This window comes from Lolium perenne, chromosome 5 (genome assembly GCF_019359855.2).
Source record: "Lolium perenne isolate Kyuss_39 chromosome 5, Kyuss_2.0, whole genome shotgun sequence".
NCBI lineage: Eukaryota > Viridiplantae > Streptophyta > Magnoliopsida > Poales > Poaceae > Lolium > Lolium perenne.
The window spans coordinates 87,575,456-87,634,317 of NC_067248.2; the positions used below are offsets into that span (position 1 = coordinate 87,575,456).

Genomic DNA, 58,862 nt, shown 5'->3' on the forward strand with positions numbered 1-58,862 from the left:
TTCGATGATAATCCCGGAGGCTATATCAAAGACTCTATAAGTGTGAGATTCGGCACCGTAACCAACAAATATACCCTCCAAAGCTTTAGGAGCAAATTTAGACAAACGAACTCCTTTGATTTTGTAGAAACACTTACAACCGAACACCTTGAAGTATGAGATATTAGGCTTGTTGCCGGTGAGTATTTCATATGGAGTCTTGTTCAATCCCTTGCGGAGATAGAGCCGGTTAGAAGAGTGGCAAGCGGTGGAGATGGCTTCCGCCCAAAAGTTATAGCGGGATTTATACTCCGCCATCATAGATCTTGCCATATCCATAAGAGTTCGGTTCTTCCTCTCCGCAACACCATTTTGTTGAGGGGTGTAAGCAGCGGAATATTGATGACGAATTCCCTCATCACTAAGAAAATCATTGAGTGTATAGTTCTTGAACTCGGAGCCGTTGTCACTTCTTATTGCCATAATGAGGAGGTTGTGTTGGCGTTGCACTTCGGTAGCAAAGTCAATGAATATTTGTTGAGTCTCATCTTTCGTCTTGAGAAAGTAGACCCAAGTGTATCTTGAGTAATCATCAACAATCACCAAACAATGTTTCTTCGCACCAAGACTTGCATGAGTAACGGGACCAAAGAGATCCACATGAAGGAGCTCCAAGATCCTCTTGGAAGAGATGATAGTCTTGCTTGGATGCGGAGAGTCATGCATTTTGCCTTCAACACAAGCCCTACAAACACGATCTTTGGCAAAAGAAACATTTTCCATTAGTCCCACAATATGGTTCCCCTTGTGAAGACTTTGCAAAGTTCTCATGTTGACATGGGCTAGGCGGCGATGCCACAACCAACCCACATCCGCCTTTCCGAATAGGCACATCGCACTTGAAGTGGTGGTCCCCGAAAAGTCCACCACATACAAGTTATGTTCGCGATACCCAACGAAAGCGACTTTTAGAGTCTTGCTCCACAAGAGGACCACAATATCTTTATCAATAAAGACGGCGAAACCCATCTTGCCAAGGGCGGAAACGGAAAGCAAATTGTAACCAAGGGTTTTGACAAGCATGACATCCACAAGTGTTATGTTGTGTGCAACCACAACCTTGCCAAAACCCAATACCTCGGATGTAGAATTATCGCCAAAGGAGACGGTGATATTGTTTATGTTAGGCCTCAACTCCTTGACGAGGTTCTTGCCGCCGGTCATATGACTTGTACATCCACTATCAAGTACCCATTTTGACCCTCCGGCGGCATAGTCCTACATGAGATCAATTCTTGGATTTAGGTACCCATTTCTCAATGGGTCCTCTTTTGTTAGCAACAAGGGTCTTTGGGACCCAAATAGACCAAGCAACATAACCATCATATGGGCCAACGTATTTAGCATACACATCACCATAATAATCTCTAAATAGAACATAGTGAGGGTTAGCATTTCCCGCATTATCATCAATAATGGTGTTGCCCTTAGGGGCTTCACCATTGGTGATAGCTTTCTTCTTCTCTTGTGCGGGCTTGGCCTTTTGATTGTTTGCCTTCTTCGCCTTGGCATTGTAACCTAGGCCCTCCTTCCCATTGTTTGATCTTTGCTTACTCAAAAGATCATCCAAAGAAAGTTTATTTTGGGGAGAGGAGGCCTTAGCAAGTTCATCCTTCAACCTAGCATTTTCCTCAATAATATTTGCATGATCACAAGAAAGGGTAGAGGAACTAGGCAAATCATATGAAGCAAGCCTAATTTTAAGTTGCTCATTTGACTTGGATAGGAGAGAGTATTCACTCTTCAAAGCTTTGTGAGCTTTGTCTAGTTCATCTAGATCCTTCACAAGTTTCTCATGATCAACACCAAATTGGGCCTTTTCCTTTTTAAGCAATTTAGTCTTAGCCCTAGCATGATCTCTAGCTTTAGTGAGCTTGTTAATTTCATCTTGAGGCTCTTCAAGATTTTCTAGCCTCTCCTCAATAGAAGCTATAGTTTCTTGACTTTCCTCAAGAGCATTTTTAAGAGCATGGATTTCAAGAGAGTCTTCTCTTTCTATTTGACCCTTTTTCTCAAGCATATCATTTTGTTGAGCTAAACGAGCCATGAGATTTGAAACATGCTTTTTGTTGATACCTTGTAGGTTAAACATGAAATCATCAAATTCTAGCATTTCTTGTTTCACTTTTAGACTAGCATCATCAACCCCTAGATCACTTGATATGTTAGGCATAGAGGGGCTAGGAGATGATACCTCGGAGGATTTGGCCATGAGACAACTTTCTTCCTCCACATGAATGATCTCATTGGGGGATTCACTTGGTGATGAAGAGTTAGTGGAGAGGGAGGCAAGAGCGACCAATCCATTAGAGGTTGCATCTTCTTCATCATCAACATCATCATCTCCGGAGGAATATTCTTCTTGAGTTGATAGCACAATAGATGTGTCCAAGGAGGATTTTGCCATGAAGCAATGTGCATTCTTGATGTGAGGATTCTCATTGGGGGATTCAAAGAGAGATGAAGAGGGAATGTTGGTAGTGACAATGGCGGCCACTTCCTTTGAGCTTTCTCCTTCATCATCACTAGAGCTTTCAACTTCATCGGAAGAATATTCTTCCCTAGTCACTAGCACAACTTTTGGGTGCCTCTTGCCCTTCTTGGTCTTGTTGTTGTAGAATTTCTTGTTGGGGGTTTTTGAATATTTGCCCTTTGATTCTTTGCTCTTGTCCTTGGGAATGAGCCTTCCATTATGAAGCTCTCTATTCTCATAGGGGCATTCGGCAATGAAGTGGCGCTTGTCATCACAATTGTAGCATGATCTTGTCTTTGGACCAAAGCTAGTGAACCCACTCTTGTGGTTTCTCTTGATGTTGTCTTCCTTGGCCTTGGAGGGATCAACCCAAAAAGACTTTGCATGGAAGGCCATGTGATCATGATAGTGGCATTCCAAATCTTCCGGATAGGACATACTCCAAGATGCCCTATATTGTTCTTGAGGGTGCACTTCTTCTACGGGGTTGACCACCAAGGCAAGATTGTTCCCTTTTGACATACCAATGGCACGATTGAGAGAATCATGAGAGTTTTGCTCGAGCACCTTGAGGGCTTGCATCTCGTGCACGGCATCTTGAGAAGAGAGAGGAATAGCATTCTCTCCCAACAAGGGTCTTGACATCAATGGGTACATATGGCATCATGCATTCAATGTACTTCTCCTTGATCCAAGAGTCATTGATGTGGGTGGCACCAATAAGCCGGAAGGAATCGGCAACAATGAGGAGTCTTGAATACATGTCTTGATGATCTTCATCCGGTAGCCTCATGAATCCTTCGGCTTGATTCCGAAGAGCATTATACTTGTTCCTTCTCGTGCTCTCACTTCCAATGCAACTAGCGGCCAAACCTTCCCAAGCTTCCTTGGCGGTGGTGTAGTTCCGAACACGAGGCAAATCCTTTGTCCCCACACTAGTTTGAATCATGTGCAAGGCGGTGTTGTTGAGTTGGCTATCAACCGCTTCTCTTCTAGTCAACTTGTCGGGGTTGTACGGGTTGAAGCCTTCCTGGATGATTCTCCAAAGTTCATTGGAGGCACTGCAAACATGAGAGCGAAACTCAAATCGCCAAGTATCGTAATTCTCAACGGAAAACTTAGGTGGGTCGCCCCGAATGTTCAAATGAGGATGAGGGACCGGTATATCGGGAGATAGAAAAGGTGGGGCTACTCGATTGTAGCTCTCACCTCCACTAGTATCCCTAGGAGATGCAATGGTGGATTTGTTAGTGTTTAAGTTATCACCTTCCACGGGTTTGGTAGAGGAGGGTAGTGCCGAAGCACCTCCCTCTTCTAACACACCCGTGTCCTTTACCTCTAAGACGGGAGCCTTAGGAGGGACCGGAGTCATAAGCTCGGAAATTAGTTTTCTCATGCTTTCCATTTGAGCGTCCATGGAGGATCTCAACGAATTGATGTCCTCCATGGTGACCAACTTACCGGCCTCTTCCGGAGGCACATCGTCCGACATACTCTTAGGCGGTTAAGCCCGAAATAAGAGCCGAGGCTCTGATACCAATTGAAAGGATCGTATGCCGCACCTAGAGGGGGGGTGAATAGGTGCTAACCAATTTTTAGTTCTTTTTCAATTTAGGTTTGACACAAAGGTAAATTCTCTAGATATGCAACTAAGTGAATTTACCTATATGACAAGGTTATCAACTAAGCACGATATAGCTACGCAATATATAGGAGATAGAGTGGGATAGAGGTAACCGAGAGTGTAGCACGCGTTGACACGGAGATGATTCCCGTAGTTTCCTTCCTTTACAAGAAGGTACGTCTACGTTTGGAGGAGTGTGGTTGCTACGCAAGCCAAACCAACAGCCACGAAGGCTTCACTCAGATCTCCTGTGAGCAACGCCACGAAGGCCTAGCCCACTTCCACTAAGGGATTTCCTCGAGGCGGAAACCGGGCCTTTACAAGGTTCTTGGGGCACATATCCACAACTGAATTGGAGGCTCCCAAATCTGTAACAACTCAACAATCAACAACAACACATCAACAACAAATCAACTAGTGAACCAAATAGGAACACTAGCATGAGATCCCTCAAACAAGTGAGGGGGAAATGAAGAACGCTTCGGTGAGGATGTAGATCAATGGCTTCTCCTTCAAATCCCCAAAGATCAAGAGCTTTGGTTGGGGGAGGAAGGAGATCTTGCAAATCTTGTGTTTCTTGAGGTGGCTCTAATGGTGGTGAAGCTTGGCAGATTTCTTGTGCAATAATTGAGCAAGCTGTCCCGTTGGAGAAGAGAGCTATTTATATGATTGGAGCTCTCAGATCTGACCGTTTGGACCATTTCTCGTAACACCGGAAGTTCCGGCCTGGAGGGCCGGAAGTTCCGGCCGGCACCGGAAGTACCAGCAAGGAGAGCCGGAACTTCCGCCAGGAACAGTCTTCGTCAGGCAACCTGTCAGAAAACGGTGAGGGCGGAACTAGGGCGGAACTAGGGCGGAACTAGGGCGGAACTTCCGGTGACCGGAAGTTCCGGCCAAGTTCCGGCCAAGTTCCGAAATAACGCGAAAACCTTACTGGAACATACTGAGCCACAATCGCGGACTTTCGGAACTTGTCCGGAAGTTGGGCGGAAGTTCCGCTGACCGGAACTTCCGGCCCGCTTCACCGGAACTTCCGGCCAGAGAAGAAAAACTGTAATCGGAACTATGCTGAAAGCCTTCTGCAGGAAGCAACAGGGCGGAACTTCCGGCTGTTGGGGCCGGAACTTCCGCCATAACTGAAAAACCTTCAGAGCTCCAGAATTGCCATACCATTTTACCGATCAACAATGTTTATCGAGAACTTGTACCTGTCTACATCAACACACATGAATGTATACCTAGTGTTGACATCAAACACACAAAACCCAAAAGGGCGGGAAATGTTCTTTCAGGGAGGCAGGCACAACCTGGAAGGAGGTCACCCAGCGGCATTACCGACCAAGTTAAAATCATTTTTGATTCGGTTGGGACATACTGATACGGGGCGACTTTTGGTCTTCACCGCATCATGTGCTTCATCGCCAACACGGCACGCAAATGTGAATCTTCTCCTTTATGCGCGCCTACAATCGCCTATTTGGGACGATATACTACTTCATACTCCGTCATATCTTGATGATAGGAACTCAACGACAAGTACAGAGGGAAGGGAGGATGACATGTAGACCCGAGGACGCAAGGCCGATGTCACGGAAGCATGGAAGAGGAGGAGGAAGAGAAGCTGGATGCTCCAGGTCGGTTCCACCGTCCATCACGGCCAGTACTATCGCCTACGACACAAGGGCCGGAACTACCGCCTGACCCGACCGGTACTTCCGCCCAGATGTCGTCCAAGACCGAAGATGCTCGCGCTGAAGGAGCTGCAACCGAAACTTCCGCCCGTCGGTACTACCACCCAAGTTCCGCTCTACTTCCGGAATTGCGCCAAGACGCCCTGGACACTACTGTGAGGTCTGATGTCTACGGGAGCTTCTATTCTTGTAGACAGTGTTGGGCCTCCAAGAGCAGAGGTTTGTAGAACAGTAGCAAGTTTCCCTTAAGTGGATTACCCAAGGTTTATCGAACTCAGGGAGGAAGAGGTCAAAGATATCCCTCTCAAGCAACCCTGTAATCACAAAGCAAGAAGTCTCTTGTGTCCCCAACACACCAAATACACTTGTCAGATGTATAGGTGTACTAGTTCGGCGAAGAGATAGTGAAATACAAGTAATATGGATGTATATCAGTGGTAATAGCAATCTGAATAAAATATGGCAGCGAGTAAACATGCAACAGAACAGTAAGTAAACGGTGTTTGCAGTATTGGAAACAAGGCCTAGGGATCATACTTTCACTAGTGGACACTCTCAACATTGATCGCATAATAAATACTTCTTCTCATATGTGCTACATACACTCTTGTTTGATAATGAACACATTGCGTAGGATTACACGAACCCTCAATGCCGGAGTTAACAAGCTCCACAATTCAATGTTCATATTTAAATAACCTTAGAGCATAATAGATCATTGCAAAATAAACCAAGAACTAACATAGTGCACTCACTGTCCACATTACACTATGAAGGAGGAATAGATCACATCAATACTATCATAATGATAATTAACTCCACAATCTACAAGAGATCGTGATCATAGCCTACGACAAGAACCACACGGTGCACACACTAATCACCTTTACACCAAGTAGGAGGAATAGACTACTTTAATAACATCACATGAGTAGCACATAACTAGTAGCGATACAAAGCTCATCATATGGATCTCAATCATGTAAAGCAGCTCATGAGATCATTGTATTGGAGTACAGAGAGAGAGATTAACCACATAGCTACGGTAGAGCCCTCAGCCCCAGGGGTGAATTACTCCCTCCTCATCATGGAGGCAGCGATGGCGGTGAAGATGGCGGTGGAGACGGCGGTGGAGATGACAGCGGTGTCGATGGAGGAGCCTTCCGGGGGCACTTCCCCGTCCGGCAGGGTGCCGGAACAGAGACTCCTGTCCTCCAGATCCTGGCTTCGCGATGGCGGCGGCTCTGGAAGGTTTTGCGTACCGTGGCTTCCTCCGTCGGGGTTTTTAGGTCAGGGACCTTATATAGGCGAAAGGGCAGCGTCAGAAGGTCGAAGGGGCGACGACACCATAGGGGGCGCGCCAGGCCTGTGCCGCGCCACCCTATCATCCTGGGCCCACAGGGGCCCCTCTGGCGGCTCTCGGGTGTTCTGGATGCTTCCGGGCAAAATAGGAACCTGGGCGTTGATTTCGTCCAATTCCGAGAATATTTCGTTACTAGGATTTCTGAAACCAAAAACAGCAGAAAACAGGAACTGGCACTTCGGCATCTTGTTAATAGGTTAGTTCCAGAAAATGCACGAATATGACATAAAGTGTGCATAAAACATGTAGGTATCATCAATAAAGTAGCATGGAACATAAGAAATTATCGATACGTTGGAGACGTATCAGCATCCCCAAGCTTAGTTCTGCTCGTCCCGAGCAGGTAAAACGATAACAAAGATAATTTCTGAAGTGACATGCCATCATAATCTTGATCATACTATTTGTAAACATATGTAATGAATGCAGCGATCAAAACAATGGTAATGACATGAGTAAACAACTGAATCATAAAGCAAAGACTTTTCATGAATAGTACTTCAAGACAAGCATCAATAAGTCTTGCATAATAGTTAACTCATAAAGCAATAAATCAAAGTGAAGGTATTGAAGCAACACAAAGGAAGATTAAGTTTCAGCGGTTGCTTCAACTTATAACATGTATATCTCATGGATATTCTCAACATAAAGTAATATAACAAGTGCAATATGCAAGTATGTAGGAATCAATGCACAGTTCACACAAGTGTTTGCTTCTTAAGGTGGAGGGAGATAGGTGAACTGACTCAACAATAAAAGTAAAAGAATGGCCCTTCGCAGAGGGAAGCATTGATTGCTATATTTGTGCTAGAGCTTTGATTTTGAAAACATCAAGAGAATATAAAAGTAAAGTTTTGAGAGGTGTTTGTTGTTGTCAACGAATGGTAGTGGGCACTCTAACCCCCTTGCCAGACAAACCTTCAAAGAGCGGCTCCCATTTTATTTTATTTTTGGGTGGCACTCCTTCCAACCTTTGCTTTCACAAACCATGGCTAACCGAATCCTCGGGTGCCTGCCAACAATCTCATACCATGAAGGAGTGCCTTTTTATTTTAGTTTTATTATGATGACACTCCTCCCTACCTTTGCTTTCTCAAGCCATGGCTAACCGAATCCTTCGGGTGCCGTCCAACAATCACATACCATGGAGGAGTGTCTATTTTTGTTAATTAATTTGGGACTGGGAATCCCATTGCCAGCTCTTTTTGCAAAATTATTGGATAAGCGGATGAAGCCACTAGTCCATTGGTGAAAGTTGCCCAACAAGATTGAAAGATAAACACCACATACTTCCTCATGAGCTATAAAACATTGACACAAATCAGAGGTGATAAATTTTGAATTGTTTAAAGGTAGCACTCAAGCAATTTACTTTGGAATGGCGGAGAAATACCATGTAGTAGGTAGGTATGGTGGACACAATTGGCATAGTGGTTGGCTCAAGGATTTTGGATGCATGAGAAGTATTCCCTCTCGATACAAGGTTTAGGCTAGCAAGGTTTATTTGAAACAAACACAAGGATGAACCGGTGCAGCAAAACTCACATAAAAGACATATTGTAAACATTATAAGACTCTACACCGTCTTCCTTGTTGTTCAAACTCAATACTAGAAATTATCTAGACCTTAGAGAGACCAATTATGCAAACCAAATTTTAGCAAGCTCTATGTATTTCTTCATTAATAGGTGCAAAGTATATGATGCAAGAGCTTAAACATGAGCACAACAATTGCCAAGTATCACATTATCCAAGACATTTTACCAATTACTACATGTAGCATTTTTCCAATTCCAACCATATAACAATTTAACGAAGAGGAAACTTCGCCATGAATATTATGAGCTAAGAACACATGTGTTCATACGAACCAGCGGAGCGTGTCTCTCTCCCACACAACGATGAACTTATTCAGAAAACTAAGATAACAAAACAAAAATAAAAGCACACACAGACGCTCCAAGTAAAGTACATAAGATGTGACCGAATAAAAATATAGTTTCAAGAGAAGGAACCTGATACTTTGTCGATGAAGAAGGGGATGCCTTGGGCATCCCCAAGCTTAGATGCTTGAGTCTTCTTGAAATATGCAGGGATGAACCACGGGGGCATCCCCAAGCTTAGAGCTTTCACTCCTCTTGATCATAGTATATCATACTCCTCTCTTGACCCTTGAAAACTTCCTTCACACCAAACTTCAAGCAAACTCATTAGAGGGTTAGTGCATAATCAAAAATTCACATGTTCAGAGGTGACACAATCATTCTTAACACTTCTGGACATTGCACAAAACTTCTGAAAGTTAATGGAACAAAGAAACCCATTCAACAAAGCAAAAGCGGCAATGCGAAATAAAAGGCAGAATCTGTCAAAAACAGAACAGTCCGTAAAGACGAATTTTAAAATGGCACCAGACTTGCTCAAACGGAAAAACTCAAAACTAATGAAAGTTGCGTACATATCTGAGGATCACGCTCGTAAATTGGCAGATTTTTTCGAATTTTCTACAGAGACTTGTGCGCAGATTCGTGACAGACAGCAATGCTGTTTCTGCGCAGCGATCCCAAATATAACATCAACTTTAACATAGAAACTTTACTTGGCACAAAAACATGATAAGGAGAGGTTGCTACAGTAGTAAACAACTTCCAAGACTCAACAAAACAAAAATTGCTGTAGTAAAATAAACACATGGGTTATCTCCCAAGAAGTTCTTTCTTTATAGCCATTAAGATGGGCTCAGCAGTTTTAATGATGCACTCGCAAGAAATAGTATTTGAAGCAAAAGAGAGCATCAAGAGGCAAATTAAAAACACATTTAAGTCTAACATGCTTCCTATGCATAGGAATCTTGTAAATAAACAAGTTCATGAAGAGCAAAGTAACAAGCATAGGAAGATAAAACAAGTGTAGCTTCAAAAATTTCAGCACATAGAGAGGTGTTTTAGTAACATGAAATTTTTTACAACCATATTTTCCTCTCTCATAATAACTTTCAGTAGCAACATGAGCAAACTCAACAATATAACTATCACTTAAAGCATTCTTATCATGAGTCTCATGCATAAAATAATTACTACTCCCAACATAAGCATAATCAATTTTATTAGTTGTAGTGGGAGCAAATTCAACAAAGTAGCTATCAAATATAGGAGGTATATTGTAACCATAATCAAATTTATCCTCCATAACAGGTGGTAACAAAAGACTACTATCATTATAATCATCATAAATGGGAGGCAAAGTATCATCAAAGTAAAATTTCTCCTCAATGCTTGGGGGACTAAAAATATCATGCTCATCAAAGCCAGCTTCCCCAAGCTTAGAATTTTCCATACCATTAGCAACAATAGTGTTCAAAGCATTCATATTAATATGTTCCATGGGTTTTTTAATTTTCGCATCAAACCATCCATGTCTTAAATCAGGAAATAGAATAAAAAGGTCATTGTTGTCCATTATGCCTAACTAGTGTAAACAAGAAACCAAATGTCGCAATTGCAGAGTCTAAAGGAAATAGCTTCGAGCACACACACAATGGCGCCAGAAAAGTACTGTTACCTGGAACCGGAGTATTAGTGCCTTTTACCTTTCCTCCCCGGCAACGGCGCCAGAAAAGTGCTTGATGTCTACGGGAGCTTCTATTCTTGTAGACAGTGTTGGGCCTCCAAGAGCAGAGGTTTGTAGAACAGTAGCAAGTTTCCCTTAAGTGGATTACCCAAGGTTTATCGAACTCAGGGAGGAAGAGGTCAAAGATATCCCTCTCAAGCAACCCTGTAATCACAAAGCAAGAAGTCTCTTGTGTCCCCAACACACCAAATACACTTGTCAGATGTATAGGTGTACTAGTTCGGCGAAGAGATAGTGAAATACAAGTAATATGGATGTATATGAGTGGTAATAGCAATCTGAATAAAATATGGCAGCGAGTAAACATGCAACAGAACAGTAAGTAAACGGTGTTTGCAGTATTGGAAACAAGGCCTAGGGATCATACTTTCACTAGTGGACACTCTCAACATTGATCGCATAATAAATACTTCTTCTCATATGTGCTACATACACTCTTGTTTGATAATGAACACATTGCGTAGGATTACACGAACCCTCAATGCCGGAGTTAACAAGCTCCACAATTCAATGTGCATATTTAAATAACCTTAGAGCATAATAGATCATTGCAAAATAAACCAAGAACTAACATAGTGCACTCACTGTCCACATTACACTATGAATGAGGAATAGATCACATCAATACTATCATAATGATAATTAACTCCACAATCTACAAGAGATCGTGATCATAGCCTACGACAAGAACCACACGGTGCACACACTAATCACCTTTACACCAAGTAGGAGGAATAGACTACTTTAATAACATCACATGAGTAGCACATAACTAGTAGCGATACAAAGCTCATCATATGGATCTCAATCATGTAAAGCAGCTCATGAGATCATTGTATTGGAGTACAGAGAGAGAGATTAACCACATAGCTACGGTAGAGCCCTCAGCCCCAGGGGTGAATTACTCCCTCCTCGTCATGGAGGCAGCGATGGCGGTGAAGATGGCGGTGGAGACGGCGGTGGAGATGACAGCGGTGTCGATGGAGGAGCCTTCCGGGGGCACTTCCTCGTCCGGCAGGGTGCCGGAACAGAGACTCCTGTCCCCCAGATCTTGGCTTCGCGATGGCGGCGGCTCTGGAAGGTTTTGCGTACCGTGGCTTCCTCCGTCGGGGTTTTTAGGTCAGGGACCTTATATAGGCGAAAGGGCAGCGTCAGAAGGTCGAAGGGGCGACGACACCATAGGGGGGCGCGGCCAGGGCCCAGGCCGCGCCACCCTATCATCTGGGGCCCACAGGGCCCCCCTCTGGCGGCTCTCGGGTGTTCTGGATGCTTCCGGGCAAAATAGGAACCTGGGCATTGATTTCGTCCAATTCCGAGAATATTTCGTTACTAGGATTTCTGAAACCAAAAACAGCAGAAAAACAGGAACTGGCACTTCGGCATCTTGTTAATAGGTTAGTTCCAGAAAATGCACGAATATGACATAAAGTGTGCATAAAACATGTAGGTATCATCAATAAAGTAGCATGGAACATAAGAAATTATCGATACGTTGGAGACGTATCAAGGTCGTTTCCGGAAGTAGACCGGTAGTTGGCCGGTACTACCGCCCGACTGGAACTACCGGCCCCAAAGGCCGGTACTTCCGTCCTGTCGAGTTTCAGCCAGATTTCAGCCTTTGGCTTGTAACTTACCCCTTCGGCCCCTACCTATAAATAGGCACCTACCCCCACCTTCATGAGGGAGAGAGAATGTTTAGATGAACTTGGCTTATACCTCTATTATCCCTTTGTGGATTAGGGAAACCCCCTTCTTAGATTTCCAATCTATTGTATGACTCGATCTCCTTATCAAATCCTTGTGATCTCTTTGTGACTTCTATCAATGGATGGTCTTTTGCTTGCACTTCTACCTTTGGGTCTTTTGATTGTACTTCTACCAACATTGATCTTTTCACCCTTCTAAATCTATTGGATTTGATTCGCCAATCTTTCTCTCGGGACGTCTACCTTGTGTCTTTTCCTTGAGAGCTTCTATGGGAAGGTGGTTCGGGCCTTCGAGGTATCGGGTTATTTGTGCGTGTGTTCATCGTGTTCTTGTGTTCATCCCTCATCCCCTCGTGTTCTTGGTCGAATTCGTGAGATCGGGCAACCCACACGGGCCCAGCCCGCATCATATGGTATCAGAGCAAAGGTTGTCACGGATTTGACCCTCCAATTTCGTCCAAACAATTTCCCAAAATTTTTGCCCCAAAAATAGCTCGAATTTGGACCTCAGAATTTATTGCATTTTTTGTGATTTTGGTCCACATATCTGTTGTCTTTGGTGTTGATCTACACTTTCTCCAATTTTCACCGGTCAATTCCACCATTTGCCCACGAAATCAATCAATTTCCGCTCCGTTTATCCGCCCCGTGTTCGTGATGTTTGTCTTGCAGATCTCAGATCTGGAAAATCAGCTATTTCTGGTACTACCAGTCACACCCACCGAAACTACCGCCCTCCCCTTTTTACAATTTTTCCTGGTCAACGCCGCCCCCATGTTCCACCTAACTGTTGCACCTCTGTTGTCCGCTCACCGCCGCCGTTTCCGCTCGCGTCGCACCCCCGCACGAAGCTGCTGCCACCAGGCCCGCCGCCATAACGCCCACACTGCCACCGCCGCCCCTGGCCCTCCGCCCGTGCTGCGCCCTGCCTCCGCCAGGCTCCTTTCCGCCCGACAGCCACCAGCTCTCCTCCAAGCTCCGCCTCGCCTCGAGCCCACGTCCGCACGCGTGCAAGTCGCCAACCGCCGCACGCTCCAACCCGCTCGCCCTGGCCCCAAGCCCCATCGCGCGCAGAACCACCCATGCCGCTCCACCGCTCCCGTGCCAGCCCACCTGCAAGCGCCCACATGCTCGCGCCACCAGCTCCTTCCACTCGATCCAGATTCCGCGCAAGAAATTTTTCCAGAAAAAAATTCCCCAGTACTTCCGTTCAGTACAACCGGTACTACCGGCCGAGCGGTACATCCGCCCAACATTCGCTCAAGTTCCGAAAACAACAGTTTGGCATGCACTAGCCCGTGGTTCCATTTCGTGCATTTTCGGAAGTTGGCCGGAAGCACCTGAACAAATTTTGACATCTAAATTCAGCAACTTTTGACCCTGGTTTTGACCCAAACTTTTGACAACTTTTTAGAGCCCGTTTGACTTCAAATTTTGACCACTTTGACCACCCATCTTGACTCCAATTTTGACAAGTTTTTTTATCCCGTTTGACACCAAAATTTTGACAACTTCAACCGCTCGTTTTGACCCAAATTTTCGGGCATTGACTTTTGTGTTCGGATTTCATCGTGGAGTACATCGGTTGTCTATTTCGCTTCCGTGCCTACATCAACACCGCGACGACACCTTTGGCACCTTGGATATCGGTGCACCTTCCACACCATCATTGACACCACTTCGATCATCGCAAGTTCGTGTGCTTGACACTACCTAACATCAATAGGTATAACTTGCCTCACCCCTTGTAGCCCCGTTTCTTTCTTTGTGTACCTATCCCATTGAAAGTGGTTTTTCGAGTGTTGCGAAGCATTGCACAAGTGTCAAGATCGTGAGAGGGTGTGTGTGCATTGTGTTGAGCAAAGCTCCGAAGCAAGCTCGGTGAGAAAGATACACAAAATAAGAAAAAGTGTGACATAGATAAAAAATAAAGCTTCTAAGCATAAAAAAGTGAAAAAAGTGGAAAAGAAAAGAAATACAAAAAGAGAGTGTGTGTCACCGATACAAAGGAGTCCAAAGCTTCTAAGCAAAAAGAGAGAAAATAGAAGAGTGACATCTTGTGCAAATCTAGTTGCTTCTCTCATATGCAACCAAGCTACGGTCTCTCTTGTGTTGGCGTGACAACGAGCTAATAGTCTTCGTTAGGACCATCTTTGTTACTTGCTCACTTCCTTGGTCGCGCTAACCCCATTGTTCTTTCTTGTGAGTGTTTCCGTGTTTCCTTGATATAGATCACCACTTTTGACATTTGACTTTGGATCTTACCCACATTTGACAATAGACATTTTATTTGGTTCTTTTCGTTTGCTATCCACTTCCGCACCCACCACCATATAGAGTTTCTTAGTCGTTTGCGTGTGCTTTGAGCGTGTGTGTAGTTAACCCCGGTAGAATTTGACTTTGCTCTTGGCTTGAACCATTGTTCCGATACTAGCTATGAAAGGTGAGATACTTGTGTAGTTCTCCTTCCACCATATATACACCTTGCCTTGTGACTAACATGTATAGTGAGGAAGAGCCTACGGAGGACGACATGGAGTACCATGAGGATCATAGCTCCGCAAGCACCGCGGATATGGAGGGACATGTGGAACTCAACATCGACTATGACTCCGCAAGCATCGCCGACATGACCGACATCGAGGATATCTACACCGACAATGGCTCGCCAAGCATGAACAACATGGTGGACCACCATTCCAAGCTCAACTATAACATCGACGACATGGTGGAGAACTACCTCGACTACGACTACGACTACGACAACATGATGGAGCACCGCACCGAGCACGACATCGACACCATGGTGGAACCTAGTTTCGACTCCACCTTGAACAAGACTGGTGCCTACAAGTTCCCCATCTTGGCCAATGGAGCTACATATGAAGATAGAGGACCTTCAAGACGGCGCCACCATGAGATTGCTTATGCACATGATCATCTACATAGTGCTCATCCTGTCGTGGATGTGACCACGACAGGTGCTACAGGGTGCAACACTTCGTTGATGCGGGAGCAAGGAGACATGGCCATCTGCGGAGCGAGGTGCACATGACGCAAGGGTTTACCCAGGTTCAGCCCCTCCGGAGAGTAAAAGGTCTACGTCCTGCTAGATCTATTACTCAGTGGAGAATTACAATGGGGGGCTCAGTTAGCGGCTACGCCAAGAGCAATGCGAGGGAGATTGGATCTCCGATGGTGTGTGGAATAGGGCCTAGCTCGGGGGCTTATATAGGCACCCCCGATCTAGGGTTACATGAGGATAAGTCCGAATCACATCAATTGCTACTAATCCGAGATTTGTTGCTCTTCTTGCAAGTAATCTCCTCCTCCAGTCGCTTGGGCCTCATGTCCAGTCGGCCCATCCGAGGGTTTTAGCCCAATCGCATCGGGGCCTGGGGGTTTTGGACCAGTCGCACCAGGGCCCGGGTGCCCAGTCGCTCGGGTCGATTGGAACCCTCCATGAGCCCTTTACTCCGTGGCGAGTGAGACTGATGATACACCCCCTAGGGCATATCCACATCAGTAGTCCCCGAGCGCGGTGATGATGAAGCAAGGGTTTGAGACAGAACTTGAAGAGGTCTGGCGATGGATCGAAGCGAGTCGCTGTTGGGCTCCTGAAAAACAAGGTTAAGATTAGGGTCCCAGTCTTCAGTCGCCATGGGCCAGTCGGTGTTGGCCAGTCGGCGTAAGATAGTCGGCGCTGGCCAGTCATCGCGTGCCAGTCGGTGTTAGCCAGTCGGCGAAAGATAGTCGGCGCTGGCCATTCGTCGTGTGCCAGTCGGCATCTGTCACCCAGGGGAGACATGTGGAGGCTCCAACAGCTAGTTTCACGTTGACCGAGGCGCGAGCCGTTACCGCGTGGTTGCCGTTGGACTTGACAAGACCGCTAACGGCTAGTTAACGGCCGCACAGTTTAGTCCGGCGCAAATCTCGGTCGTCGATCTTCGGGCGGCGATTTCGGAACGGCATTGAATGGTGGATCTTGTTCCTTAAGTCGGGCGAGTGCGGAGGTATAAAAGGTTGTTCCGGTGGTTAGGGCTCCTCACTCTGCCGCATTTCCCCTTCTTCACTCCTTCATCTCCTCCTGCTCTCCTTCGCATTCGAGCTTAGAGCGCATCAATGGCGGCCAAGGGATGGACCAAGTCCAAGGTTACTCGGGAGTCTCTCCTCCCGTACATCTCTGTGGGGATCATCCCCGAGTTTAGGCATGAGAGGTGGAGAGTTCCGGCGGCGAATGAGACGAAGGCATGGCCGAGGTCGGGGGAGTTCGTGATCTTCATGTGCTTCCTCGACCGTGGCTTCGCACTCCCCACCTCCGACTTCCTGCGCCAACTCTGGGCATTCTACAACATCAAAATCTTCGACCTCGGGCCGCACAGCGTCCAGCAGATCGCTCTGTTTGTGGCGCTGTGCGAGTGCTACCTGGGTTGCCCGCCCTATTTCCCATTGTGGGTAACAATCTTCCATGGGCGGGCGACCCGGGTGAGCAAGAGCGACCAGTCGCTCATCCCCAACGGCGGGATCGCGTTCCAGGTGAAGTCCGGGGAGAGCTTCATCGACATGACAGTCCCGAAGAAGGCGCAAGCGCAATGGCGCAAGTTCTGATTTTATGCCACGAAGCAAACCCGGCCGAGGGAGGTCCACATTCCCCAATACTCGCCCGAGCCGAGTGTCCCCCGACGCCTCAACGTGCGGTCGCTGCCGCGCGACTAGGGAGAGGTGGTGAGGATGTTGCGGTCGTCGATCCAGACATTGAAGGACGCGGGATTGACGGCCGCCAATATGTACAACTGTTGGCTCGCCCGGCGCCTGATTCCTCTGCGGTGCCGGGGCCACTACATGTGGGAGTACCGAGGGCAGAACGACTGCACTCGCTCCACAGCGGTCGAGTGGAGTGAAGACGAGTACCGGAAGGCGCTTGCCAGGATCACCACGACCATGTTCACCTCCCTCGACGCCGGGCTGCAGCCCTTCTCCGAGGACAAGCCGGCGACCAAGGTACGTGGTGGCTTGGCTTTTCTTTGCGTCGGGTAGGCGGAGTCTCTAACGTGTTCTTTTGGTCATGATGCAGAGGTGGCAGAAGATCGCCAACCACCTCCCCACACTCGTCGGGAAGGAGCCCCCGGAGATGACCGAGGGCGAGGAGGTTGATGAAGATGAGGACGAGGACGACGGGGACCGCACGGAGTCGGACTCCGAGGCGTGGGACTTCGTCCGGCTCCCCCGCGGCTCGAAGAGGGGAGCGACCTCCTCGTCGCAGAGCCCTACAGAGGAAGGCGCATGGGAGGAGGAGGAGGAAGAGACGACCTCGCCTCCAGAAGGAAGGTGGCCTGCCAAGGGGCCCGCGAAGGAGACTGAGGAGCCGCGTCCCAAGCGACCGCGCCAGACTGTCCTAGAAGGCATGACGGAGCTCCAGCGGCCCCTCCAGGCCGCGCTCGACGTTGGGGCGTGGGTCGACCCTGGCGTGAAGGCGCTCCCAACGGTGAAGTAAGTGTCACTTGTTCTGTCTAGTTTCTTCATTGTTGGTCGGGATGTCGGAAAGCTCACTCTGATCCCTCGCAGGGCCACGCAGAAGGTCCTGAAGAAGACTGCCCCAGTGCACGGGGCGGCGGCCACGAGGGCGGCCGAGGCAAAGAAGGCCGCCGAGACGAAGAAGGCAGCGGCCGACCCCGCGGACATGGCGGCGTCGCGAGGGCAACCCGCGGCTATGAAGAAGACTGCTAGCGCGACTGCTAGCGTGGCAGGGCCAGCCGCCGGAGGCGAGGCCTCGGCGAGTGCGGCTGGGACCGCGGCCACGAAGACGGACGCCGAGTCCGTGATGGGAAGGGGTTCGGACGGCAAGCGCCCAGTCGCTCCCCCTGTGGTGGAGAGAGAGCCGGTAGTCACCGAGGAGCGTGCCTCTCCGGCTGCGCCGCTGAAGGAGCAGCGAACGAAGACGACGAGGGACCCAGCTCGTCACGATGAGCCTGTCGCGCCGAAGGAGGGGGCTCCGTCGACGGAGGCGGTGGTGCAGGGCGATGAGGTACACGAGTCCCACCAGCCGCCGCTCTCGACTTTGTCGTTTACCGAGCTACACGCAGCTCTCAACGACGTTCATGTGGTGAGTATCTTATGTTCTGTACTACGGTCCCCTCAGTCCCCGAGGGTCTACTTGGGCTGAAGGGGCGAGTCGAGTCTTCCATTTTTGGTGATCGAACGACTGACATTGGTTGATATGTATGTCCTTTCAGGCGGAGATGAGACGCTTGATGGCTTTGGTGGAGGAGGCCGCGAAGAAGAACCGTCAGCTGATCGCCATCGGTAGTAATTGTTCATCCCTCGTGCCTTTGATTGTTGTGTTGATTGTTGGGTTGTTCCTTGCCACTTTTTTTGTAGCAGAGGCGCGTGAGAAGGCGCTTGCTGACGCTCGCTCCGGGTACATGAAGGAATCGCTGTACCGGGAAGCCGACTTCCGGGCGACGGAGGGGGAGGCTGCAGCAAAGAGGGGGAGGGCTGAGGTCGCCGACCTCACCAAGGTCCTTGAGGGGAAGAGCAAGGAGCTTGAGGATGCGATCGCCGAGCATCAGGTCAAGCTCGTCGCCGCGCTGCAGGAGAGGGACGTGGCTCGCACGGCGACCACGAATGTGAAGAAGCAACTGGCGGCGCTGGAGAAGAAACACGCCGAGGAACTTGCCACGAGGGAGGCGTCAGAGTCGACCCTTCTGGCTGTACAGAAGGAGAAGACCAGCTTCGAATCGTTCGTCCGCGAGATGTCGCGGCAGCTCCTTGGTAAGTGTTCGTATTTTATTGATGTTACTTGTTTGTTGGAGTCGCCAGTCCTCGAGCGAGTCCGCATAGGGGTCCAGTCCCCGAGCGTGGCGAGTCCGCTTGGGGGCCAATCCCCGAGCGTGGCGATGCCATTTGGGGGGCCAGTCCCCGAGTGTGGCGAGTCCGCTTGGGGGGCCAGTCCTCGAGCGTGGCGATTCCGCTTGGGGGGCCAGTCCCCGAGCGTGGCGAGTCCGTTTTGACGAGTGCTGACTTTGCTTTGTTTTTCCTTGTCTTTCAGGGACGTGCGACTTCGTGGAGACGGCGACCCCTCGCGAGTGCTTTGAGACCGCGACGACGCGCATTATCCAGTGCGCGGGGGACATACTGGCGGCGCTCCAGTACCTGAGCCCGCGGGAGCGGATCCCGCGCGATGCTGCGTCGGTCTTCAAGGCCGTCACCGGCGTTCCAGCGGTGGTAGAGTGGCTGCGCCGCTCGTCGTGTCAGGTGGGCATCACCATGGCTCTGAGCATGGTGCTTGCCCACTACTCCGAGGGCTTTGATGTGGAGGAGGTGACGGCGGGCTTTTCGTCCGAGACCGGTGACTTCGATGTCGCGGAGGTGCTGTGCCTGATGGATTTGGTCCGCTCATATGCTGACCGCGTGCTGGTGACGGCGGACCTAGAGAGGCGGACCTAGAGACGCACATCACCAGCCAAACGGCTTCGGAGGATGCTAAGAAGAAGGGAGCCGGGGAGGGGCCGAAGGACTTCCCCGCCGAGCGCCTATTCTCTGCCGCCACCAACAATGCCTTGTCGACGTACACAGTGGTGAAGTACACGCCAAAGTTCCTTCACGGAGAAGGTGGTGCTGGGCCGGTGGTCGACCCTGAGGCCAGTTCCTCCAAGTAGGGTAGCTTCTGTCGTGTGTGTGGGGGGGGGGGGGGGGGGGAGGGGGGGATGCTCCCCCTGTAACCTGTAATGAAACATTTTGTTCCCGTGAGTCTACGGATGCGACTCGCGGGTGTTTTGGTTAACATAAGTTTATGTATGGAGCGGGTCTACCTTATCTGGCATATGTGAGTTGAATGTCTTTTTGTCTTGCTTCGTTGTGCGATTTTTTGCTTAATGAGCCTACTCGCCGTGGCCCGAGGGGCCAGTCGCTGGGCGGCCTCGATAAGGACTATCGACATTGACTGTTTTCCTGTTCGAACTGGATATTCGTTTTGCGAAGTCCCCAGTCGCAGTACGTAGTCGTATGGTGCGAGTAGCTACCTCAAGGGTAGGGGAGTTTGGCATTTGTTGGTGTTGTATATTATAGCATGCCGCTCGTCGTGGCCCGTTGGGCTAGTCGCATGGCGACTCCAAAGGAGGTTCTTGTTTTGGCGTTTTTCCTTAGCGAGCCGCGGGTCCGTTTTGTGGAGTCCCTGGTCGTAGTACTTAGCCTTTCCAAGTCACCTGCCTAAGGTAGAGGAGGGCGATTATATGTTGTATAGCGTAGCATTGTACGTTTGCTAGGGCCAGGAGGGCTGGTCAAGCGAGCAACCCTGCTAAAGGATACAGTCGCCGTTTTCGCTTGACGGCGTAAGGAACGGGAAGTGGGCCAATCCTGGTATTGCGACTGGCTTGCACACCGCGTCCTTGTTAGCCGAGCTACTTAGCTGTTTGTGGATTGCTCTACCAGCAGCAGCAAGCGAAAGTCTCTCTGTTCCTGAGCTGCGCGGCTTGGCGACTAGCTCGTATCGGCGACTTGGGAGATATGTTCGTGCGGTGCACGGTTACGTGTGGGTCGGCGAATGCGAATGGAGTAGCTAATATCTTTATTGATATTCAGATGTTGCTTACATGGCGACTAGGTGTAAAACCGGCGGAGGAGATTGATGTTCCAGGGGCGTTCGACCTCCCTGGTGAGTGGCTCGCCGTTGTCGTCTTTGCGTACATCGGTGAGATAATAGGCGTCGTTGCCGAGTACGCGGCTGACGGCGAATGGCCCTTCCCATGGAGGAGATAGCTTGTGCATGCCTTTCTTGTCCTGGATTACCCGAAGGACGAGGTCGCCCTCCTGGACGGCAACTGTGATAGCGTCAGAGGCCTTGTTGATATATAGCCATTCTGGAGAGTGCGAGGTCTCGTTCCTCATCGAGGAGATCGACGCCGTCTTGCCGGGCGAGCTCGTTTTCTTCTTCGGCGTAGTTTGCGACTCGTGGCGAGTCGTGATCGATGTCAGTCGGCATGACAGCTTCGGCGCCGTACACCAGGAAGAAGGGAGTATAGCCGGTCGACCTGTTTGGAGTTGTGCGAATGCCCCAGAGTACGGAGGGTAACTCTTCCGCCCAGCACCCGGTCGCGCGTTCCAGAGGTACCTTCAGTCGCGGTTTGATTCCGTGGAGGATGCTCTGATTTGCTCTCTCTGCTGGCCATTCGACTCGGGATGTGCGACTGAGGCGAGGTCGAGTCGGATCCCATTTTCTTCGCAGAAGTCGGCCATCTCTCCCTTGGCGAAGTTTGTACCGTTGTCGGTGATGATGTTGTGCGGGTATCCGTAGCTATAGATCAATTCCTGCAGGAATTTTGTGGCGGTCTTGCCGTCGCATTTCTTGATGGGTTTTGCTTCCACCTATTTTGTGAATCTGTCAACGGCGACGAGGAGGTGGGTGTACCCGCCGGGGGCTGTTTTGAACTTCCCCACCATATCCATGCCCCCAAACGGCGAATGGCCAGGTGATCGAGGGGGATGGTCTTCAGTGCTGAGCCCGGCATGTGCGATTGCCTCGCATATTTCTGGCACCCGACGCACGCGCGAACGAGTTCGACTGCATCGGCGTGTGCTGTTGGCCAGTAGAAGCCGTGTCGAAAGGCTTTGGCCACTATCGAGCGTGTGCCCGCGTGGTGGCCGCAGTCCCCTGCGTGGATGTCACGCAGGATCTTGCGACCCTCTTTGGCATTGACGCACCGCTGGAATACTCCAGAGATGTTGCGCTTTAGAGCTCGTTGTTGATGATGGTGAAGGACTTGCATCGGCGCACGATCATGCGCGCCTCTGTTTCGTCCATCGGCAGGACCTGTCGCTCGAGGTAATTCATGTACGGCTCCGTCCAGTCCCCAGTGTCGGAGACGACTGCGACTAGCACAAATTCGGGTGCGGGTGGCTCGGTGATGTCGGCCTCCCGGGGTACTCGCACCGACGGGTGGGTGAGGATGTCGTGGAAAACGCCTGGCGGGGGTGGTAGTCGCTTGGAACCAAGCTTGGCAAGTGTGTCTGCTTCTTCGTTCTTGCACCTGTCGACCCACTCGACGATGTGTCCGGCGAAATTGGCGCCGGCCTGGTCGACTGCTCGCTTGTAAGCGATCATGTTGGCGTCAGTGGCGTCGCAGGTGCCGGAGGTTTGGCTGGCGACGAGGTCGGAGTCGCCGAAGCAGCGCAGTCTTGTTGCGCGCATCTCCTTGGCGATGCGCATGCCATGGAGGAGTGCCTCGTACTCAGCCATGTTGTTGGTGCAGGGCTCGAATTGTAGCTGCAGGACGTACCTCATGGTGTCGCCCTTTGGTGAGATGAGGACGATTCCTGCCCCTGCTCCTTCGAGGTTCTTGGAGCCGTCGAAGTAGAGGGTCCAGTGCTTCAGGTCCGCCGGGGAGATTGGCTGCAACGCTTCTTCCCAGTCAGCAAAGAAATCGGCCAGCGCCTCGGACTTGACTGCACGGCGTGGCTCGTAGGTAATGTTGTGGACGCCGATTTGGCGATTCGACCAGTCGCATCGCGATTGAGGATGATATCGGCGAGTGGCGTCGAGGCAGCGACCTTGATCAGGTGCTCGTGGAAGTAAGGGGCCAGTCGCCTCTGGGCACGGAACACGGAGTAGACTAGGTTTTGGTAGTGCGGGTACCGTTGCTTTGACTCGGTGAAGGCTTCGCTGATGTAGTAGACTGGACGTTGTATGAGCTGCTCTTTCCCTTCTTCCTTGCGCTCGACGACCATGACGGCGCTCACGGCACATTTGGTTGCGGCCACGTTTGGATCAATTTCAAGTTCTGGTGCTTAAAACTTTCCTTTTGCCTTTTTTTGGAGTTGAACAATTTGCCACATGAAAATGAAAACCATTGTTAGGCTACAGATTGAATTTGTGGATGTAAGCAGTTATGTTGCAAATTGCTATTTTCTCTGGTTTTTTGTACATTTCAGGATGGGTATGTACAATGCGGATACAAATTCTAAAAATGAATGTTTTTAAATGACGAATATTGATTTTTTTAATTCGAAAATCATAACTAGTGATGTTTAAAGAAAATATGAACATCAGTATTTAGAAAATAGAACGACGGACAAGATCAGATGTCAATTGCAAATTACACCATCAGAAACAGATGTCAGCCGCAAATTACACTATCAGAAACAGTCAGGAAAGATATATTATTCGTCATGACAAGTGAGATAAAATCTGATCGTCAGCGGTGAACTATTAATGAAAAACGACTCATAATTGGACAGTCAGCCGCAAGATATTAATGACAGGAACACCAGAATGGACGGCCGCATGTTATGCAGCCATGTCACCAACACGTTGCATTTGCATTACCAGAAGTTTGCATTCTACAAAACAAACTCAACATGAATACTCCCCACGAATAACCTCTTAACAAAAAAAAAACAGTAAGGAAACAAACTTCCCAAGATTTGAAGGAGCGCATATGTACACTACCCTTGCTACTCGGGATTTCAATCCTCTGGTACTAGCAGAGTTCCTTCAACAACAATAAAACAACAACTTCCACAGACCAGCAAATGCTAATAACCTGACAGTCCTAAATATATGGAGGAACACTCAGCATAACAATTGGCACAATGGCATCAAAACAGGCACTTGAATAAGTGGATAAAATTACTACAATACAAATACAGATGCTGTATACTAAATACACAAGATCTAGCATTTTCTTACTGTGCACACTGGTAGTTGGTACGTCACACCATCCCAGACATCTATATCACCTCTATACGCCCTTCTCTCTCCAAATAGAATCGTCCACCTTCAGAGGCAGAGGCATCCTCTCACGAGCTAGTGGCAACTGGCATGCAACTCAACCAGCAAAATAATTCCCAAGAATTCACCCCGTATATGCCCACCATCCGTGCCTCTAGGCTGCAGTTAAGCGCTGAAGCTTCAGGCAGTGGTTAAAGTATTGCATAGTGTACATGTGAAGCCTAATGTTCCATTAAAGCTGCATCAGTTTCTGATAATGGTGCTGCAAAACAGATACATATCAGTTAGTGTGAAGCTTTGTGCTTGTTAGCCTAAAAAATAGAAAATGGTGCAGCAAATCTTATCCGTGAGTGTCTCTTATTTAGATCTTAAGTATTTGACAGATACTGAAGACCGATCAATTCAGACAGCACAAAAACTCACAAAGTAGTAGTATGCGTATAGTGACATGATAGACATAATCACTTTAAGCAGTTTGAAAAGACTTACCAATAGTAGTATGCATATAGTTACATGACAGACATAATTACTTTAAGAAGTTTGAAAAGACTTACCAAGCAAGTCCTCGTATGCGTCGTGAAATAATGAAGACTCCAACAGAAGTGGTGGAGAGAATAATTGATCAAGAGCATCATCTGTCATAAATGATTGACTACTACTGAGTGGATCAAAAAAGTTTCCAGCACTTGACAGGGCTGAAGTTGTATGAATTGGGCTGTCAGAATTGAAGTACTGATCACTTGTGCTCTTGGGTAACTTTGTCTGTGATGATGATATAACTATTTTTTGTTTTCTTCGATTTCCCACAGCACCCACATCCTTCCTCGAAGTACCTGATGACAGGGGAATGAAAAAGTGCTCTGAACCATCATCACTACTATCGTCCTGAGGACTCTCCGTGTTGCTCAATGGCTTTGATAGAGCAGCTTCACGAACAGAACGTCTGATATCATGAGCAAAATAACCATAATTTTCTGGAAAGACAATATAGAGCAGCAAATGAAGCACCATTTATCAAAAGCAGATTGTAGTCAGCAAAATAAGAAGGAACACAAGAAGCTGATCTAGCCTATGTATTAAGATATAAATACCATGAATTGAACCGTTTCCTTGATCTTTGGTGGAAGGGAGGACAAGTGTTTTCTCTTGAGGCAGAATTTCTTGACTAGGTTGGCGTGCTAGTGCATTCCGTCTTTGTGTCTGTGTTCCTTTGCCAGAAGAACTTGGAGTCAGACTAAATAAAGGAGGTAACTTTAGAGCAGGACTACTGCCAGCCTTGTCGATGTGTGTAGAAGAAAGCTTAGAAGTCATCTCTGAAACTTCACTGCTGCTTTCCTGCTCAAAAGTGAGAAGTTAGAAAGCATAAGAATAAATAGACAAAGGCACAAAAGCCAATTAACATCATCAAAAAATGTATTTTGTGGTGACTATCTATGAGGAAGCAATGGCCCATTTGGTTTGAGCACTACCCCTATGCAAGAGCAAGCCCTCACTTATTGAGAGGATTGGGATCATGGTCATGTGACAACCTTGTACCATTTAAAAAGGTGTTGTCGGTACTAGGATGAGTTCATCCCATTACACTAACCGAATGCAAGGCTCTTGGATCCTACAATCCAGTGACAACTGAGGACCAACCAAACACACATTTCAACAATCATATTATACCAGGATGGAGGCATTCCTCAAACCAAACAGCCCCCACCATATGATGGAAAACTAAATGTTCTGGTATGGACACAGGAATGAAGATAGTACGACAAAAAAATATACACTCAGAATAGGAGTTGCATTATTTCCATATTGGGAAAACAACAGAAAAGAAAATTCAAGTAAATCAACAAACAGAAATACAAGCAAATGTGTGTTATGTCTTACTTCTGGTCTTACAAACACTGTATTTTGCCCAGACAACAATTGTCTGGAGTTTGTTTGATCCACTGGATTACTAGGTACACTATTCACTTCCTCTGAAAGATCAGTAATTGACTGCTGCATTGCTGGAATAGCTTCCTTTAGTTGATTAATTAGGCCCTAGAAGAGGAAATAAGGGCAAAAGATTAAAGAATCAATTAAATGATGCATAAAATTATCCTGTAAATCTGCAAACCAGATGCATCCTGGTAAGGATGTTGCTGTTACCTGTATACTGACTAAATGCTGGCGATGTTCAGCCAGTGTTGCAGTTAATGAGTCGGCATGGGTACTAGCTTCACCGTCAGACGCACTGCGGAGTAATTCTGGCCCCTCCCCATCATTTGCTTTGGCCTATAAATTAGTAGATAGTTGCAGGTCAATTATCCAAAATACATTGGTTCAGAACGTGTGATGCACCAATACTTGGGATATCACCATACCAGTACGCAATAAGACACGTCACCAATACACCACCAGTACGTAAATATGCATGGGCGGTATGTCAGGTTCTTTTCATCTTTATAAGAAAAATATGCTGGTACCTCGCGGTGCATACTGATAGCCTTGCAACATGGCCCAGCCCAAAATATTTATCGGGATTAAATGTCCCCATTTCTTAATATAGTCTAGTCCATGGATTGTTTAGTTCTATATGTATTGTCTTGTGGTCCGTTTAACATTTAATTGTGCACTTACTTTAACAGTTGTGTTGACCTACAATCAAATATCAAAACTGGCATTCAATGCTTCTACAGGAGCAATGCAATGGAATTTTACACTAATATTTAAGATAAGTGCAACGTATTAGAATGCACGCTTTTGTAAAACTCTTAGTTTGATCATGCTCTGATATTATATAAATAAATCAATAGCTTACCAAATGAAGGGACTGTTTATGAATACGCTGCAAAGCGTGAGTCCAACGTCGAAGAATTTCAGCTACATCAACAGTTTGTTGGGTACGCCCATTTCTATCATCTAATCTTGAAAGGGCTTCTTCCTTTCCCTGGAATAGAGATATCTGCTCCTGCTTGTCCAACATTTGAGATTCACCAGCTCGAGCTGATAGTAATTCTGAATGTGGAACACTTGAACTCGTATCCATTGCTGCTAGCAATTGTGATCCAGATATACGGTACCTAACAGTATTGCATTTTGTGTAAAAAGGTGAAATAATGCTAACAGAGGATATTTAGATTAAGTTGTAAAGTTTAACAGAAGTGGAACACACCTATGCTCACGATGTGCTATAAGATCTTCAATTGGCCCGGAAGCTAAGACCTCATGCTGGCCTGCAAGAATAATTCCATCACTATCTAGAAGGAGCATCACCATAAGTCTGTGAAACCTAACACGAGGAGTATCCTATATTTGCCAAGATGACATGACAATAAAGAATTACAACATCATATAAAGCTTTCTCAAAAAAAATCATATAAAGCTGTGTAGCAAAGCCACGAGAATAAGAACCTTTTCTCTCTTTCAACAATATTGAATGTTGCTTAAAGTGGAAAAATATAGCTATGACTGAGGATGCCTTCTTATTTAGATTTTTTGCCTATGACCAATACAATCCTAATTTAAATCAGCTTAGATCCGAAAGGAAACCCAAACCCAGCCTCGCAGCACCCAAGATTCTCTTGTCCTAACAAGGAACTGTGGTCTAGTATTTTCCGGAATAGCTTCTAGATAAGAATTTTTTTTCATAAGACAGACTTACAAGATCATTATACCTACTTGCTCTTAGAGCTTATCTAAGAATAAACTCACTTTATGAGGCTTAGATGATACAAGCTAGGTTATCCCGATACTCCCTCGAGGTGCTGCATCAGTATGATATTGGCAAGCTTGAAAGCACGGATACGGCAGAAACTGCCGATCTGCCGTCTGATACGGCGGGATACGCGAATTTTGGTGTATCCCTGAAATTCGAATTAAAAAAATTGAAAAAAATAAAGGGATACGGCTGGACACGTTTGGGATACGGCCTGGCCCATCAACACAGCCTCGGCCCAACACCAAACCAATTATTAGGGCACGAGCCACTCTGCCTCCCCTGCGAGGCTGCGACGCTGCCTCCTGGATCGAAGCCGTCACTGCCTGGACTCGCCGTCGCCGCCGACTGGACTCGACGTCGCCGCCGCCTGGACTCGACGCCGCCGCCGCCGCCGCCGGGATTCGACCGGCGACCGCCTCCTCCAGCACCGCAGGTAACCCAGCAGCCTCGGCAGATCCTCATCTACGTATCAGTCCTTCAATTCCTCAGCCTCTCCTCATTCCTCCACATCGATCCTAGGTAGCATGGCATCTGGAAGAGGTGGAGCCGGTAGCTAATCATCCGTGGGTGACAGTAAAGGGCATCCTAGGGCTGTAGATCCTAGATATCATCTATGGATGTGGAGAAGCTTTGTGGTGCTACTGCAGTGCTGCTTCCGCTGGTAGCCGTGGAGGAAATGCAAAGTTTCATTGCAATTTCTGTTGCCATCTCAGCCTTGTTAGCTCCTATTTATCATGTTCTTGCTGGGTATTTGACAATTGGGACGAGAATCAGTCAAGCACTTGATAAAAGAGACACCAAATGGGGCAGTATTCTCTTTTCTGATCTCTTTCTCATTAATTTTCTGTCATAACTTTATATTGCATGGCATATATTTATTTTATTTTATATATACTTGCTGTATCCCCGAATGGCTGTTTTTGGAAAATGCCGTATCCCGTATCCCCGTCTTTCCGTCCCCGTGTCCGTGCTTTTTAGTTGGCAAGTACTGGTGGATTTTAATATCATAGCCCCTGATACTCAGCCGACACTTTCTAGTGCTAATGTAACTCAAATCGAAGCCTACTAACAAATTTCAATCCAAAATCGCAACCCATGAATCCCCCAAAGAATCCTATTTCTACTCTGCTCTCTGCTCGACTCCGACTGGCGTTCCTCTCCAGCTTTACAACTTGCCGCCTCAACCCTCAAATCCAAACGGATGTGGCCCTATTCTGCCATCATCCCCTCTTCTCTCTCCAATCACCTTCTCCCTCCATACCTACCTAAACTAAGATGTTGATCCACCTGACGGCGCCTCCTCAACACTCAAGTCTGGCAGGCAACACCCTCTCAACCAGCCCCATCTTCGCTCCCTCCATCATCTCATGGCTGACAGCCTGAGCTACCAAGTCACCTCCGTTTTCTAGACTCGAGCATATAAACAACAGTGCACCTTATAGATTTCTTCTATGGTGAGTGGCATGTTGAAACCCCGTTTTTTGTTGTGTCCACTGTATATGACGTAGATATGTGCCCACTCTCCGCTGTCATGGCAAGCACAAAATATCAGCGTCTTGCTCTTGTCTAGCCTCTGTACGTTTCTTATTTTTCAACGAATATATAATCACCGAGTCCCTGTGTTGACATGTCCTCGATTAATTTTGGAATATATTGCACTGTGGTACCTCTGTATCTGTATTCATGTACCCACATTACGTATCAGGTTCAGGTAACTTACTCCCTTCATTGCAATGAATAAGGCGTATAAATTTAGTCAAAAGTCAATGTTATGGTAAAAAATATAAACATTTACAATACCAAATCAGTATCAACAGATTCACCATAAAATATATTTTTATAATGTAATTATTTAATATTATAGATGTTTATATTTTTTTCTATATATTTGGTCAAACTTAGTAAGCTTTGACTTTTGACTAAATTTATACGCCTTATTATTCATTGAAACGGATGTAGTAGGAGTTAGGATGCTAGCCTAAAAACCAGCTTACAAGATACGTTGATATACTACAGAAAAGCACTGTAGTTTATGAGTATGCCAGATATGAATATTTAGACTTTTAGAGTGTGCATGATATAGATATTTTGAACATCCTAGACATATATTCTGTTAATGATGCTTCATACTTTGTACCTTTACGAGCCAATATTGATTCCCACAAACGGGTTGCCTTAGATACCAAATGTGAATTTTGTCCAGACGAGGTCGAGATACGTTCATCCCACAATTCACCCTCCAGCTTAGCTTTGTTTCTCATATCTTGCAGCTTCTCTAACTCCTGTTGCAGATATGCCTGAAAACTCCACATGAAGATAATACAGAATGAAAACAGGATGTACCAAGTAACTATCTGAATCGCAAGTATAGAAGTTACTGTGTACCTCTTCAGCACATAGACTTCGGAATTCAGCTGTCATTTCATGGGCTAAATTTGACCAGGTTGTTTGCCTTTGAACAGCAATATTTGCATTTTTTAGAAATTTACGCCTCTCAAGAGCTATCCTTGCCTGTTAAGAATATCTCATCAATTCACAATAAAGCCATTTAATGCAGATCCAATAATTAAAATATGAAGTAGCATATAAACTCACAAAGAAAAAAATAAGCCCTCGGATAACAGGATGTTTTACTACAAGGAAATATAACATAGGCCATTTTTTCCTCACTGGTAATAAAGATGGCCCTGACATTTGGATAGATTGTGGTTTCAACCTCAGTTTGTTATTGCTGAACTGTGATGTGCTAGTGGTGCTGTATTTTTAAGCTGCTGCAGATAAGAAACCACAAAAGGTCTGTTGCTCTTCTTTATAAATCAAATTAAATGTAGATAAATCAGGCTGACTAAGTTTTGTCCTCTCACATTTTCATCATACATGTTCTGCAACAAAACGATGAGTGCATTTGCAAACTGATGGGAAATAAGCAGGCATCTAAACAATCGATTACCTTGAATCAACACAACATAATTCATAATCTGCGTCAATGCCAAACAGAGCCTAAATCTGGATCAAAAAATGGTTTATGTGCCCATCAGTATAACAGCTATATAAGCCTACTGCCTTCCTAAGTTTCATTGGTTTATGTTGTGTTTATGGCCTCTCTGTGAACTATATATCTTCCAAGGTAAGGATATGTTCACTGAAGCCGCATCATAAATATTTTCCTAGGAACCACTTCTCAAACTATACTCATTCTTTACCGATAAGGAAAGTCAACAGGATCAACAAAGAAGTCAGCTCTCTAAGGGGACTATTATCTTGCCATGCTCAAGAAAAGAAGAGATAAATCTTGTTTCACTAAATGGACTTGTTGTGCATAAAGCCTGATGTATTGAGCTAGTGTCTGTTGTATACTCGTTATTGGTCACGCCACAAAAAAAAATCGAATGTACCTATTGTGAGGTGCCCAAAGTACCGAGCATTACAGAACCATACTAAGTAAAATACTCACCAGTGTATAAAGTTCCCTACTGATAAGAATTTCCAGGACTTCATATTTTCTTTATTAATGATGAGAATTTTAAGATTGACATTAATCATATGAAAGGGTCACAGTACGCATTCAGAAAAAAAAAGGGTCACGGTACGTTAGAATATAAATCAAGAGCTCAGAAAATTTAAGCGCAAGCCATCCTTGCCTTCGTTACAGGAAGTAATGCAGCTGCGTGAAGATAAGAAACATCTGTGAGTGCAGCTGGCAAAGGATTTGATGCTACATCAGCCGCAAATGTTCTCCTGTGGACCTCCCTCAAGGCGTGTACAGAGAGTTGCCATAAAAGCTCAACAAATCTGCATCAGTGTAGGGAGTACAAACTGTTACAAGGACAACTTTGAAAATGTACCAAGTTGTCAGATCAGCTGATCTACAAGCAAGTAGTTCGCATCAATGATTACTACCATCTCCAGAAGTAATTAATCGACGCGCCCACGCACTAATGATATGCGTGCCCAGCCCTCCCTCCGGTCAGTACTGGACTATTTTTCCTTAAACTGAGAACTAAGTGGTTACATACTGTAGTCCCATTTTCGATATCTTAAAGATCATCATGAAGATCTGGCTTTCAATATGGCACTTGAAAAAATACTTGCAAAGTTGACTTAAGACAATAAAAATGATTAAGAGATGCTCCAAACCTATTAAGGAACAATATGGAATCATAGAAAGGCACATGCTTGCACCTAGTTTCAGCTGGCCTCTTCAACTTAGTAGTAAGGTTTCGATGAATGCAATTAAAGCTACATTGCACTGTACCACAAGCAGGACTAGCAGATTTCTGACCGAATCAACTAGAGGCATGCATGTTCGACTGACCTCGGCCCGCAGCAGGTGGCAAGCGACGAAACTCTGGAGTTGCTCCTTGGCAGCGCTCCCTGCTGCTCCAGCTCGCTAATAATACCTTGAACGATCTAACCAACCAACAAAAAGTCAAAACAAAGGTGGCTTCCGTGCGTACCCAATTGTCAGAAGAGGTAAGCAAATCTGCAAAATCCAACCTTGCGGAACTCCCTGGACTGCGCGGAATCAAAGATCGGCCACACCTTGTCGAAGTCCTGCGCAACGGAGAATCACAATCATCAGAAACACGGAGGGGGGGGGGGGGGGGGGGGACGGGGGGGTTTGAGCGCGCGTGGCGTGGCGTGCCTTGGCGGACTGTGCGGGGCCGCGTAGGGATGATAGGAGGAAGTAGAGGAGCTGCTCGCCGAGGCGAGGGTTGGAGTGGCGGAAGAGGCCGACGCGAGGGGAGGCAGCGGCGGCGGGAGAGCCGAGGACGGCGGGATCAAGGCCGAGGAGTAGGCAGTTTGTGTACATGGCGCCCTCCAGCTCCGCCTCCCGCTCCTTCTCTCGATCCGTAGACATGGCCGCCGCGCTGGTGGTCGTCGCCGGCGCAACTGGGTTGTTGGGAGGGGCTAGGTTTAGGCGGCCGGCGCCATTGGAGTTGGAGATCTCGCGAGGCGGAGGTGGAGGTGGGAGACAAAATAGAAAGCAGGCGAGCCGGGTCGAGTCGAGTCGAAATGGCCAGCGTTTTTTTCCTTGTCGTTTGGGATGTGGTCACCCACACACGCTCTTCAAATTTTCAGTGACTCGTTAAATGCTAGTATACCGTTGCCACGGATTTTAATCTATTTGCACTTCATACACATAATGCACCTAAATACTGCAACCGATTATTAAAATACTGCAACGGGTTTTCAAAATAGTTTTCAAAATCGAAGGAGAAAATGTTGTCGAAAAGAGGAAAAAAACCTAACCTAGTTTGACCCGACATGTTCTTCTCCCCCTGGCCATTTCTCCTTCTTTTCCCGGCGGCCCAAGCCAACCCAGCAACCTCACCTTTCTCTTCCGGCCCAACACCACCCCAGCCCGGTACCGGTTCGGTCTTCTCCTTTTCTCTTGCCCTTCCTCGTCAATGACGGACAGCGACAGGAGGAGACCATCGATGCACGCCTACGCCCTGCGCGTAAGCTCTCCTCACCTGCTCCCCCTCCTTATCTCCACAAGGAAGATCCCCTGGACCACGCCAACCACTAAGCCTCCTCACACACGTCTCTCCCCTCCATCTTTTCTTCACCTCCACGAAAGAAGCAGCACAGAAGGCCACCGCGCCCCGCCGCAGCAGCTTCGACTGTGTCCTTCGTTCCACCCACCCCTCACCGAACCAAGGGCCAGAGCTTCGCCTCGTCAAGCCAATCTTCCTCAACCCATTCACGCCATGAATCGAACGCGAAATCGGTGAGTTCTTCTCGTTCCTCTTCTTCGACTCCGGCAACAAATCTGTGGGTTCCGGCGCCGTTTGTCCTCCCCTTGTCCTTTTGGGCACACCGACTCGTTCCGGGTGAGCATAGCTTTCTCCTAGATCCCACCTTCTTCTTCATACGTCCCTGGTTCACCTTGGCGACGCTGACTGGGCACACCGACGCGTTCCGGGTGAGCGTAGCTTTCTCCTAGATCACACCTTCTTCTTCATACGTCCCTGGTTCACCTTGGCGACGCTGAATGATGTGGGCATTACCTTTCGGGTACCCGACATTAGCCTACTTCCTATGGCCAACAGGGGGGCCACGAGGATCACCGCAGCCCATGATGGACCAATACGCCGGTTGCAGCGGTGGGAAGATGGAAGGGGATGATTCCTTGATGGACAAGACGAGGAAACATCGATTAAGGAATGGGTAGATTGGATCTTACATGTAACATAGTCGAATTCGTGCAGGACTCTCAGGACCTGGCCTCCTATATAAGGGCAAGGAGAGGGCCTGCCGGAGATCAATCATCACAACCTACACAATCCAGCATACACCAAACCCTAGAAACCATGCCACCCGGCGAGATCACTGATACGCAGTCTATCGGCTGCCCCATTGTAATCTTTTTCATCGATAATCAAGATCATACAAGCAGGAGTAAGGGTTTTACCTCATCGAGGGCCCCGAACCTGGGTAAATCTCGCCTCTCGCTTGTTTGGTATCCGATGTCTCGTGCTAACCTGCAGGATTTCATCAATCCTAAGCCCCTCATGGTGGGCATTGCCGAGGAGCCCCCTCGTCAATTGGCGTCGTCTGTGGGATCACTGCTCGTTCAATGCACATCATCGGCTGTTCCGATCGTGTCAGCTACATCGTCGCCGACATCGTCATCATCGGCTCCGTCATCTCCGATCTTGGAGGATCTGATCTGTTTTGGATCCTTCGAGTTCACCCCCCCCCCCCCACGCCTTCGCGTCGCGTTCGGCCTTTTCGGGCCTACGCAACGGGATGGACATGGCGTTCGGGAGCGTGCACCTCAGCATCAGCGCCGGTGGCATTCTACGGCTTCTTGACCCAACCCTTTCGGTCTCCGTAGGAGCAACGACTTCATTGGCTGCTACATCCTCCGCTTCATCACCATCTGTGCCCGAACTATCGGCAGCTATTTCATCGACCACTGCATCGATGGTACCGACCGCGCCGGCTCCATCGTCACCATCGGTGCCGTCATTGCGTCGGACCACATCTACAATGTATGTCGGGTCTAATGACTCTGAGTCGTCGAACCTAACGTCATACTACTGCATCGACTGTGACACCAGGCATGAGCTCGGCTTGGATGCTCCTCCCTTTGTGTGCGGCATCAAGTACTCCTCGGACGAGGAAAGGATCGGCAAACATGGCGACGTCATCCCATTGAGTTCATCAAGTGTGGTGAGATACGACAAGTTCTCCGGATGCTCCTTGGCAAGCTTTAACAGGCAAGCATTTCCTAAACTTCTGTCTCTACAGAAGTCGCTCACCTATTTTATTTTGCCTTCTCCCTCATGCTATCCTTGAGTTGCGTTCTTTTCACGTGTCCTACCCACTTGTCACCTCAAGCAGCCCATATTGCCTCCACCACCCTCCTACAGCTGTTGTTTGGTTACCGGGTCTGCCTTGCGAGTCGTAGTGCATGCTAGTGTCGTTTATATCGTGTTACCGTTATCGCTATCTTATCGGGTTATCAGTTGAGAATCATGACACATGATTTATGGATATACATGTTGAAGAGTAGAGTATCATGGTTACTTTAATTGTTAATAGTTGTTAGCGAAGGCATTGGTGGGTCAGTTGCTCGTTTTATGACGGCTCACTTGTGTTTCTTTAAAAACTAGGACCCCGAGTTCTTGTTATCTGTTCCGAGGCTGAGCGCTCTAACCACACGTGGGTATGTTTATTGGGTCTCCCTCGACCACTGCCGGAATCTTCAGCTTTGTCCAGTGGCTACAATTAGTTTCGTAATGTTTTACCATTTGCTATTGCATGCATGCCAGCCTGTTACTTCATTATATTTGGGAAGCCCCTGAGTGCCTTGTATCCCTTGTTTCTGGTATGCAAGCATAGGATGCGGTACGTTCGTTCATCGATGCTGAAGCGGGTCATTCGCCCCAGTGTGTGTTCTGACCCTCGGAAGACGTAGGCGCAAATAGGTAAGTCCGTTTCGGAGATTCGGCCGGACTTCGACGTGGGTCAACTTAGTTAGGTGGCTTCCTGGACATTGTTGTAGTGAAGGAGAGTGCGAGTCGCGATATCCACCTGTCGTAAGTGGGTCAAGCGTGCGTGTGGGCACATTTCGGCACTCCTGCAGGGTTACAATCTTATCGATAAACCATGTCCGCGGTTATGGACGACTTGGAGCTGTATGACTCGACCATAGACAACTTACACCTGTTGTTTCAATACTAATAACTTGCATAGTAAGCTAGAACAACTTAAATAATAAATGGTTAAAACTTGTCAACCGTGTGAGTGCCTTTGTAAGTACTTCCTTGCGAGGGGAGAACGCATAGGCTGTGTTATGTTTGTAGAGTATAACTGTTAGTTATGCGCTCTCTCACCTTCTCTGATAGACGAATGTTGTAGAGTGTCTATACAGGTTTTTAGTGCTTGTGCGCTGCCTCTTAACCCCACCATATTGCATATGACGTCCTCTTGCGTCCTCTAAGTCCCCTGCGTGCCTCAAGTACAAATGACGACTGGTTGACGAATGCTTATACGTCTTGAAGTCTTGTTAAGTACGAACCCGTACTTATTGCTGCTTTGGGACATAACCGGGCAGGTATGAAGACATGTTTGATGAAGACGACGTTAGCAAGGTTACCCTTCCGGCTTGGCCTGGGCAGGGTTATGGATGCCACTTGGTTATCTTCAGGACTCTTAGTCTAATTTGTATCTTATCCGTACTCGGATGTATTTGATCTTCTGTATGATTTGAATCTTATGTTGTATATTTGTATCTTGACTCGTTGGAGTCGTTATTGTAATATATTGGTTTCTTGTGGTCTCTATTGTAATCCTGTTATAATGTTACCGCTCGTATTAATTCCTCCAGCATCACGTGTGTGATCCGTCGCGCACATCGTGTCGGAGGGCGTCTCAGAATCGATATCGTGCGGATTTTGGCGGATTCGCTGGGATCCTCATGGTACCGGTTTTGGGGCGTCACAGTGGTGTTGCTCCACCATGTCGTCCATGCTTGGCGAGCCATACTCGGTGTAGAGCTCCTCGATGTCGGTCATGTCGATGATGCTTGCGGAGCCATAGTCGGTGTCGAGCTCCACATTGGTCTCCATATCTGTGGTGTGATACGCGTAGATGCACACGTCCGCTGGGAACCCCAAGTGGAAGGTATGATGCGTATAGAAGCAAGTTTCCCTCAGTATGAAACCAAGGTTTAATCGAACCAGTAGGAGCCAAGAAGCACGTTGAAGGTTGATGGTCGTGAAATGTGATGCGGCGCAACACCAGGGATTCCGGCGCCAACGTGGAATCTGCACAACAAAACCAAAGTACTTTGCCCCAACGAAACAGTGAGGTTGTCAATCTCACCGGCTTGCTGTAACAAAGGATTAAACGTATCGAGTGGAAGATGATTGTTTGCAAGAAAATAGTAAAACACAATTGCAGTAGATTGTATGCTATGTAAAGAATAGGACCGGGGTCCACAGTTCACTAGAGGTGTCTCTCCCATAAGATAAAAGCATGTTGGGTGAACAAATTACAGTCGGGCAATTGACAAAATAGAGAAGGGCATAACAATGCATGTACATGATATGATAAATATAGTGAGATTTAATCCGGGCATTACGACAAAGTACATAGACCTCCATCCAACTGCATCTATGCCTAAAAAGTCCACCTTCAGGTTATCATCCGAACCCCATTCAGTATTAAGTTGCTAAGCAACAGACAATTGCATTAAGTATGGTGCGTAATGTAATCGACAACTACATCCTTAGACATAGAATCAATGTTTTATCCCTAGTGGCAACATCACAACCTTAGAACTTTCTGTCACTGTCCCAGGTGTCAATGAAGGCATGAACCCACTATCGAGCATAAATACTCCCTCTTGGAGTTAAGAGTACAAACTTGGCCAGAGCCTCTACTAATAACGGAGAGCATGCAAGATCATAAACAACACATAAACAATAGATTGATAATCACCATAACATAGTATTCTCTATCCATCGGATCCCGACAAACACAACATATAGAATTACATATAGATGATCTTGATCATGTTAGGCAGCTCACAAGATCCAACAATGAAGCACAACAAGGAGAAGACGACCATCTAGCTACTGCTATGGACCCATGGTCCAGGGGTGAACTACTCACTCATCACTCCGGAGGCGATCATGGCGATGAAGAGTCCTCCGGGAGATGAATCCCCTCTCCGGCAGGGTGCCGGAGGCGATCTCCTGAATCCCCCGAGATGGGATTCGCGGCGGCGGCGTCTCTGGAAGGTTTTCCGTATCGTGGCTCTCGGTACTGGGGTTTTCGCGACGGAGGCTTTAAGTAGGCGGAAGGGTAGGTCAGGGGGGCTGACGAGGGGCCCACACCATAGGGCGGCGCGGGCCCCCCTCTAGCCGCGCGGCCCTATGGTGGCGGCGCCTCGTCGCCCCACTTCGTTATCTCTTCGGTCTTCTGGAAGCTCCGTGCAAAAATAGGACCCTGGGCGAAGATTTCGTCCAATTCCGAGAATATTTCCTTACTAGGATTTCTGAAACCAAAAACAGCAGAAACAAAGAATCGGCTCTTCGGCATCTTGTTAATAGGTTAGTTCCAGAAAATGCATAAATATGACATATAATGTGCATAAAACATGTAGGTATCATCAATAAAGTAGCATGGAACATAAGAAATTATCGATACGTTGGAGACGTATCAGCATCCCCAAGCTTAGTTCTCGTCGTCCCGAAGCGAGTAAAACGATAACAAAGATAATTTCTGAAGTGACATGCCATCATAATCTTGATCATACTATTTGTAAACATATGTAATGAATGCAGCGATCAAAACAAAGGTAATGACATGAGTAAACAAGTGAATCATATAGCAAAGACTTTTCATGAATAGTACTTCAAGACAAGCATCAATAAGTCTCGCATAAGAGTTAACTCATAAAGCAATAAATCAAAGTAAAGGTATTGAAGCAACACAAAGGAAGATTAAGTTTCAGCGGTTGCTTTCAACTTATAACATGTATATCTCATGGATATTGTCAACATAAAGTAATATAACAAGTGCAATATGCAAGTATGTAGGAATCAATGCACAGTTCACACAAGTGTTTGCTTCTTAAGGTGGAGGGAGATAGGTAAACTGACTCAACAATAAAAGTAAAAGAAAGGTCCTTCAAAGAGGAAAGCATCGATTGCTGTATTTGTGCTAGAGCTTTTATTTTGAAAACATGAAACAATTTTGTCAACGGTAGTAATAAAGCATATGAGTTATGTAAATTATATCTTACAAGTTGCAAGCCTCATGCATAGTATACTAATAGTGTCCGCACCTCGTCCTACTTAGCTTGGACTACCGGATCTTTGCATGCCATGTTTCAACCAAGTGTCACAAAGGGGTACCTCCATGCCGCCTGTACAAAGGTCTAAGGAGAATGCTCGCATTTTGGATTTCTCGCTTTTGATTATTCTCAACTTAGACATCCATACCGGGACAACATGGACAACAGATAATGGACTCCTCTTAAATGCATAAGCATGTAGCAATGACTATTATTCTCATATGAGATTGAGGATATATGTCCAAAACTGAAACTTCAACCATGGTTCATGGCTTTAGTTAGCGGCCCAATGTTCTTCTCTAACAATTTTGCATGCTCCAACCACTAAAATGATAGATCCTTCAGACAAGACGGACATGCATAGCAACTCACATGATATTCAACAATAGTTGATGGCGTTCCCCAGAAGCATGGTTATCGCACAACAAGCAACTTAATAAAAGATAAAGTGCATAAGTACATAAGTACATATTCAATACTACGATAGTTTTTAAGGCTATTTTGTCCCATGAGCTATATATTGCAAAGGTGAATGATGGAATTTTAAAGGTAGCACTCAAGCAATTTACTTTGGAATGGCGGAGAAATACCATGTAGTAGGTAGGTATGGTGGACACAGATGGCATAGTAGTTGGCTCAAGGATTTTGGATGCATGAGAAGTATTCCCTCTCGATACAAGGTTTAGGATAGCAAGGTTATTTGAAGCAAACTCAAGGATGAACAGGTGCAGCAAAACTCACATAAAAGACATATTGTAAACATTATAAGACTCTACACCGTCTTCCTTGTTGTTCAAAACTCAATACTAGACATTATCTAGACCTTAGAGAGACCAAATATGCAAATCAAATTTTAGCAAGCTCTATGTATTTCTTCATTAATGGGTGCAAAGCATATGATGCAAGAGCTTAAACATGAGCACAACAATTGCCAAGTATCACATTATCTAAGACATTTTAGAATTACTACATGTAGCATTTTCCAATTCCAACCATATAACAATTTAACGAAGAAGAAACTTCGCCTTGAACATTATGAGTAAAGCCTAAGGACATATTTGTCCATATGCAACAGCGGAGCGTGTCTCTCTCCCACAAAGTGAATGCTAGGATCCATTTTATTCAAACAAAAACAAAAACAAAAACAAACCGACGCTCCAAGTAAAGAACGCAAGATGTGATTGAATAAAAATATAGTTTCAGGGGAGGAACCTGATGATGTTGTCGATGAAGAAGGGGATGCCTTGGGCATCCCCAAGCTTAGACGCTTGAGTCTTCTTAAAATATGCAGGGGTGAACCACGGGGGCATCCCCAAGATTAGAGCTTTCACTCCTCTTGATCATAGTATATCATTCTCCTCTCTTGACCCTTGAAAACTTCCTTCACACCAAACTTCAAGCAAACTCATTAGAGGGTTAGTGCACAATTAATAATTCACACATTCAGAGGTGACACAAACATTATTTTCACTTCTGGACATTGCATAAAGCTACTGGACATTAATGGATCAAAGAAATGAATCCAACATAGCAAAAGAGGCAATGCGAAATAAAAGGCAGAATCTGTCAAAAACAGAACAGTCCGTAAAGACGAATTTAAAGCTGGCACCAGACTTGCTCAAATGGAAAAACTCAAAACTAATGAAAGTTGCGTACATATCTGAGGATCACCCTCGTAAATTGGCAGATTTTTTCGAATTTTCTACAGAGGCCTGTGCCCAGATTCGTGACAGACAGCAATGCTGTTTCTGCGCAGCGATCCCAAATATAACATCAACTTTGACATAGAAACTTTACTTGGCACAAAAACATAATAAGGAGAGGTTGCTACAATAGTAAACAACTTCCAAGACTCAAATATAAAACAAAGTACTGTAGTAAAAAACACATGGGTTATCTCCCAAGAAGTTCTTTCTTTATAGCCATTAAGATGGGCTCAGCAGTTTTAATGATGCACTCGCAAGAAATAGTATTTGAAGCAAAAGAGAGCATCAAGAGGCAAATTCAAAACACATTTAAGCCTAACATGCTTCCTATGAAAAGGAATCTTGTAAATAAACAAGTTCAAGAAGCATAATGCAACAAGCATAGAAAGATAAAACAAGTGTAGCTTAAAAAAATTCAGCACATAGAGAGGTATTTTAGTAACATGAAAATTTCTACAACCATATTTTCCTCTCTCATAATAACTTTCAGTAGCATCATGAGAAAACTCAACAATATAACTATCACATAAAGCATTCTTATCATGAGTCTCATGCATAAAATAATTACTACTCCCAACATAAGCATAATCAATTTTATTAGTTGTAGTGGGAGCAAATTCAACAAAGTAGCTATCATTATTATTCTCATCATCAAATATAAGAGGCAAAGTATCATCAAAGTAAATTTTCTCCTCAATGCTTGGGGGACTAAAAATATCATGCTCATCAAAGCCAGCTTCCCCAAGCTTAGAATTTTCCATAGCATTAGCAACAATAGTGTTCAAAGCATTCATATTAATATGTTTCATGGGTTTTTTAATTTTCGCATCAAACCATCCATGTCTTAAATCAGGAAATAGAATAAAAAGGTCATTGTTGTCCATTATGCCTAACTAGTGTAAATAAAAACAAGTACAGGACTAGACATGATAACAAAATAAATTAAATGCAAGTAACTATTTTTTTTTGTGTTTTTGATATAGAGAGCAAGACAGTAAATAAAGTAAAACTAGCAACTAATTTTTTTGTGTTTTGTTTAGGTGCAGCAAACAAAGTAGTAAATAAAATAAAGCAAGACAAAAACAAAGTAAAGAGATTGAGAAGTGGAGACTCCCCTTGCAGCGTGTCTTGATCTTCCCGGCAACGGCGCCAGAAATTTAGCTTGATACGCGTAGATGCACACGTCCGTTGGGAACCCCAAGTGGAAGGTATGATGCGTATAGAAGCAAGTTTCCCTCAGTATGAAACCAAGGTTTAATCGAACCAGTAGGAGCCAAGAAGCACGTTGAAGGTTGATGGTCGCGAAATGTGATGCGGCGCAACACCAGGGATTCCGGCGCCAACGTGGAATCTGCACAACAAAACCAAAGTACTTTGCCCCAACGAAACAGTGAGGTTGTCAATCTCACCGGCTTGCTGTAACAAAGGATTAAACGTATCGAGTGGAAGATGATTGTTTGCAAGAAAATAGTAAAACACAATTGCAGTAGATTGTATGCTATGTAAAGAATAGGACCGGGGTCCACAGTTCACTAGAGGTGTCTCTCCCATAAGATAAAAGCATGTTGGGTGAACAAATTACAGTCGGGCAATTGACAAAATAGAGAAGGGCATAACAATGCATGTACATGATATGATAAATATAGTGAGATTTAATCCGGGCATTACGACAAAGTACATAGACCTCCATCCAACTGCATCTATGCCTAAAAAGTCCACCTTCAGGTTATCATCCGAACCCCATTCAGTATTAAGTTGCTAAGCAACAGACAATTGCATTAAGTATGGTGCGTAATGTAATCGACAACTACATCCTTAGACATAGAATCAATGTTTTATCCCTAGTGGCAACAGCACATCACAACCTTAGAACTTTCTCACATCGTCCTGTGTCAATGAAGGCATGAACCCACTATCGAGCATAAATACTCCCTCTTGGAGTTAAGAGTACAAACTTGGCCAGAGCCTCTACTAATAACGGAGAGCATGCAAGATCATAAACAACACATAAACAATAGATTGATAATCACCATAACATAGTATTCTCTATCCATCGGATCCCGACAAACACAACATATAGAATTACATATAGATGATCTTGATCATGTTAGGCAGCTCACAAGATCCAACAATGAAGCACAACAAGGAGAAGACGACCATCTAGCTACGCTATGGACCCATGGTCCAGGGGTGAACTACTCACTCATCACTCCGGAGGCGATCATGGCGATGAAGAGTCCTCCGGAGATGAATCCCCTCTCCGGCAGGTGCCGAGGCGATCTCCCGAATCCCCGAGATGGGATTCGCGGCGGCGGCGTCTCTCCGGGAAGGTTTTCCGTATCGTGGCTCTCGATCGGGGTTTTCGCGACGGAGGCTTTAAGTAGGCGGAAGGGTAGGTCGGGGCTGACGAGGGGCCCACACCATAGGCGGCGCGGGCCCCCTCTAGCCGCGCGGCCCCTATGGTGGCGGCGCCGCGTCGCCCCACTTCGTTATCTCTTCGGTCTTACGGAAGCTCCGTGCAAAAATAGGACCCTGGGCGAAGATTTCGTCCAATTCCGAGAATATTTCCTTACTAGGATTTACGAAACCAAAAACAGCAGTAAAACAAAGAATCGGCTCTTCGGCATCTTGTTAATAGGTTAGTTCCGGAAAATGCATAAATATGACATATAATGTGCATAAAACATGTAGGTATCATCAATAAAGTAGCATGGAACATAAGAAATTATCGATACGTTGGAGACGTATCAGCATCCCCAAGCTTAGTTACGCTCGTCGAGCGAGTAAAACGATAACAAAGATAATTTCTGAAGTGACATGCCATCATAATCTTGATCATACTATTTGTAAACATATGTAATGAATGCAGCGATCAAAACAAAGGTAATGACATGAGTAAACAAGTGAATCATATAGCAAAGACTTTTCATGAATAGTACTTCAAGACAAGCATCAATAAGTCTCGCATAAGAGTTAACTCATAAAGCAATAAATCAAAGTAAAGGTATTGAAGCAACACAAAGGAAGATTAAGTTTCAGCGGTTGCTTTCAACTTATAACATGTATATCTCATGGATATTGTCAACATAAAGTAATATAACAAGTGCAATATGCAAGTATGTAGGAATCAATGCACAGTTCACACAAGTGTTTGCTTCTTAAGGTGGAGGGAGATAGGTAAACTGACTCAACAATAAAAGTAAAAGAAAGGTCCTTCAAAGAGGAAAGCATCGATTGCTGTATTTGTGCTAGAGCTTTTATTTTGAAAACATGAAACAATTTTGTCAACGGTAGTAATAAAGCATATGAGTTATGTAAATTATATCTTACAAGTTGCAAGCCTCATGCATAGTATACTAATAGTGTCCGCACCTCGTCCTACTTAGCTTGGACTACCGGATCTTTGCATGCCATGTTTCAACCAAGTGTCACAAAGGGGTACCTCCATGCCGCCTGTACAAAGGTCTAAGGCGAATGCTCGCATTTTGGATTTCTCGCTTTTGATTATTCTCAACTTAGACATCCATACCGGGACAACATGGACAACAGATAATGGACTCCTCTTAAATGCATAAGCATGTAGCAATGACTATTATTCTCATATGAGATTGAGGATATATGTCCAAAACTGAAACTTCAACCATGGTTCATGGCTTTAGTTAGCGGCCCAGTGTTCTTCTCTAACAATTTTGCATGCTCCAACCACTAAAATGATAGATCCTTCAGACAAGACGGACATGCATAGCAACTCACATGATATTCAACAATAGTTGATGGCGTTCCCCAGAAGCATGGTTATCGCACAACAAGCAACTTAATAAAAGATAAAGTGCATAAGTACATATTCAATACTACGATAGTTTTTAAGGCTATTTTGTCCCATGAGCTATATATTGCAAAGGTGAATGATGGAATAGTAAAGGTAGCACTCAAGCAATTTACTTTGGAATGGCGGAGAAATACCATGTAGTAGGTAGGTATGGTGGACACAGATGGCATAGTAGTTGGCTCAAGGATTTTGGATGCATGAGAAGTATTCCCTCTCGATACAAGGTTTAGGCTAGCAAGGTTATTTGAAGCAAACTCAAGGATGAACAGGTGCAGCAAAACTCACATAAAAGACATATTGTAAACATTATAAGACTCTACACCGTCTTCCTTGTTGTTCAAAACTCAATACTAGATATTATCTAGACCTTAGAGAGACCAAATATGCAAATCAAATTTTAGCAAGCTCTATGTATTTCTTCATTAATGGGTGCAAAGCATATGATGCAAGAGCTTAAACATGAGCACAACAATTGCCAAGTATCACATTATTCAAGACATTTTAGAATTACTACATGTAGCATTTTCCAATTCCAACCATATAACAATTTAACGAAGAAGAAACTTCGCCTTGAACATTATGAGTAAGCCTAAGGACATATTTGTCCATATGCAACAGCGGAGCGTGTCTCTCTCCCACAAAGTGAATGCTAGGATCCATTTTATTCAAACAAAAACAAAAACAAAAACAAACCGACGCTCCAAGTAAAGAACACAAGATGTGATTGAATAAAAATATAGTTTCAGGGGAGGAACCTGATGATGTTGTCGATGAAGAAGGGGATGCCTTGGGCATCCCCAAGCTTAGACGCTTGAGTCTTCTTAAAATATGCAGGGGTGAACCACGGGGGCATCCCCAAGCTTAGAGCTTTCACTCCTCTTGATCATAGTATACCATTCTCCTCTCTTGACCCTTGAAAACTTCCTTCACACCAAACTTCAAGCAAACTCATTAGAGGGTTAGTGCACAATTAATAATTCACACATTCAGAGGTGACACAAACATTATTTTCACTTCTGGACATTGCATAAAGCTACTGGACATTAATGGATCAAAGAAATGAATCCAACATAGCAAAAGAGGCAATGCGAAATAAAAGGCAGAATCTGTCAAAAACAGAACAGTCCGTAAAGACGAATTTAAAGCTGGCACCAGACTTGCTCAAATGGAAAAACTCAAAACTAATGAAAGTTGCGAACATATCTGAGGATCACGCTCGTAAATTGGCAGATTTTTTAGAATTTTCTACAGAGGCCTGTGCCCAGATTCGTGACAGACAGCAATGCTGTTTCTGCGCAGCGATCCCAAATATAACATCAACTTTGACATAGAAACTTTACTTGGCACAAAAACATGATAAGGAGAGGTTTCTACAATAGTAAACAACTTCCAAGACTCAAATATAAAACAAAGTACTGTAGTAAAAAAACATATGGGTTATCTCCCAAGAAGTTCTTTCTTTATAGCCATTAAGATGGGCTCAGCAGTTTTAATGATGCACTCGCAAGAAATAGTATTTGAAGCAAAAGAGAGCATCAAGAGGCAAATTCAAAACACATTTAAGCCTAACATGCTTCCTATGAAAAGGAATCTTGTAAATAAACAAGTTCAAGAAGCATAATGCAACAAGCATAGAAAGATAAAACAAGTGTAGCTTAAAAAAAATCAGCACATAGAGAGGTATTTTAGTAACATGAAAATTTCTACAACCATATTTTCCTCTCTCATAATAAATTTCAGTAGCATCATGAGCAAACTCAACAATATAACTATCACATAAAGCATTCTTATCATGAGTCTCATGCATAAAATAATTACTACTCCCAACATAAGCATAATCAATTTTATTAGTTGTAGTGGGAGCAAATTCAACAAAGTAGCTATCATTATTATTCTCATCCTCAAATATAAGAGGCAAAGTATCATCAAAGTAAATTTTCTCCTCAATGCTTGGGGGACTAAAAATATCATGCTCATCAAAGCCAGCTTCCCCAAGCTTAGAATATTCCATAGCATTAGCAACAATAGTGTTCAAAGCATTCATATTAATATGTTTCATGGGTTTTTTAATTTTCGCATCAAACCATCCATGTCTTAAATCAGGAAATAGAATAAAAAGGTCATTGTTGTCCATTATGCCTAACTAGTGTAAATAAAAACAAGTACAGGACTAGACATGATAACAAAATAAATTAAATGCAAGTAACTAATTTTTTTTGTGTTTTTGATATAGAGAGCAAGACAGTAAATAAAGTAAAACTAGCAACTAATTTTTTTGTGTTTTGTTTAGGTGCAGCAAACAAAGTAGTAAATAAAATAAAGCAAGACAAAAACAAAGTAAAGAGATTGAGAAGTGGAGACTCCCCTTGCAGCGTGTCTTGATCTTCCCGGCAACGGCGCCAGAAATTTAGCTTGATACGCGTAGATGCACACGTCCGTTGGGAACCCCAAGTGGAAGGTATGATGCGTATAGAAGCAAGTTTCCCTCAGTATGAAACCAAGGTTTAATCGAACCAGTAGGAGCCAAGAAGCACGTTGAAGGTTGATGGTCGCGAAATGTGATGCGGCGCAACACCAGGGATTCCGGCGCCAACGTGGAATCTGCACAACAAAACCAAAGTACTTTGCCCCAACGAAACAGTGAGGTTGTCAATCTCACCGGCTTGCTGTAACAAAGGATTAAACGTATCGAGTGGAAGATGATTGTTTGCAAGAAAATAGTAAAACACAATTGCAGTAGATTGTATGCTATGTAAAGAATAGGACCGGGGTCCACAGTTCACTAGAGGTGTCTCTCCCATAAGATAAAAGCATGTTGGGTGAACAAATTACAGTCGGGCAATTGACAAAATAGAGAAGGGCATAACAATGCATGTACATGATATGATAAATATAGTGAGATTTAATCCGGATATTACGACAAAGTACATAGACCGCCATCCAACTGCATCTATGCCTAAAAAGTCCACCTTCAGGTTATCATCCGAACCCCATTCAGTATTAAGTTGCTAAGCAACAGACAATTGCATTAAGTATGGTGCGTAATGTAATCGACAACTACATCCTTAGACATAGAATCAATGTTTTATCCCTAGTGGCAACAGCACATCACAACCTTAGAACTTTCTGTCACTATCCCAGGTGTCAATGAAGGCATGAACCCACTATCGAGCATAAATACTCCCTCTTGGAGTTAAGAGTACAAACTTGGCCAGAGCCTCTACTAATAACGGAGAGCATGCAAGATCATAAACAACACATAAACAATAGATTGATAATCACCATAACATAGTATTCTCTATCCATCGGATCCCGACAAACACAACATATAGAATTACATATAGATGATCTTGATCATGTTAGGAAGCTCACAAGATCCAACAATGAAGCACAACAAGGAGAAGACGACCATCTAGCTACTGCTATGGACCCATGGTCCAGGGGTGAACTACTCACTCATCACTCCGGAGGCGATCATGGCGATGAAGAGTCCTCCGGGAGATGAATCCCCTCTCCGGCAGGGTGCCGGAGGCGATCTCCTGAATCCCCCGAGATGGGATTCGCGACGGCGGCGTCTCTGGAAGGTTTTCCGTATCGTGGCTCTCGGTACTGGGGTTTTCGCGATGGAGGCTTTAAGTAGGCGGAAGGGTAGGTCAGGGGGGCTGACGAGGGGCCCACACCATAGGGCGGCGCGGGCCCCCTCTGGCCGCGCGGCCCTATGGTGGCGGCGCCTCGTCGCCCCACTTCGTTATCTCTTCGGTCTTCTGGAAGCTCCGTGCAAAAATAGGACCCTGGGCGAAGATTTCGTCCAATTCCGAGAATATTTCCTTACTAGGATTTCTGAAACCAAAAACAGCAGACAAAGAATCGGCTCTTCGGCATCTTGTTAATAGGTTAGTTCCAGAAAATGCATAAATATGACATATAATGTGCATAAAACATGTAGGTATCATCAATAAAGTAGCATGGAACATAAGAAATTATCGATACGTTGGAGACGTATCATGGTGCTTGCGGAGCTATCATCCTCATAATAGTCCATGTAGTCATCCGTAGGCTCCTCTTCGCTATACATGTTAGTCACAAGGCAAGGTGTATGTATATGGTGAGAGGAAAACTACACAAGTGTTTAACCTTTCAAGATAATATCGAGACAATGGTTCAAGTCAAGAGCAAAGTCAAAATTGTACCGGGGTACTCACACACACACTCAAAACACACGCAAAAGGCTAAGAACTATATGTGGTAGGAGTGGAGTGGATAGCAAACGAAAAAGACCAACGGAAAAGTCTATTGTCAAATGTGGGTAAAATCTAAAGTCAAATGTTAAAAGTGGGGATCTGTGTCAAGAAAACACGGAAAGACACACAAGGAGAACAATGGGGTTAGCGCGACCAAGGAAGTGAGCAAGTGACAAAATGGTCCTAATAAAAACTATATGCTCGATGTCACGCCAACACAAGAGAGATCGTAGCTTGGTTGCACAAGAAAGAAGCAACAAGATTTGCACAAATGTCACTCTTCTCTTATCTCTCTAAGCGCTTACAAGCTTTGCACTCATTTGTATCGGTGGCCACACACTGTTTTTCTACTTTTTTCTCTATATATGCTTAGAAGCTTTATTTTTCTCTATGTATATGTCACACATTTTCTTCTTTTGTGTATCTTTCTCACCGATCTTGCTTCGGAGCTTTGCTCAACTCAACGCACACACACAAACCCTCTCATGGCCGTGACCCTTGTGCAATGCTTCGCAACACTCGAAAAGCCACTCTCAATGGGATAGGTACACAAAGAAAGAAACAGGGCTACAAGGGGTGAGGGGTGCAAGTTATACCTATTGATGTTACGCGGTGTCGGAACACGAACTTGCGACGGCGAAGTGGTGGTGTCGAAGTTGCGTCGGAATCCGGGGTGTCGGTGCCGTTGCCGCGATGTCGATGTAGGCGTGAAAGCGATGGTCACGGAACAAACGCATTCCAAATAGGAAACCGGGCAAATAAAGTAAATGCCCGAAATTTAAGTCAAAACGAGCGGTCGAAGTTATCGAAATTTTGAAGTCAAACAGGCGCGGAAAAATTGCCAAAATTAGAGTCATAATTGTATGAGATAGTTGTAAAAGTTTAAGAATAAACGGTCTCCAAAAGGTTATCAAAATTTAGGGCAAAACGTGGAGTCAAAACTGTGTTAAAACAAGAAATATGGCCGGTATGACCGGTTGGTGGCCCGGTATAGCCGGGTGTGAGCGGAATCAAAAACAGGAGATTGGCCCGGTCGTACCGGTTGGGTGACCCGGTAGTACCGGTTGTTTTCATCTTGCGCGAATCTGAGCGGAAACGAGGCGTCAGCCGGTGGTTGGCTCGATGGCCGGATGGAAACGGAGGTTGGCTGGTGGAGGCGCTTGGCGGCGCGTAGCTGTGCAGAGCGGTGCAACAGCGCGTTGTGGCGTTTTGGCCGCATGAGCAAGTGGAGCAGGGATGGTGGCGCGTTGGAGGTGATTGTTGCGCGTGCGGCCAGGTGGTGCTGCGCGGGGAGCTGAGGGGGCGGCCTGGGGCGAGCGGGCGTGGCCTTGCTGGTGCTGTGCGCGCGCGTCCGGAGCAAAGCGGCTGCGGGAGCATGGTGCTGCTGGGACTGTGCGGTTGGTGTTGGTCGAGGTAGGTGATACGTCTCCAACGTATCGATAATTTCTTATGTTCCATGCTACTTTATTGATGATACCTACATGTTTTATGCACACTTTATGTCATATTCGTGCATTTTATGGAACTAACCTATTAACAAGATGCCGAAGTGCCAGTTCCTGTTTTCTGCTGTTTTTGGTTTCAGAAATCCTAGTAACGAAATATTCTCGGAATCGGACGAAATCAACGCCTGTGTTCCTATTTTTCCCGGAACCATCCAACACCCGAGAGCCGCCGTAGGGGAAGCCACAGGGGGCCCCACACCACACTGGCGCGGCCGGAGGGGGCCGCGCCGCCCTATGGTGTGGTGGCCCTGTGCCCCTCCGAGGCTGCCCTTTCGCCTATATAAAGCCCCTGCGTCGAAAACCCTTACGGAGGAAGCCACGACGCAAAACCTTCCGGAGCCGCCGCCATCGCGAAGCCAAGATCTGGGGGACAGGAGTCTCTGTTCCGGCACCCTGCCGGACGGGGAAGTGCCCCCGGAAGGCTTCTCCATCGACACCGCTGCCATCTCCACCGCCATCTTCATCACCGCTGCTGCTCCCATGAGGAGGGAGTAGTTCTCCATTGAGGCTCGGGGCTGTACCGGTAGCTATGTGGTTCATCTCTCTCCTATGTACTTCAATACAATAATCTCATGAGCTGCCTTACATGATTGAGATTCATATGATGATGCTTGTAATCTAGATGTCATTATGCTAGTCAAGTGAGTTTTACTTATGTGATCTCCGGAGACTCCTTGTCCCACGTGTGTAAAGGTGACAGTGTGTGCACCGTGTGGGTCTCTTAGGCTATATTTCACAGAATACTTATTCACTGTTATGAATGGCATAGTGAAGTGCTTATTTATATCTCTTTATGATTGCAATGTGTTTTGTATCACAATTTATCTATGTGCTACTCTAGCAATGTTATTAAAGTAGTTTTATTCCTCCTACACGATGTAATGGTGACAGTGTGTGCATCCGTGTTAGTACTTGGTTTATGCTATGATCATGATCTCTTGTAGATTGCGAAGTTAACTATTGCTATGATAGTATTGATGTGTATTATTCCTCCTACATAAGCATGAAGGTGACAGTGTGCATGCTACGTTAGTACTTGGTTTAGTCGTATTGATCTATCTTACACTCTAAGGTTACTTAAATATGAACATTTAATTGTGGAGCTTGTTAACTCCGGCATTGAGGGTTCGTGTAATCCTACGCAATGTGTTCATCATCCAACAAGAGAGTGTAGAGTATACATTTATCTATTCTGTTATGTGATCAATGTTGAGAGTGTCCACTAGTGAAAGTCTAATCCCTAGGCCTTGTTCCTAAATACTGCTATCACTGCTTGTTACTGTTTTACTGAATTACTACTTTCTTTGCGTTACTCTTTGCATGTTTACTTCCTGCAATATTACTACCATCAACTGCACGCCAGCAAGCTATTTTCTGGCGCCGTACTACTGCTCATATTCATTCATACCACTTGTATTTCACTATCTCTTCGCCGAACTAGTGCACCTATTAGGTGTGTTGGGGACACAAGAGACTTCTTGCTTTGTGGTTGCAGCGTTGCATGAGAGGGATATCTTTGACCTCTTCCTCCCTGAGTTCGATAAACCTTGGGTAATCCACTTAAGGGAAACTTGCTGCTGTTCTACAAACCTCTGCTCTTGGAGGCCCAACACTGTCTACAAGAATAGAAGCACCCGTAGACATCAAGCACTTTTCTGGCGCCGTTGCAGTGAGGAAAGGTAAAAGGCACTCATACTTCGGTTCAGTGTGAGTACTTTTCTGGCGCCATTGTGTGTGTACTCGAAGCTATTTCCTTTAGACTCTGCAATTGCGACATTTGGTTTCTTGTTTACACTAGTTAGGCATAATGGACAACAAAGAGCTTCTTATTCTATTTCCTGATTTAAGACATGGATGGTTTGATGCGAAAATTAAAAAACCCATGGAACATATTAATATGAATGCTTTGAACACTATTGTTGCTAATGCTATGGAAAATTCTAAGCTTGGGGAAGCTGGCTTTGATGAGCATGATATTTTTAGTCCCCCAAGCATTGAGGAGAAAATTTACTTTGATGATACTTTGCCTCCCATTTATGATGATTATAATGATAGTAGTCTTTTGTTACCACCTGTTATGGAGGATAAATTTGATTATGATTACAATATACCTCCTATATTTGATAGCTACTTTGTTGAATTTGCTCCCACTACAATTAATAAGAATGACTATGCCTATGTGGAGAGTAATAATTTTATGCATGAGACTCATGATAAGAATGCTTTATGTGATAGTTATATTGTTGAGTTTGCTCATGTTGCTACTGAAAGTTATTATGAGAGAGGAAAATATGGTTGTAAAAATTTTCATGTTACTAAAACACCTCTCTATGTGCTGAAATTTTTGAAGCTACACTTGTTTTATCTTCCTATGCTTGTTACTTTGCTCTTCATGAACTTGTTTATTTACAAGATTCCTATGCATAGGAAGCATGTTAGACTTAAATGTGTTTTGAATTTTCCTCTTGATGCTCTCTTTTGCTTCAACTTCTATTTCTTGCGAGTGAATCATTAAAACTGCTGAGCCCATCTTAATGGCTATAAAGAAAGAACTTCTTGGGAGATAACCCATGTGTTTATTTTACTACAGCAATTTTTGTTTTGTTGAGTCTTGGAAGTTGTTTACTACTGTAGCAACCTCTCCTTATCATGTTCTTGTGCCAAGTAAAGTTTCTATGTCAAAGTTGATGTTATATTTGGGATCGCTGCGCAGAAACAGCATTGCTGTCTGTCACGAATCTGGGCACAAGTCTCTGTAGAAAATTCGAAAAAATCTGCCAATTTACGAGCGTGATCCTCAGATATGTACGCAACTTTCATTAGTTTTGAGTTTTTTCATTTGAGCAAGTCTGGTTCCATTTTAAAATTCATCTTTACGGACTGTTCTGTTTTTGACAGATTCTGCCTTTTATTTCGCATTGCCTCTTTTGCTATGTTGGATGAATTTCTTTGATCCATTAATGTCCAGTAGCTTTATGCAATGTCCAGAAGTGTAAAGAATGATTGTGTCACCTCTGAATGTATGAATTATTAATTGTGCACTAACCCTCTAATGAGTTTGCTTGAAGTTTGGTGTGAAGGAAGTTTTCAAGGGTCAAGAGAGGAGTATGATATACTATGATCAAGAGGAGTGAAAGCTCTAAGCTTGGGGATGCCCCCGTGGTTCATCCCTGCATATTTTAAGAATACTCAAGCGTCTAAGCTTGGGGATGCCCAAGGCATCCCCTTCTTCATCGACAAAGTATCAGGTTCCTTCTCTTGAAACTATATTTTTATTCGGTCACATCTTATCTACTTTACTTGGAGCGTCTGTATGTTTTTGTTTTTGTTTTTGTTTGAATAAATGCTTGTGTGGGAGAGAGAGACGCTCCGCTGGTTCGTATGAACACATGTGTTCTTAGCTCATAATATTCATGGCGAAGTTTCCTCTTCGTTATATTGTTATATGGTTGGAATTGGAAAAATGCTACATGTAGTAATTGGTAAAATGTCTTGGATAATGTGATACTTGGCAATTGTTGTGCTCATGATTAAGCTCTTGCATCATATAGTTTGCACCCATTAATGAAAAAATACATAGAGCTTGCTAAAATTTGGTTTGCATAATTGGTCTCTCTAAGGTCTAGATAATTTCTAGTATTGAGTTTTGAACAACAAGGAAGACGGTGTAGAGTCTTATAAGGTTTACAATATGTCTTTTATGTGAGTTTTGCTGCACCGGTTCATCCTTGTGTTTGTTTCAAATAAACCTTGCTAGCCTAAACCTTGTATCGAGAGGGAATACTTCTCATGCATCCAAAATACTTGAGCCAATATTCATGCCATTTGTGTCCACCATACCTACCTACTACATGGTATTTCTCCGCCATTCCAAAGTAAATTGCTTGAGTGCTACCTTTAAACAATTCAAAAGCCATTACCTCTTATTTGTGTCAATGTTTTATAGCTCATGAGGAAGTATGTGGTGTTTATCTTTCAATCTTGTTGGGCAACTTTCACCAATGGACTAGTGGCTTCATCCGCTTATCCAATAATTTTGCAAAAAGAGCTGGCAATGGAATTCCCAGTCCCAAATTAATTAACAAAAATAGACACTCCTCCATGGTATGTGATTGTTGGACGGCACCCGAAGGATTCGGTTAGCCATGGCTTGAGAAAGCAAAGGTGGGGAGGAGTGTCATCATAATAAAACTAAAATAAAAAGGCACTCCTTCATGGTATGAGATTGTTGGCAGGCACCCGAGGATTCGGTTAGCCATGGTTTGCGAAAGAAAGGTTGGAAGGAGTGCCACCCAAAAATAAAATAAAATGGGAGCCGCTCTTTGAAGGTTTGTCTGGCAAGGGGGTTAGAGTACCCGCTACCATTCGTTGACAACAACAAACACCTCTCAAAACTTTACTTTTATACTCTCTTTATGTTTTCAAAATAAAAGCTCTAGCACAAATATAGCAATCGATGCTTTCCTCTTTGAAGGACCTTTCTTTTACTTTTATTGTTGAGTCAGTTTACCTATTTCTCTCCACCTCAAGAAGCAAACACTTGTGTGAACTGTGCATTGATTCCTACATACTTGCATATTGCACCTGTTATATTACTTTATGTTGACAATATCCATGAGATATACATGTTATAAGTTGAAAGCAACCGCTGAAACTTAATCTTCCTTTGTGTTGCTTCAACACCTTTACTTTGATTTATTGCTTTATGAGTTAACTCTTATGCAAGACTTATTGATGCTTGTCTTGAAGTACTATTCATGAAAAGTCTTTGCTTTATGATTCACTTGTTTACTCATGTCATTACCATTGTTTTGATCGCTGCATTCATTACATATGTTTACAAATAGTATGATCAAGATTATGATGGCATGTCACTTAAGAAATTATCTTTGTTATCGTTTTACCTGCTCGGGACGAGCAAAACTAAGCTTGGGGATGTTGATACGTCTCCAACGTATCGATAATTTCTTATGTTCCATGCTACTTTATTGATGATACCTACATGTTTTATGCACACTTTATGTCATATTCGTGCATTTTATGGAACTAACCTATTAACAAGATGCCGAAGTGCCAGTTCCTGTTTTCTGCTGTTTTTGGTTTCAGAAATCCTAGTAACGAAATATTCTCGGAATCGGACGAAATCAACGCCCAGGTTCCTATTTTTCCCGGAACCATCCAGAACACCCGAGAGCCGCCAGAGGGAAGCCCTGGGGGCCCCACACCACACCCTGGCGCGGCCAGAGGGGGGGCCGCGCCGCCTTATGGTGTGGTGGCCCCAGGCCCCCTCCGAGGCTGCCCTTTCGCCTATATAAAGCCCCTGCGTCGAAAACCCTTACGGAGGAAGCCACAGTACGCAAAACCTTCCAGAGCCGCCGCCATCGCGAAGCCAAGATCTGGGGGACAGGAGTCTCTGTTCCGGCACCCTGCCGGACGGGGAAGTGCCCCCGGAAGGCTTCTCCATCGACACCGCTGACATCTCCACCGCCATCTTCATCACCGCTGCTGCTCCCATGAGGAGGGAGTAGTTCTCCATTGAGGCTCGGGGCTGTACCGGTAGCTATGTGGTTCATCTCTCTCCTATGTACTTCAATACAATAATCTCATGAGCTGCCTTACATGATTGAGATTCATATGATGATGCTTGTAATCTAGATGTCATTATGCTAGTCAAGTGAGTTTTACTTATGTGATCTCCGGAGACTCCTTGTCCCACGTGTGTAAAGGTGACAGTGTGTGCACCGTGTGGGTCTCTTAGGCTATATTTCACAGAATACTTATTCACTGTTATGAATGGCATAGTGAAGTGCTTATTTATATCTCTTTATGATTGCAATGTGTTTTGTATCACAATTTATCTATGTGCTACTCTAGCAATGTTATTAAAGTAGTTTTATTCCTCCTACACGATGTAATGGTGACAGTGTGTGCATCCGTGTTAGTACTTGGTTTATGCTATGATCATGATCTCTTGTAGATTGCGAAGTCAACTATTGCTATGATAGTATTGATGTGTATTATTCCTCCTACATAAGCATGAAGGTGACAGTGTGCATGCTACGTTAGTACTTGGTTTAGTCGTATTGATCTATCTTACACTCTAAGGTTACTTAAATATGAACATTTAATTGTGGAGCTTGTTAACTCCGGCATTGAGGGTTCGTGTAATCCTACGCAATGTGTTCATCATCCAACAAGAGAGTGTAGAGTATGCATTTATCTATTCTGTTATGTGATCAATGTTGAGAGTGTCCACTAGTGAAAGTCTAATCCCTAGGTTACTGTTTTACTGAATTACTACTGCTGCGTTACTACTGCATGTTTACTTCCTGCAATATTACTACCATCAACTGCACGCCAGCAAGCTATTTTCTGGCGCCGTACTACTGCTCATATTCATTCATACCACTTGTATTTCACTATCTCTTCGCCGAACTAGTGCACCTATTAGGTGTGTTGGGGACACAAGAGACTTCTTGCTTTGTGGTTGCAGCGTTGCATGAGAGGGATATCTTTGACCTCTTCCTCCCTGAGTTCGATAAACCTTGGATAATCCACTTAAGGGAAACTTGCTGCTGTTCTACAAACCTCTGCTCTTGGAGGCCCAACACTGTCTACAAGAATAGAAGCACCCGTAGACATCAGTAGGCTGCAAGGAAGCTCGTGCGGGGCGTGGGCGGATGGGGCGCCACGCGGTGGTTCTGCTCTGCAGGGCGGCGATGGAGGAGCGGAGTTGGAAGAAGAAGGCCGATTGTATCAGTGGTGAAACCCGGTATGACCGGGTGCGATAAACAACACGAACTCGGGGCGGAAATTTGGAACAAAAATCATCGATTCTCGGAGATATACAAGAAATTAGGCCACGAAATTTTGGGGAAAGGTAGATCAACACCAGAGGCAACAGATCTATGGATTAAAACCACAAACAACGCAACAAATTTAGGGATCAAATTTCGATCTATTTTTTTAGGCAATTTTTTGGCAAAAATGGAGAGATTTGGGTGTCAAATTGGTAGCAACCTTTGCTCTAATATCACATGATGAATTCTAACGCCACGTGGGTTGCCCGATCTCACGGATTGACCGAGGGAAAGGCGGAGGTGAGAAAGAACACGATGAACACACCCAAACGCACACCAACCCGATGCAATTCTGGTTTACTCTCGATAGCCCAAACCACCCTTCAGATAGAATCTCTCGAGAGAAAGACACGAGGTTGAATCCTCGAGAGATAGACCAGTATACAATCGATAGTCACACGAGTGAAAAAACAAAGTAAAATCACAAATATGAAAGATCAATTATATGAGAAGTGTCTTAGTACAATAGATTTGGTAATTCAAGGAGATGGTTTCCCTAATCTCAAAGGGATGGAGGAGGCATAAGCCAAGCTCTCACTAGTCTAGTCATGAAGGGGAGGGGAAAGGGGAAAGTCCGGTTTGAACCTGGGTGCATGTGAACCCAGGTTGGAAATGCATTTTCGAAATGTGAAAAAATTCTGAAATAAAAATAACTGGGTACGTACGCATGTTTCATGTATGCGTAGAAAGTTTCACTATATATACTGCTATATAGCCCTGCAAAATTTCACTTTTTTGCCGAGACAAAATAAAAGGTTTTTTCGTCAGGAAACTCATGTCCAGGGCACATATTTGAGATCATCTGGGAAATCATTTTGTGTTTCAATTTTTAAAACATGTTTTGACATCACAAACGGAACTTTTCAAAAAGTAGGTTCACATGCCCCATGTTCCATATATGCAGTCCTATATATAGAGAGCCACTAAAGGAGAGGTAGTTTAGCTATACAAAAGGATAAAGAGTTTATATTTGATGCTCTTTGTAGTGGGCCGTCAGGGCCAGCGCAAGTAGGGCGACAAGGCCGGTGCAGGTAGGGCCGCAGTGCCGTCGTCCTCAAGTGTAGTGAGACACAGCAGTGCTGGTCTTTCTTCACATGGTGAAGCGAAGCGGCTGCATCAAGTTTGTTAACTGAGCTCCAAACGAACGAGCATTACGATCTGCTGAGATTCCAGCTTTATGTCTAGTCCTATCGGACACATTATTAAGTATGCTCAAGTCAGAAATGCTGCAACGTAGCCAATAGCAAACCACAGCCGCAGTGTTAGAGAAATAGTGATCGAATAATCGAGAGATCGAACGTATCTTTAGCCTGATCATTCTGAGGCGAGACATACCCCATCAAAACTGTTCACGACAGCAATAAAATATCTTCATGTGAGGGTAAATAGTTTCGAAGCAAAGGCTATCAAGTACTCCGTCCGGTCTTTTTTAATTGACTCGAATTTAGTACAAAGTTGT

The 58,862-nt window shown here is 45.2% G+C and overlaps 2 protein-coding genes and 1 long non-coding RNA gene across 3 annotated transcripts; 1 reads left to right on the forward strand and 2 right to left on the reverse strand.

Moving 5' to 3' along the window:
• Window positions 1-22,253: 22,253 nt before the first annotated feature.
• On the reverse strand, window positions 22,254-23,248 carry LOC139831541 (uncharacterized). Its single transcript, XM_071820838.1, has 2 exons — window positions 23,072-23,248; window positions 22,254-22,979 (listed from the first exon to the last, which is right to left on the reverse strand). The coding sequence occupies exons 1-2, from the start codon at window positions 23,246-23,248 to the stop codon at window positions 22,254-22,256; spliced, it is 903 nt and encodes a 300-aa protein (XP_071676939.1).
• Window positions 23,249-23,921: 673 nt separating this feature from the next.
• LOC127300742 (AUGMIN subunit 6) lies at window positions 23,922-32,912 on the reverse strand. The gene is made up of 13 exons (XM_051330904.2): window positions 32,591-32,912; window positions 32,443-32,499; window positions 32,261-32,355; window positions 31,587-31,737; window positions 30,331-30,456; window positions 30,083-30,242; window positions 27,400-27,460; window positions 27,046-27,307; window positions 26,394-26,519; window positions 26,130-26,285; window positions 25,343-25,586; window positions 24,806-25,225; window positions 23,922-24,513 (listed from the first exon to the last, which is right to left on the reverse strand). Exons 1-13 carry the CDS (start codon window positions 32,804-32,806, stop codon window positions 24,473-24,475), a joined length of 2,115 nt encoding a protein of 704 aa, XP_051186864.1. The 5' UTR covers window positions 32,807-32,912; the 3' UTR covers window positions 23,922-24,472.
• Window positions 28,149-28,768, forward strand: LOC127300743 (uncharacterized). Its single transcript, XR_007851533.2, has 2 exons — window positions 28,149-28,378; window positions 28,465-28,768. It is a non-coding gene; the product is annotated as an uncharacterized lncRNA (long non-coding RNA).
• Window positions 32,913-58,862: the final 25,950 nt, after the last annotated feature.

Coding starts and splice junctions, on each gene's coding strand:
- LOC139831541 (XM_071820838.1), bottom strand. CDS start 23,248: ATGGTCGTCGAGCGCAAGGAAGAAGGGAAAGAGCAGCTCATACAACGT. Junction 22,980..23,071: donor TCCACGAGCACCTGATCAAG/GTCGCTGCCTCG, acceptor ATTACCTACGAG/CCACGCCGTGCAGTCAAGTC.
- LOC127300742 (XM_051330904.2), bottom strand. CDS start 32,806: ATGTCTACGGATCGAGAGAAGGAGCGGGAGGCGGAGCTGGAGGGCGCC. Junction 32,356..32,442: donor AGTCCAGGGAGTTCCGCAAG/GTTGGATTTTGC, acceptor TTGGTTGGTTAG/ATCGTTCAAGGTATTATTAG. Junction 26,286..26,393: donor AGCATTTAGTCAGTATACAG/GTAACAGCAACA, acceptor TTCCTCTTCTAG/GGCCTAATTAATCAACTAAA.